Below are 59,843 nucleotides of genomic sequence, written 5' to 3' on the forward strand. Positions count from 1 at the left end.
GGTTCAACGTAGCATTCCCATGGCATCCCAACAGAAAACATTTTTGACAGGGGCCCACAATTTATCTCTCAGGTTTTGAAATCCTAAACAAATTACAATAAATGTCTTGCTGACCACCATTGGACCCAGGACCCAAATTACGCCCCTGGTCTGAGTGTGGCTGTCTTCCAGAGACATTCCATTGTCCAAGAAACTGTCTTCCAGTTAAATTGTTCTTTTCAAATCAAAAAGATCATTAAACCTATCGTGATCTTTTTCTTTCTTTCTTCTCCTTCTAATTTTTTTCCAAATAAAAATAAATTGGCCCACTCAGCTCAAGAATGTCATTTTCATTATCACTTTTTATTATATGTGAGTTAAATGACAGATCACCTAAATTCCTCACAGTGGTTTTGGCCTCTGTAGTAATGCCAGCCAAGATATATTACATCACTAGACACTGCATCCCTAACAGTTGTTGGGCCAAACACATTGACTTTATTGTTGTTATAATTTAACAGGAGAAAGTTGTTGGTCTTCCAATCTTTAGTCTCTTCAATCCACTCTGTAGTTTGGCCAGCTGATTGGTTTCATCAGGTTTAGTAGATTGTTATACTGATAATACCCAATTGCATCAATGAAAGTTGATGGAGCTTTTCCTTATCTAATTACCTAAAGAAGCTTATATAAGATAAACAGTATTGGCCCAACAACTGAGCCTTGAGGAACTCCATAACTAACTGTAGTGGACAGGGAAGAATCATTATTAATGTTAGCAAACAACACGATCAGTTAGATAGGATTTAAACCAAATAAGTGCTGATCCTTTAATACTAACCGTTTAGTTCAATCGTTGCAGAAGGACATGATGGTCGATTGGGGGTGGCAGTAGCTCAGTTCACTAATTCTTTGGCTGGGGACCAGAGGATCACTGAAGGATAGCTGTTTCAAATCCTGTGTGGACTGGAAAAAAGTACAGACAGTATAGGGGTGTCTCTCCATTTCCCGAGTACTGCTGAGGTGTCCTTGAGCAAGGCACCGTCCTCCACAAGCAGCTCATAGACGTTTGATTACAGCTACTTTAAAGGACTGCGGTACATAGCCTTTTGATAATAACAACTTAATTATACGAAGAAGGTGGCTGCTGAGTAACGGCAAAGCTTCTTTAATGAACTAAGTTGGAATTGGATCTAATTGGCAAGTGGATGGTTTAGATGAGGAGACTATTGAAATTAGATGACTGATCTCTATAAGAGAAAAGACATCCACAGAACTAAAAGATTATAAAGTCATCTCTGTGGTTCCGGTATTTAAAGATGGACTAGGGCTGAGGACAATACACCATTAATGTTACTTCTGATGAGCAGAATCCTATTATTGAAGAAATTAATATATACACTCACTGGCCACTTCATTAGGCACACCTGTCCAACTGCTTGTTAACGCAAATTTCTATTCAGCCAATCACATGGCAGCAACTCAATGCATTTAGGCATGTAGACATGGTCAAGACGAGCTGCTGCAGTTCAAACTGAGCATCAGAATGGAGAAGAAAGGTGATTTAAGTGACTTTGAACATGGCATGGTTGTTGTGTCAGACAAGTTGGTCAGAGTATTTCAGAAGCTGCTGGTCTACTGGGATTTTCGACACACCACCATCTCTAGGGTTTACAGAAATGGTCTGAAAATGAGAAAATATGCAGGGAGCGGCAGTTCTGTGGGCAAAAATGCCTTGTTTATACCAGAGGTCAGAGTAGAATTGTCAATTGTCAAATGACAACTCCTTACAAATGAGGTAGGTAGATATATAGATAGATACAGACAGACAGACAGAATTTATTGATCCCAAACTGGCACTCAGAAAAGCATCTATGAACATAAAAAACAGCTAACTTTGGGAAGATGGGCTACAGTAGCAGCAGACCACACCGGGTGCCACTCCTGTCAGCTATGAACAAGAAACTGAGTCTAAAATATGCACATGTTCATCAAATAGGACAACAAAATATTGGAAAAACATTGACTGCTCTGATGAGTCTTGATTCGGATGGTAGGGTCAGAATTTGGCATCAACATTAAAGCACAGATCAATCCTGCCTTGTATCAACGATTCAGGCTGGTGGTGGTGGTGTAAAGGTGTGGGGGATATTTTCTTGGCACACTTTGGGCCCCTTTGTACCAATTGAGCATCATTGCAATGCCACAGCCTACACAAATATTGTTGCTGACCATATCCATCCCTTTATGACCAGAGTGCGTCCATCTTCTGATGGATACTCCCAGTAGGACAATGTCATAAAGCTTGAATAATCTGACTCGTTTATTGAACGTGACAATGCATTCGCTGTATGCAAATGTCACCAGTCACCAGATCTCAACAAAAATGCAGAAAGGGGCGTGGTCTGGAATGCAGGAGGGCGTGGTTTCGAACCCCAGACATGGCGGACACTATCCAGTGAGGGTCTCTAGGCAAGACCCTTAATGCTATACCAGCCTACCTCAAACATGAGTGAACACAATAAAGACAGAGTCATACCGGCTCGGACTTCGCCCGGGTTAACAAGGTCCGCGTCAGATGCTAGGGAACCAGGGCAATCTGATGAGAAATGGGCTACTGGAACAAGACACACATGGACAAGGGCGGAGAATACGGAGTTGTTGGAATGCTACTACACTACTAATCCCAGAGAGAGGGGATATATGGGGCGGATGTTGGACCAATGGATGCTTCAAAACCCACAATCAAGGCTAACAAAGAAACAGCTGTTAGCCCAGTGTTCCAACATCCGTAACCGAAAACTGCTGTCACAACTAGAGATCAATGGAATACAACAACAATGCTACGGCAAGGGGGAGCCAGGATGCCAGGTCAGCGGGGGGATTTCACCCCCCCACAATCCGAGATTGGGTACCAAGCCCCAAGAGACATACACAGCCTCAATCCAAGAGCTGCTGACCTGAGAAGGAAGATCGTGACCCAAATGGAAACCTGGAGCCTCCGACAAATACCGCAGCCAAGTTGTCAAGTACCTTCAGAAGATCTGCTAGAAGATGTGAATGCTGCAATAAGAACCATCCCCACAGGGAACATAACTGAGACCAACAAGCTGATCCACGGTACAGCAACAGTAATCCTCGAGATGCTGGGATAAAAGATCAACACAGGGCATAACAAACAATACCCTCCATGGAAGAGACAGAGGCCAAGATAAAGGCGACACGGAGAGAAGTCATCCAGCTAGCCGAGCTACAGAAGGGGAACATGGTGAATAAAGGGGTACCCAGGAATTACAGCAAGCTCTCCATACCTGAAGCACTCGAAACTGCCAAACAGAGACTAACAGCTCTGGCTACCCGACTGAAGAGATACACCAAGGAGATAGAGGCCAGGAGAATAAACAAGACCTTCTCCACTCAACCAGCAAAGGTGTACTCTCAGTGGCAGGGAAATAGCATCTGGCCAGACCCACCAAGAGCTGAGGTGGAGAAATACTGGAAGGGCATATGGGAAAGAGAAACATCACACAACACCGATGCTCAGTGGCTAGTGGACCTGAGGACTGACCACAGCTGCCTCCCAGAACAAGAACCAGTAACCATCTCAATGGCAGACATCCAAGAAAGAGTGTCAAGGATGAAGAGTTGGTCAGCACCGGGCCCGGATATGATCCATACATACTGGCTAAAGAAGCTGACAGCACTCCATGACCGTTTAGCAGCACAGATGAACCAGCTGCTAAGGGATGGGATGCACCCAGAATGGTTGACTGAAGGCAGGACAGTCCTGATCATGAAAGACGCACAGATGTAATCTACCCCATCCAACTACCGGTCAATAACCTGTCTCAGTACTACATGGAAGCTCCTGTCAGGCATCATGGCGGCTAACATGAGTAGGCACATGGATCAATATATGAGCGGGGCAGAGAACGGAGCTGGTAGTAACACCAGGGGAGCCAAGCACCAGCTACTGGTGGACAGAGCAGTACACAGAGACTGTAAGAATAGGCAGACCAACTTGTGCACCGCCTGGATTGACTACCAGAAAGCCTACGACTCAATGCCACACACGTGGATACTGGAATGTCTGGAACTGTATAAGATCAACAGGACACTAAGAGCCTTCATCAAGAACTCAATGGGGAAGTGGAAGACAACCCTGGAGACTAACTCCAAGCCAATTGCCCAAGTTAACATCAAGTGCAGCATATACCAAGGGGATGCACTATCACCACTGCTGTTCTACATAGGCCTGAACCCCCTCAGTCACATCATCACAAAGAGTGGCTACGGATACCGATTCCGAAGTGGGACAACAATCAACCATCTCCTCTACATGGATGACATCAAGATGTATGCCAGGAATGAGTGAGAAATTGACTCACTGATCCACACCACCAGGATCTACAGCGACGACATAGGGATGTCATTCGGATTTAATTTAATTTAATTTAATATACTGTTTTGATCCCCGAAGGGAAATTAAAAATGCACACTCTAGCCGATCTTGAAATCATAGGACGACCCGCTCTACCGCCTGCTTTACCACTGAGCCACTGCCGCCCCTAGACAAATGTGGCCGGATGGCATCAAGAAGAGGCAAGATGATCAGAACTGAAGGGGTTGACCTACCAGGGGGCAGGATAGAAGACATCAAGGACAGCTACAAATACCTTGGAATCCCACAGGCTAATGGCAACCATGAGGAGGCCGCAAGGAAGTCATCCACAGCCAAATACCTCCAGAGAGTAAGGCAAGTCCTGAGAAGTCAGCTGAATGGCAAGAACAAGGTCTGAGCCATTAACATGTATGCACTGCCGGTCATCAGATACCCTGCTGGGATCATAAGCTGGCCAAAGGAGGAGATAGAAGCCACAGACATCAAGACGAGAAAGCTCCTCACCATGCATGGAGGGTTTCACCCCAAGTCCAGCATCCTGAGGCTGTACACTAAGCGGAAAGAGGGAGGGAGAGGACTAGTGAGCATCAGGGCCACTGTCCAGGATGAGACATCAAAAATCCAAGAGTATATCAGGAAGATGGCCCCAACAGATGAACTGCTCACTGAATGCCTTAGACAGCAGAAACCTGAGGAGGAAGAGGAGGAGGAGGAGACACATGGAGGGACAAGCCCCTACATGGCATGTACCACCGTCAGATAGAGGAAGTGGCTGATATCAAGAAGACCTACCAATGGCTGAATAAAGCTGGACTGACAGACAGCACAGAGGCACTGATCATGGCAGCACAAGAACAGGCCCTAAGTACAAGGGCAATAGAGGCCAATATCTACCACAGTAGATCTGACCCAAGGTGCAGGCTATGTAAAGAAGCCCCAGAGTCAGTCCAGCATGTGGTAGCAGGGTGTAAGATGCTTGCCAGCTCAGCATACATGGAAAGGCACAACCAAGTAGCTGTGATAGTGTACAGGAACATCTGTACCCAGTACAGACTACAGGTACCCAAATCCCAATGGGACATACCACTGAAGGTGGTTGAGAATGACAAGGCTAAGATCCTGTGGGACTTCAGCTTCCAGACTGACAAACAGCTGCTGGCTAACAAACCGGACATAGTGGTGATGGACAAAGAGCAGAAGAGAGCAGTGGTGATAGATGTGGCGATTCCAGCTGACACCAACATCAGGAAGAAGGAACACAAAAAGATTGAGAAGTATCAAGGGTTGAAAGAACAGCTGGAACAGATGTGGAAGGTCAAGGTTAATGTGGTCCCTGTGGTAGTAGGAACACTTGGGGCAGTGACCCCCAAACTGGAAGAGTGGCTTCAGCAGATTTCTGGAACAACATCTGAAGCCTCAGTCCAGAAGAGCGCAGTCCTAGGAACAGCTAAGATACTGCGCAGAACCCTCAGACTCCCAGGCCTCTGGTAGAGGACCCGAGCTTGAGGATGACACACAGATACAACCCCACAAGGGTGAGAGGGACTTTATATATATATATATATATATATATATATATATATATATATATATATATATATATATAATATATATTATATATATATTATACACAATCCTGAGAAAGACACAAACCAGTGAGAATATACTGTGATGTCCTTCCATCTATCCATCCATTTACTTCCGCTTCATCCGCCACAGCGGGTCACAGGGAGCTGGAGCCTATCCCAGCTGGCATAGGGAGTGAGGTGGGGGACACTCCGGTCACGACGCCAGTGCACCGCGGAGCCACATACAAGGACAGATAACCACGCACACACACTCACTCGTAAGGGCAATTTTTGGACTGGCCAATTAACCTGAAGTGCATGCTTTTGGAGGTGGGAGGAAGCCGAAGAACCCAGAGAGAACCCACGCAGACACGGGGAGAGCATGCAAACTCCGCACGGAGGGGGACTCGAACCCGGACCCATCATGTTGTACAGCGACAGCGCTACCCACTGTGCCACTGTGCTGCCCTACTGTGATGTCCTTGCCAGTGGAAAATATCACATCATTATGTTGAGACATTTACAGATTTTTTTTTTTTTTAAAAACATGGGAATGGGCTTTAATTAAATAGAAAATAACATTAATAATGACACATTAATTTATAAATAAATTCACAATGAAAATTATATCTTAATCTATCACAGCATTTGCGAGGAAAACCATTTTGAATAAATATACAATGTTCTACAATTTTACTCATTCAAAGGGAGGAGTGACGTAATCATGGTCATCAATTTTATCACAATAGCCCGTTACATCATAATACATCAATTTAATGTACATGTTACACCTGTGGAAACAGTAGCCAAGTTGCAAAGACGTGTATAGTGAATGTGTAGGCAAACAGTCGATATGGACACAGGCATGCACATGTAAACACTGTTTCACATTTCTGCTTGAAACCTTTGACTTCACTGAAACAATAAACTACTATCAGTTTGTTGCAGACATCTCATTTCATTTCAAAATCTCACAACATTTATGATTGTTTAATGATCATGACTCAAAACAAAAGCATTGACAAAAACATCATTATTAAATTTAAATGAATGAATTGCAGTTTGGCATTTTAGTCCCCATTTGGAGATAGCACATGGCAGAACAGTATCAGGGGGGAAAAAAGGGGAGGGGGTTGCAAACAGGTTTACAATTCCATAAATAAACTGATTTGAAATAATTACATCAGTACTTTTAGTGCACACTAGTGGGGTATTTTTTAAAGGTTTTTGTCAATCTAATTTAACAAGGTACATAATACTAATAGCAGAGAAGGTTTCAGTGCTGTTCTGTCTTCAGAACTGAGTAAAAATATACCAAAAAATTTCAGCAGTTGGAATGTCTTATCTGTGATTAACTGGCTATTTTTTGCTCATTGTTTAGCTATCACTACTTAAACATGGCACAGTGCTGCCACCCAGTGGCATCAAGTGGCAGGATGCTCTGATTTAAATATGACAGTCTGGCTATAAAATCAGACAGAATTGACTAAGTCTTTGTGTCAACAATACAACTACAATTTAAACATGAACAAATAACTTGCAGGCTTCCTGTCTTTTTCTTTGAGTCAGAAAATAATTTGAGAAGAAAATGTACTTATATCAGGCCAGCACGGTTACACAATGGATACCCCTTGCCTGACAGCAAGATGGTTCCGCGTTTGATTCCTTTCTGTACGGAGTTTGTATGTTCTCCGCATGTCTGCCTGTGTTCGACGGATTTTCCCGCTTCCTCTAATCTCCAAAAATATGCAATTTTGTTGATCGCCCTAAATTGTCCATAGGTGTGAGTGTGTGCATGAGTGGTTGTTTGTCTTACATGTGGCCCTGTACTATGCTGGCAACGCATATTTCGCCTGACAACAGAGATGGACGCGACACAAGAGAGCGAGGCAAGCCCACTCGGACCTTTGGGCGGAAAGCATATTTATAAAAAGAACAAAGACGGGACTATCAACAAAAACGCACTGATTCTCCGTCAGTCTGCCCCAGGGCAGCTGTGGCTACACACGTAGCTTACCATCACCAAGTATGAATGAGGAGTGAATGAATAATGGATCCGATGTAAAGCGTATTTGAGTGTCCAGAAAAGCGCTATATAAATCCAATCCATTATTATTATTATTATTATTTGTACCTTTTGTAACAGAGAATTTTCATATGCCCAAAGCAGCTCCAGCCTTACGTATCATTTAAATGCAAAACATGTCAAGGACAGTTATTTGTTGTCAGTTCCTGTAAAGTTAGCTTAGGAAAAGCCTGTTGCCATCTTGCTATTGATGTTGCCTTATTTAGAGGCATGTTATACTACTCATTTTGAATTGCTGTATTGAGTCAGCTTTAGTATTCATTTTGATTGAGTCTGCTTATGTGCCTATTTGAGACTCAGCCTTATTTTATTTCTGAATTTTATTTATTCCATTTAACTATTCGTATTGCGTTTTTGAGAAATGCACCTGGCCTTGTTGGTTTTCTGATGTGCTTGGCCTTTTTTCTTTTGAATTTCATTTATAAAGCACACTTAACCAATAAAAATGTGGATTTCAAATCTTCTCTTCTTGGTGCATTCTATTGATTAGTCATTCACTACAATTTTGTAATGTCCTAGAATTCAAATTCTTTATTCGGGGGCCTTTAGCATGTATGAGATTAAAATGTGATTAATTAGATTAATTAATTACATAATCCTGTAATTAGATTAATTTTTTGAATCGCCTGACAGCACTAATATATACATACTGTATACAGAAATATACGCACACACATTTGTGAGTGTGTGTGTATGCACTTTACTTCTGTCACTAATAGAATCACAGTATCTGCATGTGACTGTGGACTGATTACACACAGCCACATTTTGCAGTTTTCTTTCACACATTGAAATTGAAAAATCAAACAGGGCAGGAGAGCATTAGGGACAACAGGCTTGTTTTGTTTGTGAAGTTTAGTCTAGGAGTGGATAGGAATTTGTAAAATGTCTCTTTCATCCTCCTGACAGTGGAGCCACAGGGATTCTTTCTCCACGTGAGCAGTTGCTGCTGAGAATTTTTTTTAAAAAGCGTTTTGTACGGCCAACTGCAGAGCTGGTTGGCACAACACAATCACATAGGATTTATGATTAAATTCTTTAAAGCAAGAAATGTAATTTGTCTGAATTCATACAATAGCTGATATGTAACACTCAAACATAAAAATTGTACTCTTCACGGAATAACATGGCACTATTCTTGTAGTAATTTGGTGCATAAAATCGCAACTTTATAATGCCGCTAAGTCGCCAAATCGTTATATGACTTTGAAGTGAAACAAAATGGATTGATAAGTCTTTGTAGTCTTTGACTTTGTGTAGCAGACAAAGTTTTGAGTATTGATTCAGAAAAAAAACACACTTTTTTTAAACATAAATTAATGTTTTCCAAGCATGCAGCAATGCTGTGGCAATAATTGTAGATTCATCTGCATTAGGTTCATTGCACTGTTTTCCTCACAGAACCACATTCCTGACTGACTGACTACAGGTTGCTTTCTTGAGTGTCATTGGAAGATATGGGGTGCAGACCTCCATTCTCGTTGAGTCTCTTGGCACGAAAGGTTTCGTAGTGAATGTTATGGGTGACCTCCTTCAGATCCTGGAGGTGTGACCTGAGAATGAGAGATACAGAAACAAAACTTTGTCATTATGCAGAAGATGTATGAAGAAATCTATATAAGAGTTATAGTGTCGAAAAACACATATCATTGGGACGCATTGCCTCTGTCTCCTGCTTCCTGCTCCAACTCTCTCTACAATGGCAACAGGAAAAGGAAAAGCGGAGGAGTTTGATTCTAAAATGACTAAAGGACAGGGAAAACTGGAGGAGTTTGATGAAATAAAGGCTTCTCTAGTTATAATAGAGAAGTCAAAGAATGAGTTGCTGGAAGATTTAAGGAAGGACTCGGAAGAAGTGAAGCAGCTGCAGATATATATGGAAGAGAAAGACAGGCACAATTGTTACTTTGGAACTGAAAATGGACGATTTGGAAGAAAACGCTAACATTGATGGTGTGATCATCACCGACATCAAAACCAAGCCACACATGAATGTCCATGCTTTATTATGGACATATTATTATGGACATATTAGGGACTACACAGAACACTTGAAAAACCATTCAACCCATCGCATTGTCAGAAACATGGATGAATGAAGACAAAGACATGAATTTCTGCTTGGAAAGTTAACATTAAGTTTAGACTTTACAGAGCATATAATATAATATAACGGAATGAGAAACTGTTTAAGTGTCTGCGACAAACTGGTTAATTCTTTGATAAACACTGTCTATCTGCTGATGGAGGTTAATGTGATCATTATATTCTTGTTGAGAACATTGGCAAGGTCAGATGCTTGTTTTGACCAGCTATAATGTTAACAAACCTTGTCGCACCTAGGAAGAATGTAAACATGGTTAGGCTCTAGGTTATATCTGGGACAAAGCCTAATATCTGTTATGACTACACTGATAAAGGAATGGACAATTGAAACAACAATCCGCTACAATGACTGTCGAAATCCAATGAATGAATTGGTTGAAAAACATACTGTGAGGAGAAAAGTGTTTAATTTTATTTCTGGGGACGGGGACGATACAAGAAAGACGGGTTCTACCTGTCAGCCCTTTTTTAAGGTGGTGAAGTTTGTTGTAACATGTTTGAATGAATGAATGAATGAATGAATAAATAAAAACCTCTTTCAATCAAATAACAATATGTCCATACTTAAAATGCTTATTATTAGCTGATTAATCTACCAATCAGCTATTTGATAATCAGAGAATGAATGAGCAACTCTGTTAAACTGACACAGTGCTGATAATGTTTTCACCACCAGATGAATCTGGGGCATTTTCCAACTATTCTGCAATTATTTAAATCTGTAGTTTTTGTTAACATAACCCCCTAAAACCAGTTTACATTCATCACGTCACAACGTAACGAGTCTCTCTTCAGACATCACACTAATCTCACATCTTCTATCTTCCTACCGCACTGTTTTCCTCTGGTGGCCTATTCTATACTGTCAGGGCCTCCACTACTCGGGTGTTTTATACCACTGGGTATTAAGATGTCGGTTGTGAGAGATAATGAAACAGCTCAAATTTGTTCCATTCTAACTGTCCTCTCCCTTGTTTGTGTTATTGCTCTCTTTCCTTTGGTTTCCCTATTAACTCACAGAGGAGCAACACTTCTCTCTCTGGCTCATCATAGGAAATTCTAGTAAAGACTGGCAACTTAGTTTGCAAAGACGGTCGGGGATGGTCACATGCACGTGATTATTTTATTTTATTTTTTAATTGCTGCAACTATACAACGTGCATTGATTTCATAAAGAGTTGACCCACCCTTTTGTGATGAGAATACATGCAGACAAAACAAACAAACAAACGTTTATCGGTGACAACGGGGGTTGGCACAGAGGGCTACAACATGAATCAGTACAGCAGTCACTTTTGCACACCTTTGCTTAAGGTGCAAAAGGTTCAGAGCCTTGATTGTAAAATCAGTTGTCGGTGTACAGCTTTACATTGTCATCATTCTACACAGTGAAGCAGAAATTTCCAGCTGTAAATGGCGTGAAGTAAAACAGATCTGTTTCTAGCATATAAAGAAGTAAATGGCGGTTGGTTTTGTTCATTGGATCGTTTGCTGAATCTCTTCAATTTGGGCACAGAGATATTGTGACTTTTCATCATTTTCTGGTAATTCAAATAACAAATAACAAAATGATTCAATAAATCTTGAAAATGATGAGCGGATTATCCAATCATGAGAAAAATCAATATAATTTTACATTCATTTAACAATAAATTGTTTATCTGCATTAAATGTGGGATTATAATAATCAATCCAAAAGACTACTTTACCTGATCAGGAAATCTCTCAGCAAAGCAAACTCACAATGATTGGGATTTTCAACTGCAAAAAGAACAAAATCATAAATCATATTGTACGTGTCAAGTCTTTTACTCATAAATATCTCTTCAATGACAAAACAAACTGTGAATGATGATTATTAAGAAGTGTACCTTCCACGATACCCCATGGTGTCTTCCTGCCCAGAACCCGTTTGCCATTGACTTGATACTCTTTGTCACTGCCCACCACAGCAAAAGGCATCGCCTCCTGTTCACAGACACATTCATCATTGTCAAATGTAATGAAGAGCGTCACACAAGGTTAATAGAATGGGATGAAACAAATCTACAACATGACAATGTGCCCTGGCGTTTTGTTTAGAGGAAGACGTGCATGAGGGAACGATTGGGTAAAGCTGCTGACAAATGGGTTTGAAAGATCGGAAGCGCTTACTCTGATCTTGTCATTGTCGCTCTTGTCCTCCATGTCCTCATCAAACTCTTTCTGAGGATAAAATTCAATCCCACCCATCTCCAGCTCCTTCCTTACCTACAACACAAAGTCAAGAAACAAAACACATCTGAAGGATATCATCATCAATTGGGTGTGCAACACTCTGGAAAGGCCTGTCCAATATTACAATAGGGGACTGATACAAATACCAGGATTTAAGAGTTAAATACAGTATTTTCCACACTATAAGGTGCACATTAAAGCCTTTAATTTTCTCAGAAACCGACAGTGCGCCTTATATATGAAGGGTTTTAATGCAGATAGACCATTCATTAAAGGTGCGCCTCATAGTCCAGTGCGCCTTATAGTGCAGAAAATAATTACCTAAACTAATATCAGTCACAACACATCAACATAACATAATTATTTTATAAAGTTGATTATTGAGACAATACTAAAAAAAAAGCAGAGAAGCACAGAACTGATAAACGCACAGATACCATTAACTCACCCTCTGTTTGAACTCCTGTCTCTCCTCGATGGTCATTGTGTCTGCCTTGGCGATGACAGGAATAATGTTGACTGAGTGACTCAGACGCTTCATGAACTCAATGTCTAGCTGCCGAAGACTGGTGTACACAGACGAAAGAAAACAAGGAAAGTGAAATAACATGTAGTGATCAAAATCACTGAACTGAAAGTTTATGTTTGCCTGCAAGAAGATTAGCATACAGTGGCTGTAACACAAGAAAACTATTCGTTCATCCCTTACATAGCAATTTCACAGTTGTCAGCGAGAGCTGAGTGTGAGGTGTGTCTCGTGTGAAGTAGACCAACTATGATTTAGGGCTCTGCTCATCATAAATTGAGTTTTAATGGTGAAATCGACAGGACCTTTGTTCATACAGGAGAGCCCTTTCCATCAAATAAGTGATTTGCATTTTTTCAGGTCACATTTATAAATGAGAATTGGTTCTCAAACAATTTACTTGTTAAAATAAAGGTTAAAAAACTTTCAACATAATGCCTTTTAGATCAGGTATTTACAGGTGGTTTGAGGGATTACTTAACAAATCTCCAGCTGTGATGAAGTTCAACTCACGAGTGTCCAGTAGGGGAGATGAAATAGAGACAGCAGTGCACCCTGGTGTCAGGGATGCGCTTCTTTCTAGTGATGTTGACCTCTTCCTTTAGGAACTTCTCATACTGCTCATTGATGTACTTGGAGATGGGTTCCCAGCTGCAAATGACAAGACAAGTCAGCATGAGAAAAAAAAGAGACTTTGGGAGAGTTAGAGAGAGAAAGAACAGAACAAAGAAGGCTAGTTGAATGGGACCATTTTCCGTATAGTTTTTTTTTTTTTAGCTAAATATACTGCAGCGCTCCTGAACTTGCAGTATAATTTGTCATGGTGAAAAATTTAAAGTTGTTAAAGTTTTCAAATAAGGTAGCAATGATGACATTTTTGGAAGCTTTAAAACCTACCAGTTATCATTGTTGATTTGGTCTCCAAAGCCTGGTGTGTCGATGACTGTCAGCTTCATCTTCACACCGCCCTCCTCGAGGACTATGACGAAGAAAAAAGAAAAAGGACCAATCAAAACTGTTGCTTGCTATGGAAGCACAAACACGGCACCAGAAACTGAGAGGCAATACTTTAACAACATCCCGTGACACCCCTGAATTCAACATTTTACCCTGACCTACCGTACTTGCATAGGTCAAAGATCAAAGCTAGTGGAAGTGGAAGCTATAGGAAGTCACAGTAGAATGTTTGAAGAAAAAGATGAACACGTTATTATTATTACATTTGGCAAAAACTATCAGAATTTTATAGTGAAGCTTTGCTGTTCTAATTCAATTTTATTTGAGAGGTGTTGAAAAGGAAGACAAAATTGTGCTTAACAGGAAATGATTAAAGAAAAAAGCTTAAGAATTAACAATATTATAAAGTGTATCAAGATAGCCACCGGCTCTAGTCGATGTGCAGAAGTCAAAAGAGGAAGTCATGTTTTCTGAGGTTGGAGTCAGGGGATTGAGTTGGTAAGAAACTAAAGAATTGAGGCCATTTTATCTAAAAAAAAAAAAAAAAAAAGGAAAAAGAATCAAAGGTCACTGGGGGAAATGACCACACATTTCAAGGTGACTTGAGCCTGAGAGTAATAATAGTATAAAATGGAAACAAAAAAGGGGGGGAAAGGTGTCCGTTCCCTGTAGATTGTTGAGGGAGAATCTGCTACAAGCCACCAATTTCCGCAGTTATATTTTCAGAGCAAGTGAGATCAGAGAAAAGATTAGAAAACGTTGTGAGACGCCAAACTTCCCTCTGCAAAAAAAAAAAGGACATTTTGATTTGATCACTCAAAGCTGCTCTCTGGCTCGACAAACATGAGTGACAGGATACAGCTGGTTTTATTGGATTATTTTCAGAAAATTTTATATTTTGAAGGATGCTGGTGATTTTTTTGTGTTATGGGATGTTATTCCTGTCTTAGGAAATGTGTGTCAAAGACGCAAGGACACATGCTAATGAGAACACTGTTATAATATCAATGTTCTACTTTTCTTACTGGCTGGACATATTTATAGCTCTGATTCTCCAGCAGTACATACTGTGTATGTATGAAAAAATATTCTCAGCACTGAAGGCCAACAATTCTCTCCACAAAACTGTTTTATCAATAAAGAAATATAAAAATACTTGAAAATCCTCACAGTTGAATTTCTAGCAGAACATATACGTCAGCATGGCACGGAATCTGTCAGCCATCTAACGGGAATCCAACCATCCAAAGGACAATCTATACTGGACGTTAACCAAAAAGCATGTCTTATGGTATAGGTACAGAGACAAGTCATTCATTACATATCCCCACTGTAGATTACTATGTTTAACAAAATGAAACACATGACAGATGGTGCAAAACTGCGGGAAAGAAATTCATTTAAATTCTGCATGTCTAACAGTTTAAAATGCCTGACAACCCAGTATTTTTTAGAAAAGATGGATTCATTGACATTGCCTAAAAAGAGCCGTGAAATTACCCTGAATCCAGGCTGTCACCACAATCTAGTCAATATATTGTAATTACTTAAAAAAATATTTTATAAATATATATATATATATATATACACAGCGGGTACGGAAAGTATTCAGACCCCTTTAAATTTCTCACTCTTTGTTTCATTACAGCCATTTGCTAAAATCAAAAAAGTTGATTTTATTTCTCATTAATATACACTCAGCACCCCATCTTGACAGAAAAAATGAGAAATGTAGAAATTTTCACAAAGTTATTAAAAAAGAAAAACTGAAATATCACATGGTCATAAGTATTCAGACCCTTTGCTGTGACACTCATATTTAACTCACATGCTGTCCATTTCTTCTGGTCCTCCTTGAGATGGTTCTACTCCTTCACTGCAGTCCAGCTGTGTTGAATTAAACTGTTTGGACTTGATTAGGAAAGGCACACCTGTCTATATAAGACCTTGCAGCTCACAATGCATGTCAAAGCAAGTGAGAATCATGAGGTCGAAGGAACTGCCCAAGGAGCTCAGGGACAGAATTGTGGCAAGGCACAGATCTGGTCAAGCTTACAAAAGAATTTCTGCAGCCCTCAAGATTCCTAAGAGCACAGTGGCCTCCATAATCCTCAAATGGAAGAAGTTTGGGACGACCAGAACTCTTCCTAGACCAGGCCGTCCAGCCAAACTGAGCAATTGTGGGAGAAGAGCCCTGGTGAGAGAGGTAAAGAAGAACCCAAAGATCACTGTGGCTGAGCTCCAGAGATGCAGTAGGGAGATGGGAGAAAGTTCCACAAAGTCAACTATCACTGCGGCCCTCCAGTCAGTGCTTTATGGCAGAGTGGCCCGATGGAAGCCTCTCCTCAGTGTAAGACATATGAAAGCCATAGAGTTTGCCAAAAAACACCTGAAAAACACCTGAAGACTCCCAGACTATGATAAACAAGATTCTCTGATCTGATGAGACAAAGATTGAACTTTTTGGCATTAATTCTAAGCTGTATGTGTGGAGAAAACCAGGCACTGCTCATCACCTGCCCAATACAATCCCAACAGTGAAACATGGTGGTGGCAGCATCATGCTATGGGGGTGTTTTTCAGCTGCAGGGACAGGACGACTGGTTGCAATTGAAGGAAAGATGAATGCAGCCAAGTACAGAGATATCCTGGAAGAAAACCTCTTCTGGAGTGCTCAGGACCTCAGACTGGGCAGAAGGTTTACCTTCCAGCAAGACAATGACCCGACGCACAAAGCTAAAATAACAAAGGAGTGGCTTCGTAACAACTCTGCGACCATTCTTGACTGGCCCAGCCGGAGCCCTGACCTAAACCCAATTGAGCATCTCTGGAGAGACCTGAAAATGGCTGTCCACCAACATTCACCATCCAACCTGATGGAACTGGAGAGGATCTGCAAGGAAGAATGGCAGAGGATCCCCAAATCCAGGTGTGAAAAACGTGTTGCATCATTCCCAAGAAGACTCAAGGCTGTACCGGATCAAAAGGGTGCCATCACCATGTGACATTTCAGTTTTTCTTTTTTAATAAATTTGCAAAAATTTCTACATTTCTGTTTTTCTGTCAAGATGGGGTGCTGAGTGTACATTACTGAGAAATAAAATGCACTTTTTTGATTTTAGCCAATGGCTGCAATGAAACAAAGAGAAATTTAAAGGGGTCTGAATACTTTCCGTACCCACTGTAATATATATATATATATATATATATATATGAACTGAACCACATAAACACAAATTAGCCTATTTCTCATTTTATTTTGATATCGTGCATAAATAATATATTGCCATGTATTTTAACATGTTTCAAAACAGAAGATTTTAATTGACGGTCACAACACTAATTTTCCTTCCACACTTACCATGAGACACCGCTTTGACATCTACAGTTTTGGGGATCTTCTCATCACGGGCCCAACCTGCGCTTCTCCTGCTCACCTGGGACTTGAATAGTGTGTTCACCAACGTTGACTTTCCAAGACCACTGTTACCTGACATAAGACGGACGGGGGTAAAATGTGACAAAGAATTCCAAAGAGAAAATGTCTGTAAAACAGTTCTTTTGACAGCCATACTCGGAAATTCATCTTCATCCACAGACACTTACCAACAACCATGATATTGAAGTCAAAGCCTGTTTTCATGGTCTTCTTCCTCATCTGCTCAATGATGGTGTCAATACCAATGTACCCCAACAAAGTGGATCCACCACCGGAGCCGAGTGAGCCCCCATGACCATGGCTATGACCATGACCTCCATTGTGTGCAGCAGTGTGACCCTGACTCACACTATGAGCACTAATGTGCATTGAGCCGTGAGTCCCGATGGGTACTGGGATGCCACTTGGAGGATGAGCTGAAACGCCGCCCCCTCCAATCATTCCAGAGCCTTGGGGTGGGAAGGGGCTGGAGGGCGAAGCAGCACCCACATTTGGAGGTTTGGCAGGGATTGCCGGTTTGGGTCTCACTTCTGGAGGAACTACGTCTGACATGTCTACAGAAGATGAGAGTAGAGAGATTAAAAAAATAATCTTTTTTTAGTTCACAGAAAACGCTGGTACCTCACTAGGAAGTAGGCCAGTAGAACCGTCTGAGGGCTCCTCCACTTTTAAATTACCCTAGAGTGAAAATGTGTTAAAGGGATGGTTTGCTCCAAATCTCCTAATATATCCTTTTCATGCACATTCGAACATGTAGCTAGTTACAGTATTGCTTTAAGATGTTCCTCTCAGATGATGATCTTATTAAGCAAAATGGGCTTATCCCATATATTCAAATGAGAAGAAAAAAAAAACAATTCCAACATCAGAGTGAGTAATCTCTGTAATGTCTATGTATGTCAACGCTGCATCTGAAAAGTTAAGTTGTATTTGTTCAGAATGGCTTTAAAAAAAAACCAAAAAAAACATCTCATGACCCCGTTGAAGTCAAAATCACTTGAAAGTTATGAGTGTGTTACCCAGAATAAGCAACAGCACACCAACAACAGCAAGAAACACACGGTTTGAGCGTCAGTCCCTGTTAGGGATGTTTGGACCCAGACAGCCACCTGTTCTGAACCCCATAGAGAATACATGGGCACATAACTCTGGCCGTGCAGTCAGACATAAATGGACCATCACTAACGCCGCTGACAGTAAAAGGCTTTCAGACAGCTTCCTGAAGTCAAAAGTGTTTTCTGAAGACAAACAAGAGCAAAGCTATCAGATTCTAAAACACATCCTGTGCAGACAATGCAATAGTGTTTAACACTACTAAAATATACAATAATGTTCTGTTTTGTTGACCAATTTAATGCAGGTACGTTGTTTTGTTTTTTTTGCTTTTTAACCTTATCCACCAGGAGGCTTAGCCCAGATGTTGCCAGCCCTGAGCCCACCAGAGGCTGCAGATGGAGCAGCCCACTGTCCCCACGGATGATGCAGGTCACGGAGGCCGTGGATGTCACTGTGATTCACTCCAGTCATGCAGCCCCTCTCTGGCTGCACCATCCTTTCTGATTGCATTAGCAGCAGCACATCCACATATGTTCCAGTCCCCTAGTGTTGTTCCAGTCCCCAATACTAAGGGGACTGGACCATTTGCTGATAAGACTCTGTTGACGTGAAAGCTACGACCTGTTTCCTTAGTGGGGAAAATAAATACTTTTTTTTTTACCACTTAAATTCACTTGATCGTCGCAATTCATGGCTTGATCTTTAAATGAATCTGTTTGAACAGAATACACAAAGGTGAGCCCCATCGCATCCCATTGTCTCGTTTCCATTCATGCCGGATCACATCCCTCGGGGCTAGCGGCGCGTTAGCTGCTAGCATCGTCCCGTGGCTCCATAATCAAACACACTCACCGATTTCCGTTCAATTGATCAGCAAATCAGCGCGTGGAAAAAAACAGCAGGACAGTCTGATGAGCCGCTGACCGAGAGTGGCCGAGATAATTCCACGGATGATGTGACGAGAACGGGGTTTGTCACGTGATCGGTCGGCGTGCCTCTCCTCTTCTTCTTCCCTTTGGCCCCGAGCACCCCGCCCCCCCCCCTTACCGTTACTAGGGCGACAGAAAGAGGAGGGTGGAGATGCAGTACGCATGCGTATTATCACTACCCCACATTTTGGTGGCGTCAGCATCAAGTTGGATGATAAAGACTGTTTTTTAGGGAATATTGTAAATACGTCATAGTTACACAAAACAGGCCAAGTCTGATTGGAATCTGATGCTCAGAAGTGTAAAATGTTATACTTTCATGTTTTAATACGTTTGGAGAAGTAGACAAGAACCCAACCACTAGTCTCTGGAGGTAGACCGGGAGTCAGAGCCTTCACCTTTTAGTCCTCTCTTACGGAACTATCTATAAATCTCCAGAACACAAGTGTTATCTTTCTTTTTCTTTTCATAGGAGGCTCAGAACGTGTCATCATTCATTCATCTCCTTGTAAGAACCTTAGAAACTTCAGAAAAAGATCTTAAGTAGGGCTCATTGGTACTATAATTAATAATAACCATATTCTATTGTTCTATTATTATTATTATTATTATTATTGTCATTATTATTATCATCATTATTATTATTTTATCATTATTAATAGTAGTAGTAGTGTAGTAGTAGTAGTAGTAGTAGTAGTAGTAGTAGCAGTAGTAGTAGTAGCAGTAGCAGTAGTAGCAGCAGTAGTAGTAGTAGTAGTAGTAGTAGTAGTGTTATTGTTGTTGTTGATTTTAGCTATTATCTGCTGTTTTGTTTTGCACTGGTGTCTTTAAGTGAAATTATTTTCAAGTTACAGAGGAGGACATCCACTGCATTGCAGTACTCACACTTGAGTTGTTCCCCTTTTATTCTGCCTTTCCTTTCCTTCCTGCATGTTTTTGTTGTGTTTGTGTGCCTCGGCTGAGTGCTGTGTTGATGGGTCCCCATGGACATGTCACTTTGACAGCAGTCTGCTAGCCAGCACAGTTATGCCTCTGTTGAACATATCTGCTACTCTGCTGATAAGGAGTGATGTTTTGAAACCCTCTGCTATCCTCTCTGAGCACCCACTCAGCCAAGTTCCCGCCCCCCTTGGACAGAGAAAAAATATTTAATTCTAAATACCTTTAAAGAAACAGGAAATGAAGGAGTCCCTATCATGCATACATGTATGCAGGGAATTTGCACAGTTTAACCCTCCATATGTTTTGGATGTGTCTGTACTTACCCACATACACTGAATCTGGGCAGTACATGGTGACGTAATAGGGGTCTTCTGATTCGTCTGTGATGAATGCTCTGCCTGCTGGAGAGTAATTTGGCTGATGTGGTGCAGAGGAGTCTGTTTTTGTCATGTCTGGTATGCGGTACACTCCATGCTGGCGCTTGGCTGGCAGGTCAAAGACCCCTTTTGAACTGGTGCTGAAATTCTCTGTAATGAATGGACAGTTTACTCCTACTGAGGGATATTTTGTCAACTTTGTGGCCACTCCTGGATGATCAAGTGGTGCAACAATCTGCATTTCATTGAGTCCCGTGTCACTGACGTTGCCGATATTGGGGTTTCTATCTTTCCCGGGACCCTCCTCATGATCTAACAGATGTTTGTATGATATACCAGATCTTGAATTGGTAACTTTTGATTTGGTGCCCTCAAAAGAATCAAATACCTCCTGTGTGTGTGGCATCTCGAGACATGCCTTAAATTGATTTAGTCTGTGCATAGATTGAGGAACTTCCATTTTCAGATCAATGTCTTTTGACAGGCTGTTGTAATCCATTAGAGCCCAGCTGGGGTGACTTAATGCACCCATCATATCCATTTGGCTGGTTTCACTCTGTGCCTTTGACCAGAATCTGTGTTTCTGAGGAGACTTAACATTTGGAGATGCTCTGGTTTGCTGAGATATTTTTGATAAAGGTCCAGTGATTGTCCTTACGTTGGTTTCCTGCTGAGGTCTTCTGAGACCAGAGCCTGATAGAAATGTTGTATCCGCTTTTGCCTCATTGTTGAAACTAAATTGTCTCCTTCTGCTCTCAATGTTGGGAGAAATTCTAATTGCTGCACTTCTTTCAGAAAACGTTCGTTCGGGTAATTGGTCTTTGGACGCAAATCCTGCAAGTCTATTCAGAGAATACTCTGCACGTTTCTTGTGAAGGCTGAGACTTGACTGATTAGTCGGTTCCTCAAATGCTGACTGAGATTCCTTCTGAAGAGTTTTGATCCCTTCACAGTCTGGGAGAGATGTCTGTATACCTGTAGCTCCACTGTTCAGAAACCCCTTTTGTTGTTTGAGGAATGAATTGGGTTTTGGAATTGAACTGGCATTCATATTTCGAGGGGGAAGCCTTGGCTTTGCAATGCATTCACTTTTACTTGAACCAACTGTTCCTTGTGACAAAGAAGAACTCTGAGATGTAGCTAGCTGTCTGTGGGACTCAGAATAAGTTTGATGTTGAGACTCTTTGGGATATTTGCTTCCAGGTGTAGAATGAGTGAAATGAATTAAAGTTTCTTGATCAAGAACATGGTATTTGGCCTCATTTGAAGATCTCTGACTGCTGGATTCAGGCTCTGTTGCAGTGTTTGATATGGAAATTGACCGAGCGCATCTTTCTTTTGCAACAGGAGATGGCTGCTTTCCTTCAGGGTTGTCAAAACGCATTTCTCTGCAAAGCGAAGTTGGAGATGGACTCCGTCTCAGTGTTGGGACAGTTAGAGTTGGAGATACACGTGGTTGAGTCTGGTGCGGTAACGGAGAAGGATCATTCAACTGTGAGGTGGGCGAAGAAATAGATGAACCTGGCCTTGGTTTCAGAGGATTAGTGGGGGAGGACTTGGGATTTGGAACACAAAAAATGGATATCCTTGGCTTTGTGGAAAGAGTTGGAGAGCAACATGTTGTTCGTTTGGTTCTTGGTAGGGTTGAAGCCTTTTCTCCAAGGTTCTGCTGACTTGATTTACTCCAAGAGGACTGACTGGATGTCTTAGTGGAACAAACTGTAACAAATGATCTGGAACTGGAAAGACAGTAGAAAAAATAATAACTGCTAAATGAATACAATATAACGCTTATAAACCAAAATGGGAATATAGACTCTGGCTTAATTACCTATTGATGTCAATCTGTCTTGAGTTGTGTTTTTCATAGATAAGTCCCTTATCATCAAATGATGGGATCTGAATACGGGTTTTTTTGACAAGAGGAGATGAGAGGGAAAGAAGAGGTGACGAGCAGCCAGATGAGTGTTCCTCTGTCCGAACGGTGGTTTCAGATACTTGAGGATTCAAAGGGACAAGACTGTCAGAAACATTCATTCTGAAAATAAAGACCAGAATGAACCGTAACAAGTACACAAATATCTGCCAAATGTCCAGTAAAAGTACTCAATAAATACAAAAATGACCCCAATGACTGGTGTATTGTTGCATTTATTATATTATATTATATTATATTATATTATATTATATTATATTATATTATATTATATTATATCATATCATATCATATTATATTATATTATATTATATTATATTATATTATATTATATTATATTATATTATATTATATTATATTCATGACTTATACAAGTTATACCCAGCCTTTCACTTGTATGTAACTGAAGTAGGCTGCTGCAGACCTGTGACCCACGAGGAAAATAAGCAGCTAAGGAAGAAACGATTACAGTTTTCTCAAGTACAACAAGTGGATGGATGTTTGGATGGATGTATTTGTGTCTTACTTAATTAAATTATGACTTTGTACTTCTACTCCACTGCATTTACGTAGTGCACTATGCACTTTTGTCTCTAGAACATTTGACTGATATCTTCCATGAGTAATAAGTTTTAACATAAAATAAGTTAATATAGGTTTTTTTCTTTGCCTTCCATCCAGTGAAAACCATTAATTTCAAATAAACTGAATTATTACGCATTTATTTTATAAACTTTTTAGAAAAAACAATTTTCATAAAGCTGAAAACTGGGCATTTTGATTGTGACCTCATGATGATCTTGGCATTAAATGTATTTAAAGGCTATATTCTTCTCCAGACATTAAATATTTTCCTTTGAAATGTACAGATAAGTCAATGAAATGTAAATACTCTAGTACAGTAAAGCTTAGGCATCACAAAATGAAATCTCGAATGTTTCGATGCACTATTACTTTTGAAAACTGTAAACTGAAACCATGTGACTGCTATGAATAAATACCATCAAATCCACTAAAAAACAAATCAACAATAACAAAACATATGCTTGTTTAAGTGACCATAGAGGCAAGCAGACACTGACCTGCTGTTTGATGCTCTGTCTGCCTTGTCGACATGCTGATCGTGTGAATGCGTCAATGTGTGAGACAAAGAGTGTACGACAGTAGGAAGTACTGGCCACACAAGTGTCATTCTCTCCATTCCTTCAACACTGTAGCTGCACTGTTTCCCTCCCACACTCTTCCCTCATTTTGTTGGTTCATGGGAAGCCAACTGTGAAGTCTGAATGTCTCCTTATTTCTCTGTCTGGTTACAGTGTATTGTGTGATTGAATATGATAATGTAGAAATACTCCGTTCCAAAGCACAGCACTTAAGAAAAAGTCAAAAGTAAAAATACAAAATTAAAAAGATGTTAAAAGTTATTTGAAGTTAAACAAAAAATTCCTCTTTGGTGGAAATGTCAGCCCAGTCTGCTGCAGAGGTGTATCCTTACTGTGTAGAATTTAAGTTTAGAATCTAGTCATCAGATAAATGTATTGAGTTAAAAAAGAAATTTCTCTTTTAACCGAAATTAAGTTTAAAGTAGCATAGAAGTACTGTGAGCCACTTCAGTAAGATTCAAGTACTTCTAATTTGTATTTTATTTCAGTAATGGAGTTAATATACTTGTGTTCTGTTCTACCACTGATGTACATACACTGCAAAAATCTCCAATATTATTTTATTCAGGTATATTTAACTTCATAACAACACAGGGAGTTAATCCAAAGAATTGAAGATTACACTTTTTTATATGAACAAAGGATATGATCATCAAAAGACAGCTTATACATACTCTCCATGTTGTCCAGAAATAAAAAAAGAAACCTTGGGCACTACCAAATACTATGTTTCCTATAAACTTGGTCTGTCTAGTATAATTCTGTCACCTTTAATAAATCAGCTGCATTTTTGTCAGCACAAATTATATTAAAGACACGACTACATCATTCTGGCTCAGCAGCTGCCATGACGACATCACCACAGAGAGGATTAAAATCTCTCCCCAGTCGCAAAAATGTATTGCACTTATGCCGTTCACTCAACTAATTAAGTACACAATATAAGGGAAGTTTGTGATAAATGTAAAATGATTGTCGCATTACAAAATGTATGTAAAAGTTGGCACAAGTATTAGATGGCATGGAATCTAAACAAAGTTTCAAATACATTTCTAAAGGGCAAAATGTCCACAAACACCAGCCCACTCCTCTTTGTGCATGTTGCTTCATTTCTTTCAAACCAAAACCTCTCAGTTTCTCTTATCTTATCTCATATGTTCGAGATCATGGAAAACTTGTAACGATAGATATTCCTCTGTCATCCTTTTCTTCCATTTTCTGTCTCCATCTTGAAGGTGTAAGCTCCCAATCCCACTGCTGTTTTGGCAGCACCACTGTCCAGATGGCGTGCCTCTCCGCCCTGCTCCTCCTTATCTTCATGGTCATATCAGGGCATCGCCATCGTCATCTCTGCAATTCACACTGGCCACTAGTGGGTGATGCCGGACTGTTTTGTTGCTCCACTTGTGGGGCTCCTGCAACCCGGGTTCCAAGAAGTATAGACACACGCCAAAACCTGCCAGCACCAAAACTGAGACCAGCAGGTAGAGGGGGACGAACCAGTCCAAGAACAGCCACGACATAACTGCAGTCAGAGGGAAGGATGGATGAGGAAGGAGTAGAAATGAAAGAGGAGACAGGGAGTAAAGACATTGTTGATGACAGGCGGGAAAGGAGGTGACGATTTTGTGAAGGGGCGAATAAGATGTGTTAAGTTGTTATATAAAAGGAAAACATGCTCACTGAGCCATGATGTAGCATGCACAATAAACTGCTCCTTCTCAGTGTCCCATTTTTTGAGTCACAATCATAAGACCAGCATCCAGTGGGCAACACGCTGTATATGACTGCATCAGTACGAGAGTCAGAATTCTTCCATTTGCAATAATTGTGCTGTACAAATAAACAGAACCATCATGCTTACCTTATGATGCTGCTTAGCCTTTTTGTGTTTTGTTGTCAGCAGTGTTCGGTAGCTGAGAGTCAAGTCGATCCGACTGTTTCATGGAAGACGATCAAAATCACAGGTACTCTCTGAGAGGCATGGGAGACAGGAGCTGCATGCGGCTTCATCCTCCAGCTCCTGGCTCTGACGTTCGGGTGGGGGGGGGGGTTGCTATGACAACATCCCTGCTCATGTAGAAGATGTGGGGAGTGGGAGGGAAACTTATATAACTATAATCATTTTTGGGGGGGAGTACTTGGAAGAGGGTGGGAGCTTTTCCGTTGTATCTGGATCCTTGCTTTGTTGCTGCTTGCTGCATAAAATACAATCCACTCCATTTAACACCAAGCCCATCATATGGTTTATGTCACACTTGGGGTGTTAAGGGTGGAGGGGGGGGCAGCACTTCCATATCTGTCCTGACTACTGGCAGCTGCAGTGGTTTTATGAAGTCACTCCCTTCAGTTAAAGGGTGGAAAAGGGATTTTTTTCTTTGCTAGTTTCTGAGACAAAAGCGGAATACAGAAAGGATGACCTACTTAACAAAAAGTTGTCAGAGAATGTCATCCCTATTAATGATTGCCATTTTTAGCCCATTCTGCACAAGCATCAGATTCATGAAAAGACTCTAAACAGCGCAGTTCGGGGTTGGTATGCAGCTGGAATTAAGTTCCATAAAAAAAACATGAACAATTTTTGTTCCAACTATGCGAACAATGGAGGATTTTGTTCATTTTAAAACTTTTAAATATGAGTTCTGCTCTGAAAGCGCAAGCTCATTGCAGTCGAATCTGGTTATTTTTGACAAAAAAGGAATTTATTTATAAAATTCTAAATATATTTTGTCTGTGTTAGAAGTTTAGAATGTAGAAGTTAGAAGCTTAGAATGTAGCCGCAAGAGGGCACAGGCGGTCACAATAAATACATAAATACATAATAATAATAATAATAATAATAATAATAATAATAATAATAATAATAATAATAATAATAATAATAATAATAATAATAACAATAATAATAATAATAATAGGAGGCCAATAAAGGCATAAACAACTCATTATATTCCACCACTATATGAAACACTGATGCATTGGGTTCCATGATAAAAACCAATTTCTCCTCACAGGGCACAATTGCTATTCCACAGAGAAAGGACATAGTTTTAATGACTTGTTGACATCATCAATTACAAACCAAATTGACCACAAGACAGCATGTACCAGGATCAGTTTAAACTAATTTGCTGTATGTACAGAAGAGTGTCTCTTCAACTCAAGGGCAGATTAATCGGTAAAGTTGTAAACAAAACAAAAAATCTGATGGCTGTTCCATCATCTACTAAACTCCAATGATTACAATTCATTGCACAGTCATAGCAGAAAATAAAAACACAACTAAAGCGGTTAATCACAGCAAACCATAAAAAAAAACCACTTTATGCTATCTCACGTCCAATTTCTCTTCTTGTCCTCAAACACCAGGGGTATGATGTACTCCTCAAACACGAGGAGTACATCATGCTCCCTGAGATGGTCTGAGCAGCAAAACATCCTTATAGTAAAACAAGCAGAACAGCAGTGTGGATGTTTTATGCCGCATGATCACAATCTGCGTATCTAATTGCACCATCCTCCACCATCAACTGTTGGATGCTGGGAATATTGGTTTGACCTACAATAGAATTTTTTTTTTTTTTTTGCAGAGGCCCATTCTGCTTTACTTTCCATTATTTTTCAGTCTTTTTCTTAAAAGATGTTATAGCTCCAGTGTTTGTGCAGTCAGTTACGCAGCAGGTCTTTCCCACTTTCAATATATTTTGTGTTTTTGTATTGTACAAGCTGAACACTGAGTGGGTGGAACAGCAGTAACTTGTTCCCACTGTGACATTGCAAGTATAGACTTTATTGACTGTGACAGGGAAAACACTGCAATGGGAGGGGAATAGGATTTTTATATTGTAAACTGTGTTGCTGCGGGGGACATTTGCTGCTGTGTGTCAAAAAATAAACATCTCTATTTTCTGTCACAAATTCATGAGGCTGTTGTACAAATTCTACAGATTTGGATATTTCTAAAACTGACAGAAGTGACAATGCTGTCTTATTTCAGAAACGAGGTGGGGGGGGTGGGGCATTGTGATGTTCTAAATCAGGAAATTGGATGTGGAAGATGTTTTGCTGGACCCATCAAGGCTGCAGAAAAAACTGGAAGTCATAAAGTTCAAAGGACAGCTAAAAGGAAAGTCCAGTGTCATCCGAGGGAATGAAGCAGCAGACCAGGCCACGAAGGCAGTTAAGTGAGACTGAGACTGTGCTGATCAGTTGGGGGGGGGGTTATCTGAATGACCTCAGGCCTGTAGCTCTCACGTCCCTGGTAAGTAAAGCTATAGAGAGGATTGTTGAACAGTACATCCCCACAGCTACCAACGCTCAGATGGACCTCCTCAGTAACCAACTCACTCAGTGGATTCTTGACTTCCTAACCGACAGGCACAGAGTTTAAGTCAATGACAACCTCTCCAATCTCCGACACACCTTGACTGGCTACCCTCAAGGTTGCGTGCTCTCACCTCTGCTCTTCATCCTCTACACCGATGACTGCAGATCCACCCAGCCTCAGTGTCACCTAGTGAAGTACGCTGACGACACAGTTCTCCTGTCCCTGCTTTCAGGCCCCTCACAGCATCATGGACACAGCTTTACAGCAATTTGTGAAGTGGTGTGACAGCGCATGCCTTGAGCTGAATGTTAGCAAAACCAAAGAGATGGTGGTGACTTTTTCTAACTGGCAGAAAGAGCTGGCTGCTTGCATCCATCACCTCAATTCATGGAAAGCCAGTGGAGAACAAATATGTGGGTGCTACTTTTGATAACCCACTGAAATTCTCTTGTAACCCAGATGAGATCATCAGAAAAGGTTTTCAGTGGCAATACCTCTACTCCTTTTTATTGAGAGCATTTCCACATTTTCCTGTTGGACAAGTTAGAGGGCTTCCTAAACATTTAGACAGTGTACTCTGCATTTGGACATATCTCCAGAAGTGGTTACTTGGTAGTTTGTATTTATCTCCAATCGTGTTGAAACTCAAGAATTGCTTTTATTATCATCAAATAAATCTGAAACATAAAGTATCTCCGCTTCCTTCCATAGTGTCGAATTAACCATTTTATCTCCAATTAAGATTTGAATATTATTCCATAAAGGTGCTTGAGGAGATTTAGAAAAATCCCAACGTCCAGCTCTATGTACTTTATTCCATAATAATTTAGTATTAGTAATAATCGGATGATCAGTCCCTTGCAGTTTTGAAAAAAATAGTTCTGACCAGGGGCCTAACCCATCATAACCTTCAGACTCTATCTGGAGCCAACCTGGTTTACTGATTACATCACAGCTGGGTAACCATGTCTTTGAACTCACCCACTTGGTTTTGGATTAACTAGATTTTTGAACTGACTAGGTTTTGAACTATGTCTTTAACTACCTAGTTTTTTTAACTAACTAGGTTTTAACCAGGTTTTGAAATAACTAACTAGGTTTAACTAACCAACCCATTAGGTTTTGAACAAATTAGGTTCTAAACTAAAAAAAAAAATTATTAACTAGGTTTAGAACTAACTCACTTGGTTCTGGACAAACTAGGTTTTGAATTATTATTTAACATAAATATTGTATTTATATTGATGTTATTATTTATTATATATGTTTATGTTTACACTGTTTACATTTACACTGTATGTTTTACACCTATCCTGCTTAATGTGCTTTCAACGGTCCCTTGGAGACTAATAAAGTTTTTTAAATTGAATTTGAATTGAATTTCAGACGTGTTCATGAAAAGAAATTCAGGGAAAAAACATTAAGGAGTACCAAAATCCCCTACTTTCAAATACCGATTCATGTTTATACACTAATTGTTTCTATCCCATTGTTTAAGTATCTTCAGGTGGCTACGAGGTCAGCAGGGTTAGGAGAGTCATTATATATCTCAGGCCTTCTAGATAATTAACCTTTGATAATTATATAATAAACAAGAAGGGCGGCACGGTGGCGCAGTGGGTAGCGCTGTCGCCGCACAGCGAGGCAGGTCCGGGTTGGAGTCCCGCTCTGTGTGGAGTTTGCATGCTCTTCCCATGTCAGCGTGAATTCTCTCCGGGTTCCCTGGCTCCACCTCTAAAAACATGTACTTCAGTTTAATTGGCCATTCCAAATTGACTGTAGGAGTGAGTGAGTGTGTGTGTGCGCATGTTTATCTGTCCTTTTGTGGTGAGCGGCATCGCGTCCGGAGTTTGCCCTGCCTCACTCCCCAGTACAGCTGGGATAGGCTCCAGCTCCCAATGACCCACGCAAGTGGACGAAGTGGTCAGGAAAATGAATAATAAATAAAAGTCAAAATATGAACGGTCAAATTGAAAGCTAAATGGAGACATAGAGCTGCGTCTTTCTGTTCCAGGTACTTATGCCAAGGACTCATTGTTGTCTGAAACTCGGTAGAGCAAGGAAGTGAGCACTGTGAGTTATATTCTTTGACTTCTCTTGCATTTTCAACACCATCCAGTCAACTCTTCTGGATGAGAAGTTGACTTCTATGCAAATTAACCATCCTCTAGAGTCCTGGATTGTTGATTACCTCACCTCTAGACACTATTATGTGCCAACACTGGGGCCCCAAAGGGGCTTGTTCGCTCTCCTTTCCTTTTAAAATCTTTACACCCCAGATTTTAACAAGTGTCACCGTGGACAGTGAGTACCACCTGCTGTACAGTACATTGAATTGGTTCATTCAGTAGTAGGATGACCCTCCCTAAATGCACTACTGAATGGCATGATCTTTCCTACCTGTTGCCATTAGACTGTACATAAGACTGTATTGTCTTATATTTCTAGAGCAGTGCAACGGTAAAAAACATAATATCCTCCTTCGGGATCAATAAGGTAATCTGATTTGATCAAGTGATTTCTGTTTGGTAACATGTCACTTCATGTTTAGTGCATTTTTGACTTCTACGGGGAAATCACATGACTTTTACACTTTGGAATGTTAAGACGTCAAAGAAATTAAAGAAAAACCAAGACTTGATTTTAGTTTTGTAGATGTTTCACGGTGTCATGAAAAAAAATTAGCATTCACACTTTAACTAAGGACAGAAAAAGTTGGTTTTAATTAAATACACAATAAAACATTTGTTATGCTTGATTAAGGAGTGCCTGAGCCATAACATGAACAGGCCCCATCTTCCCCAAGTCCCAAGGAGCCACCAGACGAATAGTTGGACTATATAATGAAAATCAGGGTTTTATTTACAATAGCTAAATATATATGAAATAATATGTTGAATTAATTTCAGGTTGGACTACTGCCAAAATAACAAAACAAACGACTCTATCTGCAACATAATAGTAGTTAACCTAACAGAAATCAAATGACAGGATCTGACCTTCCTAATTAAATTAACAGCCGAAAAGAATCAAATAAATTTGTGTCCGACCCTCCTGCACAGACGAGACTAAACAGTTCACACAAAATAGCATGTGGCTCGTTGGTAGATAGAGAGGATGAGGATCCACTGCCTGCTGCCCTGCTGCCCCCGAATGAATACCATCTTGGATCCTGTACCCGGTGAGGCCTTGGTACAGCCAATCAGGAGAGGGAACAGGTGCGCCCCCCCCCAATCACCGTCAGGCAATGGCACAGGCTAACCTGCATACCACAAAGCTAGTCGTCACACATTAAAATTCCTAAAACATTTAAATGCCTATAATAATTCCAGACTTGGCCACATCTAACATGAATTGATGAGAAGATCACTGACAAAGTGAGATGAGATTTAACATACAGGTAAAACAGAAGGCGTCCTTGTATCTGTTATAACTTTGGAGTCTGTTGATTTGTTTGGTCAGCTGACTGCGACAGGACGTTTTTCTGCAGGAAGTCAGACAAATGTGGAGCAACAGCTTCAGCATTGGTAAGATGAATGTGATGATTTCCTGGTACCATCATCACCTTGTTCTGAAAAACACATTTAGACACGTGGAAGGGAGTTAATGTAGCAGTAGGCAACTTAATATTTTACTGTCACGCTGCTATTGCAATAGTAAGTACATGATACTGACAATCTGTGAAGAAATTAGACTTCGGTAAGTCCACCTAGTGCTCCTGCTACCATTTGCAAAAATCCAGTGCCTGAATTTAAACCACCAATCAGAGCCAGACAATCTATTAGACTGTCAATCACTCTTATCTCCGTGTGGGAGTTCCCACTCTTCCCGTGCGTGCAGAAAAGGGCAGGTCACACTAACCTGTGTGTCATATTTTTGAAATCACTCTGATCTTACAGCCTTTCTTTATGCCCACCTAAACATTCCACACAACACTGCAGCTCTAGATGAGAGTTGGCAGAAGGGGTGGGCATACACCAAGGAAGAGTAAAATCAATTTAGGAGCTAGTGCATAGCTTTGAACATAGATCAAAATTATGCACTAGATTTGATCTATGGTCAAAGCTAGTACATAGCTGTGACCTACCCTGAAAGGTCAAAGCTATACACTTGTCAGGTACTACTTTCAGTGTACCCTGACCTACCCTTTGCGGGATGTTGCAGTCTCTGACTGCTTTGGTTCTCGTTCAGCGTGAGAGCTACTTCTAAATTTTGGAACATGTTTTTGTTTTTCTACTTGTGTCTCTGTTCTTGTCAATGTTAATTTATTCAAATAAATTTTAAAAAGAATCCTTGATGGCAGTCGTTTTGATGGTGCACCGGTCTTGTCATTGAATTAAGTTGTAGTTTAATTCAAAGGAACTATTGGTTAGGGTTGGTCTGCAGGCTAGTCGATATGAGTTACACGGCTTTTACCTTGTCATGAGTTACTACAGAATTCATTTCTTATCACCAGCAGACTTCAGTGTCCATCACTGAAGATGTATAAAGAATGCGCAACCTGTCATCAGCAGCGTGTGACCACTTTCCAAGATGCAAATCAGTGCTGAGAGAGCAAACTATGAATATTACCATGTCTCTAAGACTTGTACTGCAATACTACTAGCTACTATGATACAGGGCACAAATACAAAAACATCCAACTCAATGGTTATAAATAAGGATACTAATGAAGTAATGGCTATGTAACATCCATCCATCCCTCCCTCCCTCGTAGATGAAGCAATTACAACCACCTCGCCTGCAGCCGCTTATCAGCCTTGTAGGTCACAGGTCTGCTGAAGCCTACCTCAGCTTGCTATGTGTGAAAGGTGGAGTACTCTCAAGTTAAGACACCAACTCATCGCGTCGCCACACAAGTCATCAATTCACCTAAGGTAAATGTTTTTGGAGGTGGGAGGAAGCCGCGGAACCCGGAGAGAACCCACGTAGACGCAAACTCATACAAAAATGTAATTTAACCAGGAACATTCTTACTGTGAGGCAACAGCGTTAACAACCGTGCGACGGTGCTGCACCTTAAGACAACCAGATAACAACAATAACAACAACACACAGATAACTCACATTTCTGTCCAAATAGGCCTGGAGAAGTGCTGATTTGAATTTTTCGTATTTTGGATATAATTTCACAAAGCCATCTTCAGCACTGGAAAGAAAAACACAGTATGTATGTGTATATTATATAACAAGTTCAAATGTACTAATATTGTGCTGTGTATATTACAGCTACTAAGAGTTGTGAGGTGGAGTATTCCCTTACAGAACTACAAGGACAGAGGCTTCTATTTTCGATAGTGCGATCAGACTTTGCTCCAAAGTGATGCGCACCACGTTTGTCTGAAACAAAAATATATCATTCCACAAATACTTTGTATATCCCGCATGGAATGTTTTCCAGGTAGTAAAAAAGCAAAGCAAAGCGAACATTTGGTTTGCTTCAGCAATGTCTTACCAGATTAATACGAAAGTCTCGTGAGAAAACAACTCCTGAAAGAAGAAAATACATTTTTATTTTCAGTAAAAATAAAAACATTATGCAAGGAGTGCATTCATTTTTTTCCTGCAAGGCACACACACGACAAGAAAAATAAAAATACAGTCGCACCTCCTTCAACTTGAGACAGACCTCGCTCTAACAGGGTCTGTGCAGATTGCTCAGACAGAGATGGGTTTGCAGTCATCAGCCTGAAATGAATGAAAGACTTTTTCACAATGCAGGTTTTTGCAAACAATGTTTCTAGATGTGTGGATGCTCAGAACACTTAAAGCACCATAAATTAGAAGGAATAACACCTCTCTACTGATTTTTCATAGGTGTAAACTTTTGGCTTCTCTCTGCCTTGTTTGTCAAACTGAAGCATCTCTTCAAAGCCACGCTTCATTATTCCTGGATGTTCATTCTGCAAGAAAATAGAAATACTGATGAAAATTACTCAACAGTATCGCTGTGTTCAGCACAGTTCTTTGTGAAACACGTAGGAGTAAAAGCCATGTTAAAGTCATCTCTTGTGTTGCCTGTCAAATTTTACAGCCTTTTAGAGTGAGTAATTGTAGATGTAAAAACTATTGAAGTACCCCATCAGCTGGCACAAATCCATAACAGTCAAGCAGTACAAGAGAATCCACCATCTCAGGATAGAGTGAGCTGAACTGTTGAAAGTACAACGGAGATAATATTAGCACAAAGTAAAAGCACTGCAACTATTCTGTGGAGTCAGCAAATGTGTGGTGAGAAAATAGACCGTCACTCACCAACATACCGATGTTGCCTCCTAGAATAACATTAAAAATGAAGACAGTGTTTCGGTGACAAAAATTCAAAATAGCTCCATTACTGTTGTAGAGTTGCACTCACCCATACTGTGTCCAATGATAGAGAATTTGTTCCACTGCAAGGCTGTGGGAATTAATTTCATGGATCATCAACCAGGTTCAGTAACTCATTACAGATATGGAGACAAAATCACTACTGTGGTTTAACTGAAATACAGACACACTGGTGATGTAGTTCAAATATATCATTTATCCGAGTTCCCTTTCTATGTGGATGTATTATATATTTTAATTACAATGGAGGCGAAACTACATCAGTTGAACTAAACTGACATCAAATTAAAGTTTTACTGACTGTCATGAAGACAGGTTTTCTTCAGATATGTGACAGGAAAAACTTTCAAAAGCTGTTAGTAAAAAAACAACCACCCAGTCCCAACTCAAATCGTGTCCCTATGGAGACACAAACATTTATGTTTGGAATCAGAGGTGATAAAAGATGTTCTACAACTCTGTCAACTCACACACCATCAATGACTCTGCGTACATCCATTACATACAAGGGAAAGGAATACAAAACTCCAGGAGGGCGATGTGATGACCGACCATGACCGGGCAGGTCCACCGCCACGTATCTACACTCTGAGAGGAGGAAAGGAGAAGGATGCACCTTAACAAGCCACATCATTTCATGAAGGAAGCTATTACCGAGGCATATGTAAGTCAGCGAGTGTGGGGTAATATTAATGATCAGCATTAGCACAACAGTCGACAAAATCAACATGGACAACATACAGTACATACATATTTTTTTCCCCAAATCCATTCAAGATGTCGGAATTTTATGACAGGTTTACACAAGGTGAGGGCAGGTCCCCCTTGAGATTTCATAAATCAGTCAGGAAATTGAAAACTGGGGGGGTGTCCCTTATGTTTACAGGGCAGCAGCTACAGTCATCATTATTCATACAATCAATGATTATTAATTGGGGCGGCAGTAGTTCACTCCACTAAGTCTTGGGCTGGCACGTGAGCTGGCAGTAGAGAGGTGCTAGTTCACATCCCAAGCACTGTCGAGCTGCCCTTGTGCAAGGCACTGTCCCTTCATAAGTTGCTCATTGGGGGGCCCCATGAGGGGCCATCATTTGCATGTCCTACAGGCCCCGTGTGTGTGTGTGTGTCATAGATTATATACCTGTGTATAAGAGTGTAACAAGTGTGTAACAAGAGTGGAAAAATAATTTCCACTACGGGGGACTAATAAAAGGATCTTTAGTCTTTTAAATAACCTGGAGTTAGTTTTGCAACTACTGGGGAAAACTTATTTGTACACTCTGCCTTTTCCAAACACCTGTGTGAGTTCAGCGAATCATCATCTCAGCCTCCCGACTAATAAGAACACTGATGTGAGCAGTCTTAAGATTCCTATGAACTATCCAGTTGATGACATTGACAGTTACCTTTTGGGAGAAGGGGAATGAGATTGTTGAATGTACCGCAGTTATCCGCCCATCCGTGCAGGCAGAGCACAGGATAGCCGTGATCAGGACCCCAGACTTTACCGCTGATGGCTCCCCATGGAACTGGTATAGACAGCTCTGAAACTGGGCACAACACACACCGGCTTAGAAATACTAGTGAAAGCCTTGTGACACTGACAACATCATGGAGATGTTGATTTAGTCGAGGAGGCTCCGGCGCAGGAAGCCTGACAAACATGATGTGTTGGTGTTTTCAGACCTTTCATTCATGAAAAGCAGCTCCAACAGTCAACATCAAACACTTTCACTGATTGATATTTTTTGATTTTACTTTGACATTTTAAAGTGAAACAACATAATTTATTAAGAACTCTGAGTCCAGATTAATATGAGAAGTCTTAATCTGGACTACAACATCACTAGTTACAATAGACCTCTTCATGTTGGGTTTTAATGGGTCTTCTAATGTATATAATGCATGTATGTTTGTCAGATGGGTGTCATTGTCAACTTTATTGTCAAATGTACCACATATGCACGACACACAGCACAGATGAAGTTACAGTCCTGTCAGACCCACAGGAGATATAAAACACAGGAGAACCGCTCTAGCGGGAGAGATCCTATCCCGGGGCAGGCATACGCGACAGTGGCTGCTGTTTGCTAACCGATACCTGTTTGCTTCATGGTGCTGACGTGCAGGTGCCGGACGCCACTCAAAACTCTGATCATCTCCAAATCTTTAAAAATAAAATAAAATAAAATAAAAACTATTTATAGTCAGCAAAGACGAAACTTAAAAACTACCTCGATCCCAAATAGTTGCACCTAGTTTTCATGCCCCGCAAGAAGTTGTCTTTCGTCTTCCGGGTGTTTCACACCACGTGAGGAGAACTCCAGTTTCTATTTGATAAACGGAGTCAAGAGATTCCCTTGTAGACCAATGAGAGCGAAGAAGAGGAGGGGCATATCGATAATGCTTGTCTCAGGCACCGTTCAGACTGCAGGCATATCTGATTTTTACGGATGACTGTTCACACTGTCTTTAGGAAGTGTTCAAATAAGTTCTGGCTCTCATGGGACTGAGAGTAGGGACATTGAATGTTGGAACTATGACAGGAAAAGGTAGAGTTGGTTGACATGATGCAGAGGAGGAAGGTAGACATACTGTGTGTCCAGGAGACCAGGTGGAAAGATAGCAAGGCTAGAAGTTTAGGAGCAGAGTTCAAGCAGATAGGAAGAGAAATGGAGTAGGAGTTATCTTGAAGGAGGAGTTTGTTAGGAATGTCCTGCAGGTAAAAAGAGTGTCAGATAGAGTGATGAGTCTGAAGGTAGAAATAGGTGTGTTCAGTGTTGTTATTGGGTATGCTCCACAGGTAGGATGTGAGCTGGAGGAGAAGGAGAAATTCTGGTTGGACTTTAATGAAGTGATGCAGAGCATACCTAGAAGTGAGAGAGTTGTCATTGGTGCAGACTTCAATGGACATGTTGGTGCAGGAAACAGAGGTGATGAGTAGGTTATGGGCAGGTTTGGTATCCAGGAGAGGAACGCAGAAGGACAGATAGTAGTTGACTTTACAAAAAGGATGGAAATGGCTGTAGTGAATACTTTCTTCCAGAAGAGGCAGGAACATAGGGTGACCTATAAGAGTGGAGGTAGGAGCACACAGGTAGACTACAAAGTAGTGACTGCAAAGTGACTGCAAAGTAGTGGTAGACGAGATTGTAGCCAAACAGCACAGGATGGTGGTGTGTAGGATGAGTCTGGTGGTGAGGAAGATGAAGAAGGCAGAGCAGAGGACGAAATGGTGGAAGCTGAAAAAGGAAGAGTGTTCTATGACTTTTAGGGAGGAGTTAAGACAGGCTCTGGGTGGTCAGGAGGTGCTTCTAGATGACTGGACAACTACAGCTCATGTGATCAGGGAGACAGGTAGGAGAGTACTTGGTGTGTCATCTGGAAGGAAAGTAGATAAGGAGCCTTGGTGGTGGAATGAGGAGGTACAGGAGTGTATACAGAGAAAGAGGTTAGCTCCCAGTCACTGCCGAGGCTCCCCTGAGCAAGGCGCTGTCCCCCCTACAAACTGCTCAATGGGGTGCACCACAAAATTGCTGCCCGTCACTCTGCATCCCCCTAAACTAATTGCATGCCAACAGCCCCCTAGTGTGTGTGTTCGTTTCAGGGGACTGTTCACAATATATACTGTATGTACATGTGTCTTACATCTTTCTATATATGGTGTGAGTGTAAAGATAATTTCTCTGTGGGGGATTAATAAAGTAGGTTTAAGTTTTACATTAAGTTTATGTTGTCATGGTGACAACAAAAAAATCAGACTTCCATTCTACATGCAGGGAATGGGCCCCCTAAATATCTGGCCCTAGAGCCGCCCTTGGTCAAATAGTTGGGATTCATACAAGAAAAATCAACTTAGCGATACCTGACAACTTTTCCTGAGTACAGTATCTTTGTACTTTGTTACCTTCTGCTGTGTTTTAAAAGTGGTTTAAAAGTGAATTAAGAAAATGGCCACAGTTGCACCTGATCTATCATGTAAGTATTGCGTTTAACACTTTTATAGTGGCGGCAGTGGCTCAGCGGTGGAGAAGACGTCTTCCAATCAGACATTGGCGGTTTGATTCCCGCTCCCGCCGGACATCTGACATCTTTGGAGTGTGACTTGACTGTGGGAGGTGTCAGCTCACCTCCCGGCCACTGCCGAGGTGTCCTTGAGCAAGACACCGTCCCCCCTACAAGTTGCTCAATTGGGGTGCTAGAAGTGGCTGCCCTTCACTCTGCCTCCCCATCTACTGTTGTGTTGTTTTGACTAACTGCATGCTTGCAGGACCCTTGTGTGCTGTTTTTCTGGGGCCTGCACAAAATATATATCCTGTATCAAACACTAGTCATGTATAGAGTAAAAAAAAAAGAGTAATTTCCCCGTTAAGGGGATTAATAAAGTTGATCTTCTTCTAGTGCTTCCTTTGTCCAACAATGGTGCAAATTATTATAACAGAATTATCAACTTATAAGGACACTCAGCAGCTGACTTCCCTAACACCAACCCTACAACAGGAAGCATAAAGTATATTACTTTCTTCAAAAACATTTTCAAAACATCAGACAATAAATTCTCTTTTAGTTTCAGTTGATCAATCCACTCATAGAACACATTTCCCTATAGAAAGCAGTTTCCTGCTTTATATACTGTATATATTTATATTGTAACTGTACTGTAAATAGAAATCTATGGACTCGTCATGTCAGAGCCCTGTTTTCTCCTCTCCGTTTGGCTTTGATAGTCACAACAGACATTGTTTCAGCAAAGGTTTTTTTAATAATAGAAAAATGACAAAAAGACCAGATTTTACAATGAATATGAAAGTATGAAAACATTAGAGCTAGAGTTAATTTATTTAACTCAACTTAACTTCTCTATTAACTTTATTGTATCCTGGTCTATGCTCCATATATCCTAAACCCCTCAATGGATGGGTGACAACTTAACCTCCTTATCATTAGAGAAATAGTTACTCTGTCCAATTTATGCATCGCAGGAAGTCATGACAGCATGACAAAAGCCAGCATTTACATTCTTATTTACACCTTGCATGTCAATGAAACAGTTTCTTACATGGCATTCATTTGTAGCATAAGAATCCATCAGTGACCAGGCCTGCAGACCTGCAATTAAAATATACAATTACTGCAGGAAGAGGACAGAAACTGCAGCCAACAATACAAACATTCAACATAAAAGATCAGTGGAAATAACATCAATGTGTTTGAAGTCGTAACATGAAGTAAGTGAGAAAATAGTTACAGATGTTAATCAAAGCTTGGCTGGTCGATGTCCGGAGGAACAGTACAGTGAGTCAGGTTGGATAGGTGGAGAGCTGTCACCATGGGAACAAGTCCAGCTGACACCTTAAGGATAGTCAGCAGCCTCTGTGTTGCATTGGTCACACCAGTCGGTGACTGCAGGGGAAGGTCAGTACAGAAAGCTTTTAAGGATCCACATTGTTATCATCCATCCTGACTGTAGCAGATAGTGCGCTAACACTAATTTGGGAATCACTATGGTACTGCTAATGAAGGAGAGCACACATTTAAAGCTATTCAGTGACAGCCCCCTCCTCTTTCTCTCATCCATATTTAAGGCTTATTTGGAGGAGATAGTAAATTAATGATGAGGGGTCGCATTGCTCAGTAAATATTCATCTCATAATTAATATAACTTTAATTTGTATTCTATACAACAAGAATCACAACAATTTTATTTTATAGACAGTGGATTGATAATTCTTTCTCTGAAGGCATACACTTTATTAAATTCTACACGTACATGTATAGATCTAATAAAAAAGATTTACAGGAATCAAAGCATTTAATATTTCTAAACTACCATATACACATTGGGAATATTTCTTAATTACTTATCTATTTAACTTATTATTAAAGATGCAAACAGTTACAGATAATACAAAGCAGAGTGCAGTATCTACAATTTTTGGGATCTAATGATAAATGGTCACCACTTTTAAGCAATTAAAGTAAGGAGGATAAGCAAGTAACACTATTCTACATATAATCCATATTGGCTGGGCAGTCACAAGATTTTTAAGTCATGACATTTCATTGTTAGAATGCAAGAAGTTACTGTAGTTTTCATCTGTGGAGCATTGTTGTCACCAAGAGTGCAGCCCAAAAACTAACCCCTACATTATACACATGAACAAACAGATTCCCCATGATCTCTGCAGAGATTAATTATATTTAAGATTATGCAAAAATCGTCTTAGAACTTTTGCATTAAGTTCAAACAAACTTTAAGTTAGAAACAAGAACTCATACAAACCTGATCCTCTGCAAACAGCAGGGGGCAGTGCAGCGATGCAGCAAGCTTTCTAACAGCGTCCAGGCGCTCTGAGGGGACTGAAGCATTACGAGCTGTAAGAGGCAGACGCACAAGAGGACAGTCAGCGAGTGACCCATAAAAATGAATGAAGTAAAGATTGGACATTTTCAAACATAGTCTGGAGTGAGGAGGTATATAAGTCATACAAAATGGCCTGTGTTTGACTGTATATCCTCATTGCTCCTTTATGTGATTTGAAGCAGCTTGAACTTTGACCTCCTGACATACCATTGGTGACCATGAAGCAGACTTTTCCAAGGAAATATCCTGGGTCCAGATATTTGACAGAAGCTTCCACTGACTGTAAACTTTGACAAAACAAATATAGCACATGCCACAGAATTAAACAAGTTAAACAAAAAAAAAATCAATATTCATAATGTGTTTTGGGAGTTTTAGTAACCTGTAAGAAAATAACTCATTCTTTCCTGAATTACGCAAACAAGGCCTTGATCTCAATATCAGTGCACAATAAGGTGAAACAGTTTCACAAGTGAGTCAAGTGGATTTCTTTTTAGTGAACGAAAAACGGCCCATGCTGGTCTAGGGATGATATTAGTACAGTAATATAAGTATTAGTCATTCAGGCCCTTTCAGACACACTACAATACAATACAGATATTTTACCTGCATTCTGTCAGTTAGTAAAGGCAAACACGTGGAGAGAAATAGGAATATACAATGTATGGAAACATTACCTGAGCTCTGACGTGAGGTGGATGATAAACACCACCAGGTCTATCCTCGGTCGACTCTCGTCATTCTCCGTTGGCAGAGGAAGACTCTTAGCTAATCTCCTGACGGTACATAATAAACATGATAGTTGTCAGGTTTAATAAGGTCAATATCATTTTGGTTCAATAACTGTTCTTGGGATAATTCCATATCAGTTACATCATATGAAGTTTAATTGTAACGATCACTGCCGATATCACATTTTAAATTAATTATTAAGCTGTATTATGGGGTCAGTTGTCAATTTTGTGACCTCCAAGGAAGTTTGGCAGCTTTAAATATGACTTGATATGAACAAGATTTTAAAAAATAGTAAATGTAATGACTCTGATATCAAGTGAACACGGCTTCAAAGTTCTGAGCTCGGAAATATTGTGTTTATCTTGCAGTAGATCTAAACAAAATAAAAGCAATAAATTGTATTTTCTGATCACAAATCAATCTTTTGTCAATCTATCTATCTAAAACAAGTCCATCTCTGACACTAGAAAAGCCTATATTGCTTCAAGTAGTGTACTTGACTGTGCAGAACACCTAACATCAGCAGTACTCACACGTTCACAGTGAAGGCTGATTCCTCCACCAGAGACTCGGCCAAATTCTGCTGAAGCTGCTCCTCACTCTCCACCAGCTGGAGGGGGAAAGACAGCATGAGTCAGCAGAAGTCCTGGCCTCTCTTCTCACTAGAACACACTGTCAATGGTACAGCTGTAGTTCTGCAAGTTTTTATAAACTATAAGATTATATTTGATAAAAGCAGTTGCTCTTTTTTTTTTTAATTTACACCATCTTATCGGGGCATTGGTCTGTACATATTTTCATTATTTGATCCTTAAGTTATAATAAACATGAACCCAAAGCCCCTCTTGATGTGTTTGTTTCCAACTACTGTATTGTATATCTTGGAACGAACTAACTTTACCGGTGTTTTAAACGTGCAATGCAAAGAATAACGTTAAATCTTCATGTCAGAAAGTACATTTCTAGAACAATAATTCAAACTAGCTCCAGATGTTTGAACTATTTCTGGCGACTAAGCTAGTTTAGCGTTACTTGTTTACATGTTAAATTAGCTCTACCCAAACCGACCCGGCGGCTTTTCAGTTGTAGACATGAATGAAACACAAACTCACCAAGATGTTCGCCGTATTTAAAGCAGGAAGTTTACTGAATGGCTTCAACAATGACATCCTGACAACAAAATTACAGTAGTCGCTGTTTCCCCTCCTAAACCGATGCATCCAGTCTTCTGTATTACATGTCATTCCGTGCTATTCCTGTTTACTGGACTCGCGCTTCTTTTCTGAAAAAGCGTCTGACGTCATGACGCCCTCCCTCGGTCAGACGTAGATGACGTAATGACGTTTTACAAGCGTACACAGCTCTTTACCGCCACCTATAGATTGGTTTTTACTCTTCATGTAGTCTAAAACCTGTATCGCAGGAGCAAAACCGGACTCCGTGACGCCTCCGTACGACTTCTTGGCACACTTCGTAAATTCTTTCGGGGTAGTGTATCGATCCATCAGTCATAGCAATCATGACATTTTTTCACCCCCATAAAGAGTCAGACTGGAGAAAAGACATCTGGACCATTAGTGCAGGGACCATGATGCTGGCCTGACGCAGGTAGTTTAGGACTTTGTGTGTCCACTTATCTGAAGCTCATCCTGTGGGTTTGGTTGAACAAGTCCAGCCAGCTGTGTGGGTCCTCCATCCCAGGAGGACATCTGGAGGTTGCACCAGTGCACAAGGAGAACTTAAATGAATGCTGAGGGGACTCCAACCAATTGTTGGAACTCATGTTTTTTTCCCCCACTTAATAACTTTAAAACACTTGCTGTATGTTTAATCATTAAAATGCTGGAGTATTTCATAATGAATTCATCCACGATTAAAGATACTGGAAAAAACATACTTTTCCCTGTAAATGAGGAAACAAATATATGGGGTTTAAGACAATGACGACGACACAAGCAAACGCAAAAACAAAGGGCGCCCATTGAAGTGTCACTGGAACAACAGAAATGGAAACAAGTCTTGTTTGCTGTTGTGCAACAGTCAACATTTTACAGTCACAATTATAATAAAAATTTTGTATTCCTGGAAAACTGGATGCACAGTTAAATTAAAGGAACATATTTGGAAAAATATTGGATTTGAGTGGAAGCAGAACATTTTATTTACTGTAATTAACAGTGGCACTGCAAAGTAGATTCCCCCAGAACATCAGGGCTGCATCACAGCAAACAGGACAGAAGTCCCCCGGCTTTTTGGGTGTCAGTATTTAAATATGCACATTATCTGTATGCATTCACAAATCAGGAACTATTAAAGATATATGGATTTCTTTCAGGGGGACAAGTGCTTTTGTTTTCAAAGTACCATCTCCTCACTGCATCTTGAATGATGGGGAGGCTCAGAGAGAGATCTTTTAGGTTTTGTTAATGAGCTTCTACTTGAAGGCAGCCAAAAAAAAACACAAACATCAGAAAAGCCTTCCATCATTCACGGTTCATTAGAAACAATGCTGTAACAGCTTTGTTACATTAATGACTCCAAGCCACATATAAATGAATCCACAGCGAATTAAGCTATTTGTAATGGAACAGAAAAAAAAATAACATAACATTTAAAGTCCAATTATTGATAAAAAAAAGTAACATTTTCATGTGAGTAAAATAAAAAAAACAGACTTTTCAATAAAGCTTCTGTCTCTTCAATCACTCATTCCTCGTCACCGTCAAAATAAAAATCAGATGTGAACCACTAACTGTACATAAGATTGACATCATGGCATAAAAAAAAGACTGTACTGCTTCTGGGTGAAACCGTCTTTCAAATTCAGTCTTTGATTTGAGTGTTTCCACTGCTGAAATTGTCTTGTCCCCATTAAGTTCCACCGTTCACCCTGGTTAATGTACATGTCCCACTTTTAGCATAAAGACACAATGCTGAAAATACTTGCACCAAAACACTTATCTTGCCGATCCTTTTACTAAACATAACCAAATCAAGGAATTTGGGCGTGTTCCCGTCTATTCAGATCTCCCCAGATTCTCGCTCCTCGGAGCTGGAGCGTCGGTCACGCTCATACGAGAGGGATCTCTCTCGATCCCTGCCCCGAGCTCTGTCCATGGAGGGTGACCTCACCCCGTCCAAGTCTCTGTACTCGGCCTTGTCGTCACGCAATTCCTCAGCACATTTTTCCTGGGATAGAGGGCAATCTCTCTCACGGGTGCGAGATGACCTTTCTCTGGAGGACCTGAGGGGGAAAAAATGATGAAGTTAAAAGATTTGATGTGCTGGAGTTCTGATATGTCAAATCTCTCATTAGTGTGGCAGCAGTAGCTCAGTCCACTAGGTCTTAGGCTGGGGACTGGAGGGTGGCCGGTTCGAGGCCCATGTGAACCAAACATTTCGGAATGTGAACTGGTAGTGTAGCGGTGCCAGTTCACCTCTCCACCACTGCTGTGGTGCCCTTCCCTTTACAAGTTGCTCATTTGGACACACCAACAATAAGTTGCCTCCCCGCCCTACCTCTTATCATTTGCATGTGTGCAGACCCCTTGCTTGTGTACCACACACATATTATATATATTATATATATACATATAAACACACACATAGACTTTCTTTTGCGGTGAAAGAGGACATGAAGATGGAGGCAACTGATTCGCTGTGGCAACCCATGAAGGGAAAAGCCCAGAGGAAAAGAAGAAGATACACACACGGGTTAGGCTCACATTCATAGTAGCAGATAATAGCAAAAGGGAGGCAGTATAAAATCAGACCAGATGAAAGCAAAGTTTCATGTAACTGTCAGTAACAGATTAGGGCCACACCTCTTCCTTTTGTGACGGTGGGAGTGAGAGCGTGAGCGATGCCTTTCCTTGTGTCGATGTCTCCTCTCTCTCTCACGATCCCTCTCGGCACCTTCGTCTTTGGAACGAGAGGAGTGGTGGCGTCTGGAACGATGGGAGGATGAACTGCCACCATCCCTTTATAAACAATCAGACATATTTTAGTGGATCGCACAGTGATACGACACAGATTCTCACATTATATCTTTAATGCAGTGGAAGATGATGGCCTATAAACTAGTCAGGCATTACAGTATTTTCCGCAATATAAACCGACATTGAAATAGGCCATTCTTAGAAGGTGCACCTTATAATCAGATGCACCTCATAATCCAGTGCGCCTTATATATGAAAAAGGTTTAAAATAGGCCATTTATTGAAGGTGCGCCTTATAGCCCAGTGCGCCTTATAGTGCGGAAAATACTGTAAATAATGTTTGTTTGAACTTCTTGAAGACTAATTCCGAGCTTTTTGATAACACACACACACCTGTATCGGTCTCCACTTCTTGACCTTGACCTAAGACAGAAACATAAATGAACATGGTTTGGTAATCATCCTGATCATTTTGTTTTCTCTCCTCCAGTGCCAGACCACTGCTCACCTCTTGCGCTCCCTTTCCCTGTCTCGTTCTCTCTCCCACTCTCGCTCTCTTTCACGTTCTCGTTCTCGCTCCCGTTCCACCTCCCACTGTCGCTCTCTTTCTTCTTCTTTTTCACGTTCCTCTCGTCTTCTCATTCGCATTCTTTCTTGTTTTTCTATAACTGCTTTCTTTAATTATTAACATGAAAACAAAAAATGTGAGAGGCAAATTGAGCAACAACTGAGAGAAGGGTTAGTGTTAGGTTCGTTGCTTCTGTGCATGCTAGTTCTAGCGCACTGCTTACCCTGAGCTTTTCAAGCTTCTCACGAATTTCAATGAAGCCAAGATGCAGTTTGCCCCCAAAATGGTCAGCAAGACGACGATCATTGTCATGAAGACCCAAGTAGGCAGAACACACCTCACACACCCGAAGTTTCTGCTGTTGAAAGCTGGAGGCTGGCATAGAGTTTCTGTATACATCCTGTAAAAATAAATGTCATGAGACTTTCAGGCTTTAGCAAATGAAAAATATAAAATACAACATTAAAAACACAAGATTTAAATTTCATCAAGGATACATGGTAGTACCCTTGTTTCAGTTTAAAGTCTGTATGGATGTACATGTGTCAAACTCGTTCTTGATTCATAATACACCAGCAATGGTCTCTGGAGGTAGTGGTAACATGGAGTCAACATCTGCCCCACATGATTTTTGTTAGTTTTTTTTTTTTAACTATTTTTAGTCAGTTTTAAGTCTTAAAATGTAAAAAAATAAGGCACCAAAGAAATTTTACCAGACCGCCATACTATGCATCTTCAGACAGTAACTATTTTAGGTATAATTGCTGACCTATAAAAAATAATTATTTTATAGAAACCAAAACAACAAAAAGCAGACTAGAAATGAAGTTCTCACCTCTGCTTCTTTCTTCAGGGCCCGCGACTTCTCCACCATTTCCAAAAGCTGCTGTGCTTCATCCACGTTGCCCTCACCACCGAGCTGTTCAGCCCGGGCCAGCATCTTCCCAATTTCTTCATTCAGCTCATGGACACGTTCGGCCTTCATGGCAAAGCAAAAGGACACACACAGAAAATTAAGTTCAAGCCATTAAGAATGTTACTATGCAGTTACAGTATTTTCCGCACCATAAGGCTAGTTTAAATTTTCTGAGTCTTTTACAGTTCCAAAATCTGTAAAAAATACTGTTGTGCAATTTTAGTCAGCGCTCCACTACATCGACTGTGGGACAATTTCCTGCCGACCTAGGGATGTAATACATCACTATGTATGCTGGCAGCGTACATAGTGACGAATAGCTGGCTGTAGTGACAGATGGCGAACACACCTTTACTAAGACTGGGACGCAGCGCCGGGCGAGTTATACCACAATGTATGTGAATTAATTTTGTATGCCTGGGCTAAAGTATCTGCTTTGACTGTTGTCTGAGCTTTCAAAAAACCGGCATCACTGCTGAACAGCCACCCGGAGACAGACTCCAACAACGACAAGAGGGAACCCCGCAGTGACATTGGCATTGAGGCAGTGACGTCAAAGTCAGTTTTACATCCAAACAGAGTGACGTATTTACCATTAAATTAACAGCCTGACATTAAAAGCTTGTTAAAACTGGACCATGTAATTAATTAAAAACGTACATCGGAGCCTCTGACATTGGTTAAATTAAATCTTGTTTCAATCAGGAGTCCAATCTGAAGTGAGGCTCAGCTGCTCGCTGCTGCACTTTGCGAATAATTTTTAAACAGTTTTTAATGTCAGGCTGTTAATTCAATAGTAAATACTCATAAAACTGACTTCAATGTCCCTGCCTCATCGCTGTGAACCTCACCGCACATCACTGGAACGTAGTACGTTTGGTGGTTGAAATTTCCCAGCTGTTCAATTCAAATACAGAAGATGGGGACTTTTGATGGATTTGAGAATAAAAGATTAATCAAAAATAATGTGAGTGCATTTTAAATATGTGGTAGAATGAAGTTCAAGCAGACCAACTGTTCCATTACCTTGTTTTAGCATGCACCCGATATTACAGTGCGCCTAATGTATGGCTTAAGTACAGAAGTAGACGTCGTAATAGAGACTGCGCCTTATAATTTGGTGTGCTTTATGGTTCGTGACATACAGTACGTGATATCCAGAAAGGGAGAGTTTGCATTTTCCCGCAACATAAATTATTCCCTGCAATTCAATGAAAATAGTTGAGTTTCTCACCTTTGCAGACACTTCAGCACTGATTTCATCCTGTGTCTCAGCGAGTCTCTTTTTGGCTAGCTCAGTCCTGCGATCACAGTCAGCAATGAAAGACTGGAGATGCTCCGCAGCCTGCAACAAAGCACATGAGATAAATGGGTTTTTGTGTGTGTAAAATACACTCCAATACCAAGGAAACAAATATTTACTGTGGTGAATTCAACTAAATGAATCTTTAAATATGATATGCAAGCATTTTTTTATGTTCAATTAAGTTTTGCATGAAATAATATCTTCAGAAAATACTTCAATTCTTTGTAAAGCAATTAATTAAAATTTATTGCTCATATGCCTGGAATCTACTCATGTGTGCCCATAAGGCCAATCAACTAAGCTTGTGTCATCCATGAGTGCATATTCATTCACCCATTAACCTTAAAATGTTAACACCACCACTTAGAAAACACATTGATATTTTTGGAAATGGGAGTAGCACACTTCCCGTTTCACTGCCACCTTATCGTGGTGGGGAAGGTTGAGTGACTGAATAACCCTAAGAGCTACTGTATATTGTTGGGGGTTCTATGCTCCTGGTAAGGTCTGCAGTGGCAAACACATCCTGGGTGATGGGCCAGGTTCAAAGTCCCTATAATTATGACAATATCACAGACAGTGACGATGCCCTGTATGATGAAAATGAGGCCTGATGCCCAGGGTTGGGGCTTGCATGCCAGCACCTGGTGGCCAGATTTGTGCCCAATCTCTCAAATAAAAGAATCAATTTAGGACAGGATGGATGCCCCTGGGTGATAAGAAAATGCCAAGATGCTAGAACCCATGCTGTGTGTTGTTATAAGTATGGGTGAAAGACTGAAATGATGATTTGGTACTGATATTGTACTAGATCCACCAAGTATAGCAGTAGTGTCAAATCAGTGAGATTTAAAATACTTGTCAGTGATGTGCATAGGGTTAGGGTTAGCAAACTTCTACAACATACAGCGAGTTATCAAAAATACAATGTCATAGCTCTGCAAAATGAATTTATACTGAAGACACTATGACCCACCCGATTATGCCAGGTGGGTTGGCATAATGATGCTTTTATCACATAACCTCACTCTGTCAGAGCTTTAAGTACATGAGAAGAGTGGGATCAGGCCATGGTGATACCGAAGCAAAACTTCAAGTAAAAATTAAAATGTAAATATAAAAACAAAAAGAAAATAGATTCATACCATGATCTGAACACCGCTCAAAAATAAATCACCACTTCCTCAGCTTTGCATAGACATGCATTAAAATGCATTTGAAAGGGTTTGAGCTTTCTTGCTTACAACACAGGAAAAGAGAGGAGAAATAACCAAATGGAAATGGTCATAACCTCTTCTTACCCCCACTGGCAGAAGAAAATACTTGAACCTCCACTGTGATGGTTGTGACAAACCACACAAATGGGTTGCTTATTTTATGAAGTAGTTTAACAGGAATATGCACTTTGAGGTGTTTGATTACCAAAACCTGTCCTCAAGCTATGGTAACACATCCTCTCCTGAACACAAAGATAAAGGTTTATGACACATTATAATACCACAAATGTTTTTCAGCTCTAGTAGACAGTAATGGTCACATTAAGCCAATGAACGCCCGAGGGCTAAATAGCAGCTAGTTCACTTTAACAGACCAGTATGTATGGATCTATACATGATGCAATGTTTAAGTGTGTGCTTGTGTGTTCCACTCACATCAAGTTCAAAAAAGTACTCCTGCTCCTTTGAGGCAATTTCGTAGTCTGCTCTAAGGGCCAAGTCATGGACTTTCACACACTCTCCCAGGTCCATTCTCTGCAGAAATCAGAAACACATCAGAGAACTGTTATTGTGTATCATTTCTCTCAACTAAAGACTGACAATGATCCCCATAAGTAAAAGTGTTGGCATTTTAAACAACATCACCGTAAGTACTGTTGATGTGATAGATATCCCTTCATTCACAGTGGCAGAGGGAAGAGTTTTTCTGAACTACAATCAATTTTGTCTTTTATGTACAGAAAAGTCCTAAAGAATTAACATAAAATTACATTTTCATGTCATTTTAATAAATGTTACTTTAATAAACTGGAAACTTCTTTTGAAATCTAAGGGTTTTTATTTTATTTTAGGAATTTAATTGCTGGAATTGTAACCCTTTTAATACATAGCCTCACATTTTAAGGACAGCAATCTATCACATAAAAAACCTACATTGATTTGATTACGGGGAAAATCTGGATACAATGCAGGGTCCAGATTTACATCTTAGTGATTCCATGTATTAACTGACATCTTTTTACTTATTACTATCCTTTTTGCGTTAAATACGAGAAGGTCTTTTTGTAGTTGTGCATGTATAGCTGAATTCATAATTTATAGTTTGACACACTTCTCACACGACATAATGTGTACACCCAAAAAAGTGAGCTGTTACTGAAAATTCAGAGTGCTGGAATAGAACCAATGTCATTTATAATAACTATCCTGATGATTTGTGACTACAGGCTTTATATTACACCGGATTTATCTGTGTATGGGTGTGTGTATGAACATCTTACTTACAGTTCCAGACAGAATGTCATGAGGACATGAATCCAGGAGGTGGCTTTTGCAGACTCGCTCATCTGTGAATTTGATTCTTTGCCTCATGGTATCTCCTTAAAAAAGGAAATCAGAACAGTAGTCATAATTCTTCATTGTCACTACTCTTACATCATCAAACTCTTGAGTGAAAAATGGCAGGACACACGTCAGTCTTGCGATATCACATCTGCAACCATAACAGTAACAACAAAAACCAATGCAGTCAGAGACTGCAACATCCCGCGACACCCCTGATTTCAAAATGTTACCCTAACCAACCTACATAGGTCAAATATCACAGCTAGTGCTCTCACCTACTGGCATTGATCAAAGCACTAGTTTTGATCTATGATCTTACTGACACTGGCCTTCTCCCTCATCTTTCTATCTTATGTGGTTCCTGAGTGTACAAAAGTTGAAATTTAACCTTGACCAATTTTTCTCAAGGTTAAGGTCAGCATCTCATTTTCATCCCCTTTGCTGCCCGAGTAATGTGCTTTTTCTTTCATCCCTCTATCAGCAACAGTTGCGAAGATATTTGGTGGACCAACTAACGAACAAACGAACTTACGAACACACGAACACTAACAATTACAACACCTCACCGCTTCGAAGCGGGATATATTGTAATTAAGTTAGCTGCTCGGATCAAATTCTGATAACACTGCAATTCCTGGTAACAACAGATTTAGCCATGAAGGAAAAAGGAGAAAAAAAAACTCATTATCTGGGTCTGAGTGGAACGATAAATGCATTTCTAATGATTTTCTTGCAGCTCCACTCGTCACGTAAACCCAAACTCAAACAGGTAGCTAGCCGGTTGGACATCCTCATGTTAGCTCGCTCGTGTTTGCAAAGCATGACTGTGTGGCTAATGCTAACGAAAACACCCAAGTCATTTCGCCTGTGATGAGAGACACCAGCCTCACACACACACACACACACACACACACACACACACACACACACAATAAGCGTTGCTCACCGTCTCTCCCGGTCCCCATGAGCTGGTCCAGCATTGCTCGCATCTGTGCCTGGGCCGACATGTTTCCAAGTGTTCAGCGAACAGCCGTTGTGTGAGTCACTCCTGCCAGCGAGTCTCCACGCATGCAGCTTCCCTCACTGCAGGCCTCGCCGACTCTCCCTCCAACACGGAGAACTTTTCCCACAAGGAGGAAAAACTCCAGTCCTGCTATGGCAGCAACGTTGTAATATGTGTCGTTACAGCAACTTACAGGATATTAAATTACTTTAGCGGCAGATATATGTGACTGATAAGCGACTGGTGAATTAAGACCGGTTTAGCGAGTGCTGGGTCTGTTTGAAAACTGCTCCGTTTCCCCTCGTCGTATCGTGTGGAGTTGCGGGCGGTGACTGACTACAGCCGGACGTTCGGTTAGCTCACTCGGTTTGTGTCGAACTAAGTTCCTAGTTCTTCAGTAACATATATTCTAGCCGCATTTCTAGCTGACTAACTATAAAAGTTGACAAGTTTATTCAACGTCCATTCTTCCGTCCTTCCACTTCCCCTTCGTGCGCGTCAACGCGAGGTGACGGTGCGTACAGGAAGTGATTAGTTCCGCACGCTCGTCGCGCAAAGAATTCTGGTCGCGCCACCTTTCAAGTTTTGAATTACAACGTCAGCCGTATGGAGAATGAACTGGCTCAAGTATTGTGGTCAATAAAGTCAATACAGCATGTACAAGTAATGTAAGTCCGGAAAAAAAAAATACGCAAAACGTTAAACATCTTAAAATTACTTAATTTAATTTGAACTTTAATTGACAAATTTAGATAGACAGACAGATTGATATACTTTATTTATCCCAAACTGGGAAATTTAAATGTTACAGTAGCATTTAAATATGAGAACAGACAGAAACAGGGAAAATATACATTGAAGAAAATTGAGACAATAGGGAAAGGGAATAGTTATGATATTATTAAAAAATATTAACAATATTAACAATAATAATGATAGTGCCCAAGCATGGCAGGCATTAAATTATAAATAAGTGTGGCACTCTGTGGCCATACACAAGACCTAATGAAAGCCATATCTAAAACGTCAGACTGGTGGAACTCTATCTGATATTTTAGAGCTGTTGTTTTGAGCGATGACTTGTGGCAGGATTGACTTCCTGTACCTGACCTTTCGACAGCGGAGCAGCAGCAGTCTATTGGAGGAGCTCCGCTGTCTGTCCAGTGTGTGGTGGAGAGGGTGATCCGGGTTATCCATGATGGATAACAGTTTGTTCAGAGTCCTCCTCTCCACCACGGCCTCCACAGTGTCCAGACTACAGCCAATCACAGAGCCAGCCTTCCTTATTAGCTTGTTAAGTCTGTTGGTATCGCTGGCTCTGATGCTGCTCCGCCAGCAGACCAGGGCAAAGAAGAGTACGCTGGCCACAACAGACTGATAGAAAATCTCTAACATCTTGCTGCATACATTCAAGGATCTCAGCTTCCTCAGGAAGTTGAGTCTGCTCATCCCCTTCTTGTAGACAGCATTGACCTTGGATTTCCAGTCAGGCCTGTTGTTGATCTTCACACCCAGGTACTTATAGTCCTCCACCTCGTCTACAGCCTCTCCCAGGATATGTATTGGTTGTAGGATCCAGCACTTGTGGGAAATTTGAAAGAGGGTATGGTTCCATCCATCAGCGTGAAGGTGTACGTCACACTTTGAATATAATATGTTTTCAAAAACAAAACAAGGCAGTCACATACTGCAACGTCCCACGACACCATTAGATTCAAAATTGTACAAAACAGGGGTACTGTTATGGTGTACAAAAGTTGAAATTTGACCTTGGCTTAGTTTTCTCAAGGTCAAAGTCATCATCTCACTTTCATCCCCTTTGCTGCCCGAGTAATGTGCTTTTTGTTTCATCTTTCTATCTTCAACGATAGCGAAGATATTTGGCGGATAAACTAACGAACGGAAGAACAAACGAACACTGGGCAATTACAATGCATTACCGCTTTGAAGCGGATGTAATCGCGGCTTTGAAGCAGGATAATTAAGGTTTGGCAAGTGAGCTTGTGGATAGCGCGTTGCTTTGCAATGAAGTACATTAGACTGAATTTGAAAGTCATTGAGAAAATATTTTTTGATGAATTATTAATACGTATTTGCATTTGCACATTCTGTTGCAAATGCAACAGGATGTGGCAAATATTTTTCTTTAATATGTTCTGTAGCAAAACGGGCTTGAACATTAATGCCAAAAAATCCACCAAGCACAGTCTCACATGGATTTTTCTCAAAAATTGTTCAAAAAAGAATGAGGTTTTATGAAAACTGTTTTCAGAGAGCACATTGGAAAAGAGTATTGAGTTACATTTAGTTACATTTATAAGTTACATCTGGCCCTTTGAGAACAGCCATTATGCTGAAGTGGCACTCCTAGTCTAGAGCAATGGTGAGCATGGTAAGGAAGTCAAAGAATGGATCCATATACTGTACATGTTTTGCATACTTTATTTTTATTCACAAGCTCTCTGCAAAATGCCACACACTTCAAAATCATGCCTAATGATATTTTTGCATGCAGTGGATGTCCTACTAAAGCACAAAAATAAAATAAAATAAAATACTGTTAAATAAATGTGGGATTATTAAAGTGCATTTCTTCTTTCTTCTTCAAATGAAGCCTCAAGAAGCTTTGCGCTGGAGTGAGCCAACTGGATAAAAGGTTCCAAAGCTTTATGACGCTTCATCTGCTCATCATTACTTTTTGGTGTCCCAGTTCCTGTGCAGCGTCCGGACATGCCCATATAAGGCATAATAGTGCCACCCTTTCAGACGGGACCGCCTCCCTCTCATATACTACTGGAAAAATGGCGACTAGTATTCCGCGGCTCCTATTGCGACTTTCTCCGAAAAATATGGGTATAATGAGCCGTAACAACGATTCGAAAACATCAGGCATAACCAGAGTGATTCAAAGCAGGAGCGCAATATCAACGCCGTCAGGGGCAATTCTACCTAAACCGGATAAAGTGAGTTTTATTCTGTGTCTATTACAGAATAAACAGTGACGAAATGATTTATATCGTATGCGGATGTATGTCTTGATTGACACCAAGTGTAGCCAATAGACTTCTTACATACGTGTTTGGACATTTGAATCAGCCAATGACAATTTGTTTACACGCCTGTATCGGTATTACCAGGAAGTAATTAGCCATGCCCTACTATAGTCAGCTAACCTTCGCTGAAGAAGTGTCATTTAGATAAAAATTGGAAGATGTATAAGTTGTTTTTTTGTGGCACTTAGCATTTGAAATCTCGAAGTGCATTTGTAAATGTAAGAACGATCTAGAGACATTTTGATTTTGCTCAATGTTATTTACAGTCGCAAAAACCGTATGTGATTATTCACAATTTAATTGTTCAGGTTTTAATAATAAGGATACTGACGGAAGATTGTGCTCCATAGTCCTGTGTACCATAATGCTGTCCAGTACATTTAACAAACCAACTCTCATGTGAACATCACCATCTCACGTAAATAGTGAGACCGTGTTCACATCTGGATGTTTTATGGCTACTATCGACCTTTAGGAATTGCAGTATTTTTAAATTGACTGTAATGAAACGGGCGCACTGGCGTCGTGCCCGGAGTGTCCCCCGCCTCACGCCCTACGCCGCCGAGGGAGGCTCCGGCTCCCTGTGACGCGCTGCGGCGGTAATCTGAAGATGATTGACTGTAATGAAACGAAAAGAATCCCTCTTATTGTTAAAAAAAAAAAAAAAAAAAAAATCTAAAACACTAAGAATTACTCCATTGACTCAACCTGATTTAAAGCATCAGGGCACAGATACCTGATTTACTTAACAGTTCTGCCACTCTGCAAGCTTTCCATTCTCTGGAGATATAATATTTAACATTGCTGCGAGTTTAAGTATTTGATGTGTCCCCTATTTATTTAACTGTGATTTTTTTGATGTCACTTGACTACATTCCTTTGTGCTTTTAGACACCATTTGGTCTGATCCGAATGACAGTAGTGGTGTTGCCTTTCCTGTATGTCGGAACGCTGATCAGCAAGAACTTTGCTGCTCTTCTGGAGGAGCATGACATCTTTGTTCCTGAAGATGATGATGATGATGATTGAACTGTCTTCTAATGGAAGGTGAATGAATGGTGAAGTCAAAGTGTACTTTAGCCATACCTTATTTAAACAATAAACACTGCTGCTGAGCCTTTTTGTGTTCCATCTAATGAGTGTTCAAAGGGTGTAGTTAGTAGCATGTTTTCATTGAAACATGTATAGATAATTGTCAATAAAAGCTTTTGCCATCTGTAAACTAATGTCAAAATAACCTGTGCGGTCGAACACAAAGTAAATCAATCCACTTTGGCAAATAACAGTGGTGAAGGGAGAAGCAATGCTCATGTCCCCAGCCCTGACTAACTGAATGTACAAAATTGCAACCATGATGAATTTCCTTCATGGAACCAAAAGACAGATAGGGGGACTAACTATAAAAAGACTGACTCATTTAATGAACTTCAAATTTGGAATTGGTCATGAATGGTCACAGTAATTTTAAATTTATATCCACAGGTTCCATATCAGCTGGCAGAAGGATGACGGAGGCCCTCCAAGTACATCTCTGAACCTCCACCTATCTTCTTATTTCCTCTGCTATTAATGCGTTTACTATGTTAAATTGTTTTTGAAATCTCATATCATGTGAGGCTATCAAAACCAGTGGTGATGCTTTCACTCTTGTTTGCATGTTTTATCCAATAAACACAGTCAATTCAACATTGATAACACTTGTTTTTACTGAATATTCACATTATTTGTATGGTGGTTTCCAAGCACATATTTGCCACATATTTTTTTTCTCCTTAATCATATCCAGTAATTACAGAAAAAAATACTAATATAGTGTATGTTTTTATATATTATAAATAATTAAATTAGACTGATGGCATCTGACTAATGGATGTTCTTCAGGTTTTTAAACTTATCCTTATTGGTCAAGCCTGCCTCGCTGTCTTGCAGGGAAGCAGTGGCCAGTCACTAGTGGTCATTGCTGGAGTTCACCTCTAGCTGACTGTTATAATGCTCTTCTTGCTGCATCTTTCTCCTAGATTAGAGTTTAAACAAACATAACATACATGAAAGACAAATATGTTAATCAAAATAGTAAAAGCTCTCAATGTAACATGCAGTTCATCATGCCTTTTTTAGGAATAATAATTACTTAAATTCAAGAGGTCAAACTAACAAAAAAACAACCTTTGTAAGAGATTGCACTTCATTCTGCAGACAGCTTATTTCCTTTTTAAGATGCAGCACCTCATTTTCTTTTTCCCTCAGCAGAGTCTGAAAGAAAAAAATGGAATGACTATTACCCTTTGGAAAAGTTTGAATCATTAACTTGTGTATATGGGTAGTCATCTTCTATACTGTACAGGAAAATTGTTGCAGTTTAATGAAATTCATCAGTTGAAACATTTGTACAATTTTAAGGTGCTTGAACATGATATTTACAATTTTAAGGTGCTTGAACATGATATTTACAATTTTAAGGTGCTTGAACATGATATTTTAGCTGTACTGCCAAAAGTGCAGTATAGCTAAAATTGGCTCAGTATTACTTTGAGTAAAAAAAGTCATAGTACTGTAATTTCATCTTGTATTAAATAACTTTATTTGTAATGGATTATTTTCTTTTAGGATTTTGTATTTTCTTCTTATGTAAGAGATGTGAATACATCATTTCCAACTGTTGTGAGGCATAAACATTTTACTACAGTACCAGCGATGGCAGCTTGAAAACATGCTCTTTGATTCAGACAGTAGATGGCAGTATCAGCTGCACCAGAAAATTACCTACACCAGATGGTCGCTATAAAGGAGGCCGCCATAAATCAGCAGGCGACTGTGTTTGCAACAGATAGCTACTGCTTGGGATATAAGGCAAAAATAGTGAAAATGATTTGAAAAGTTTTCTTTAAATGGGCTCAAACTCCCACAGCACACTTGTTAGATGTTGCTGTCCACTTTACCGTGATGACGGTAGCGTCTACGTCAGACTCTCAGGGTCAGCTTGTTAATTCAGATGTGGTTAATGAAACTGAGCTGGGAACTGATGTGAGGATGAAACAATACCATCTACATTCACATGATTAACGATCATTTACGATGTAATTCAGTCACAGCTACTCAGTTTATTTCTTTCAGTACCTCTGTTTGCGAAGCAGAGAGATCAGCGGTGTTTGACCTCTGGCCCGTGATGAAGTAACGCATACGACTGATCTCTTCTGCCAGTTTGGCTTTAAGATCCTGCAAAGAGATTGTATGTAAAAATTATGATGTAAATATGTAATGAATGTTGTGAACTAGCATATTTATTAACATTGTCGATAAAAACTTTTTATCTTTATCAAGTTAATTTATGATTTTATTTTAATAGAAAAACACACAACCACTCACAAATTACAAATGTACCCCGGATAAGACATGTACCCTGCTTTTCGCTCATAGCCAGCCGAGATAGGCTCCAGAGAGAAAATGGATGGAAGTTGAACTACAATGCCTGTTTTTGGTGATGGGAGGAAACGCCAGACACAAAAATCCAAAGTCCTCATGTGGGTTTGAATCTAGGACTTTGTTGCTCCTAATTTTAATTGGAATTATTTTATAACAACATTGTGGCTGGATAATAACTAAATAATTAAAATCAAGAATGCGTATAAACCTTATTCTCCCCTCTGAGCTGCTCAAGTTCTCTCTCTTTGTGACTGAGCACTGTCTCTCGATCCAAGCTGCTCTGCTCAGTGTGGTTCAGCTGGAGGCATTTCTGAGAGTAATGCTCTGACAACCCATGTGTCTCACTGTACAAGATATCTGCCTGGGGCCTGACAAGCACAAACACAAGAATTATGGAGTAAATTAAAAAATGCAGTCATGAAATGGGTCATCATGCAGAACATTTTAAGCCTGGAGCAAGAACCTGTGAGTCTGCTATCATTACGATAACAAAGAGAGTACAGTAAACTTACATGTGGTCATTATATAAAGTTTCCACATGTGGAACTCCTCCAGCTAACCTCTTGACCTGCTCCACCTGTCGCTCCAGCTCTTCTCTGTGAGTTCTCCTCAGTGCATCCATAGCTAGAATAGTTAATTATTAGAACAATCTTCCCTCATTACATGGAGATGAAAACAACACAAATCAGTTAATTGTGAACCGTTTATGGTCTGAGACGCAATTCATTTACAATGCATTGCTTCATACTCTTCCTGTTGAGCCACCAATGTTTGATATACCTGTACTTTTTGCTTTACCTCTGGCAGCTGACTGTCTCTCCTCCTGCAGCATCCTGTCTCTCTCTTCCTGCAACTCTCTGATCTCCCTTTCATGTTTCTCCTGCAACTCATGCAATGCCTTCTGATGGGCTACTTCCATGGCTTTTAGTTCAGCCCTACACGGGGCTCCAGGGCAGCATGGGCTGTCCACTTCTATCCCCGTTTCTGCATGTTCCATCTTAATGCTCTCCACTTGCTTTCGAAGACTGAGGGCCTGGAAAACAGAGAGCAAAAGGATGAAGAAAAGGATCAGTTCTGAATGCAAACACTTTAAAAGAATATATCTTTTTATTTCTCTCAATGGAGTGACAGAGTTTCAGTCTTACCTCCCTCTGAGGTGTTTCAGCTGTATTTGTTTGAATGGCTTGGGCTCCATTTATAGATGACAGTGCCCTGTTTGGATTTGATATATCAGTTTCCGATTCAGAAACAAGCTGTTTAGCCTCCTCTGGGCTTGAGTGATATATTTCAGAGCTATTGAGAGACTGTGATGCCTGGTTGGTGCTCGGCTGATTGGTTTGGTCTCCAATGAGAGCCTGAGAGCTCATGTCCCTAAATGACCAAGTCTCAAATTCTGCCCACTTCTTGCTAACGTCTGAGTCCATGGTCTCAATAACAGGGGCAGGCACACTTCCTCTTTTCAACTCCATACTGTCCCACCTGCTCCCCATCTCATTTACAGGAACCCCTTCCTCAAACCATTTGTTCCTCTCCTCCAATCGCTTTGCTTGCTCGCGGTCCCAGCCCTCCCCTTCCTCTCTCTGAGTCGCTGGAGATAAGCCTGCTCCCAGATCCTCGACTACAGTGTGGTGCCTCTTGT

At 40.5% G+C, this 59,843-nt stretch overlaps 5 protein-coding genes across 10 annotated transcripts; 1 reads left to right on the forward strand and 4 right to left on the reverse strand.

Annotated features, from left to right (window-relative positions):
• Positions 1-6,624: 6,624 nt before the first annotated feature.
• On the reverse strand, positions 6,625-23,645 carry septin3 (septin 3). Of its 3 annotated transcripts, XM_068321273.1 has the most exons (12): positions 23,600-23,645; positions 22,413-22,578; positions 20,528-22,320; positions 17,445-17,831; positions 17,200-17,328; positions 13,779-13,860; positions 13,395-13,532; positions 12,804-12,921; positions 12,293-12,388; positions 12,010-12,106; positions 11,848-11,899; positions 6,625-9,585 (listed from the first exon to the last, which is right to left on the reverse strand). In XM_068321273.1, exons 1-12 carry the CDS (start codon positions 23,631-23,633, stop codon positions 9,456-9,458), a joined length of 3,222 nt encoding a protein of 1,073 aa, XP_068177374.1. In that variant the 5' UTR covers positions 23,634-23,645; the 3' UTR covers positions 6,625-9,455. The 3 variants fall into 3 exon arrangements, with proteins under 3 accessions (XP_068177374.1, XP_068177375.1, XP_068177376.1); XM_068321274.1 differs by lacking the exons at positions 20,528-22,320; positions 22,413-22,578; positions 23,600-23,645 and adding an exon at positions 20,148-20,313; XM_068321275.1 differs by lacking the exons at positions 20,528-22,320; positions 22,413-22,578; positions 23,600-23,645 and adding an exon at positions 19,186-19,300.
• Positions 23,646-30,714: 7,069 nt separating this feature from the next.
• Positions 30,715-36,654, reverse strand: serhl (serine hydrolase like). 3 transcript variants are annotated; one of them, XM_068321593.1, is made up of 13 exons: positions 36,593-36,654; positions 36,439-36,504; positions 35,744-35,887; positions 34,812-34,925; positions 34,366-34,407; positions 34,263-34,282; positions 34,086-34,160; positions 33,804-33,910; positions 33,616-33,695; positions 33,463-33,497; positions 33,271-33,347; positions 33,075-33,156; positions 30,715-31,578 (listed from the first exon to the last, which is right to left on the reverse strand). In XM_068321593.1, the coding sequence occupies exons 2-13, from the start codon at positions 36,494-36,496 to the stop codon at positions 31,435-31,437; spliced, it is 978 nt and encodes a 325-aa protein (XP_068177694.1). In that variant the 5' UTR covers positions 36,497-36,504; positions 36,593-36,654; the 3' UTR covers positions 30,715-31,434. The 3 variants fall into 3 exon arrangements, with proteins under 3 accessions (XP_068177694.1, XP_068177695.1, XP_068177693.1); XM_068321594.1 differs by having other exon boundaries at positions 30,715-31,269; positions 31,406-31,578; positions 36,439-36,626; XM_068321592.1 differs by having other exon boundaries at positions 36,439-36,626.
• Positions 36,655-39,133: 2,479 nt separating this feature from the next.
• pane1 (proliferation associated nuclear element) lies at positions 39,134-43,772 on the reverse strand. Of its 2 annotated transcripts, none has more exons than XM_068322423.1 (7): positions 42,549-43,772; positions 41,970-42,046; positions 41,379-41,477; positions 40,909-40,988; positions 40,621-40,712; positions 39,586-39,740; positions 39,134-39,438 (listed from the first exon to the last, which is right to left on the reverse strand). In XM_068322423.1, the coding sequence occupies exons 1-6, from the start codon at positions 42,678-42,680 to the stop codon at positions 39,591-39,593; spliced, it is 630 nt and encodes a 209-aa protein (XP_068178524.1). In that variant the 5' UTR covers positions 42,681-43,772; the 3' UTR covers positions 39,134-39,438; positions 39,586-39,590. The 2 variants fall into 2 exon arrangements, with proteins under 2 accessions (XP_068178524.1, XP_068178523.1); XM_068322422.1 differs by having other exon boundaries at positions 39,137-39,446.
• Positions 43,773-43,999: 227 nt separating this feature from the next.
• zgc:158803 (LUC7 domain-containing protein) lies at positions 44,000-52,256 on the reverse strand. Its single transcript, XM_068322421.1, has 10 exons — positions 51,672-52,256; positions 50,666-50,760; positions 49,817-49,915; positions 48,093-48,203; positions 46,778-46,921; positions 46,166-46,342; positions 45,883-46,049; positions 45,768-45,797; positions 45,261-45,416; positions 44,000-44,680 (listed from the first exon to the last, which is right to left on the reverse strand). Exons 1-10 carry the CDS (start codon positions 51,730-51,732, stop codon positions 44,458-44,460), a joined length of 1,263 nt encoding a protein of 420 aa, XP_068178522.1. The 5' UTR covers positions 51,733-52,256; the 3' UTR covers positions 44,000-44,457.
• A 2,243-nt stretch (positions 52,257-54,499) lies between these two features.
• On the forward strand, positions 54,500-56,467 carry LOC137600642 (essential MCU regulator, mitochondrial-like). Its single transcript, XM_068322372.1, has 3 exons — positions 54,500-54,691; positions 55,673-55,828; positions 56,264-56,467. The coding sequence occupies exons 1-2, from the start codon at positions 54,530-54,532 to the stop codon at positions 55,808-55,810; spliced, it is 300 nt and encodes a 99-aa protein (XP_068178473.1). The 5' UTR covers positions 54,500-54,529; the 3' UTR covers positions 55,811-55,828; positions 56,264-56,467.
• Positions 56,468-59,843: the final 3,376 nt, after the last annotated feature.

The sequence above is a fragment of the Antennarius striatus genome, chromosome 8 (assembly GCF_040054535.1).
Source record: "Antennarius striatus isolate MH-2024 chromosome 8, ASM4005453v1, whole genome shotgun sequence".
Lineage (NCBI taxonomy): Eukaryota > Metazoa > Chordata > Actinopteri > Lophiiformes > Antennariidae > Antennarius > Antennarius striatus.

Bases quoted from the DNA above. Each gene is read 5' to 3' on its own strand.
- LOC137600642 (XM_068322372.1), top strand. From the start codon at position 54,530: ATGGCGACTAGTATTCCGCGGCTCCTATTGCGACTTTCTCCGAAAAAT. The intron at 54,692-55,672 runs GTGAGTTTTATT...TTGTGCTTTTAG, and splicing joins TTCTACCTAAACCGGATAAA to ACACCATTTGGTCTGATCCG.
- serhl (XM_068321593.1), bottom strand. From the start codon at position 36,496: ATGATCAGAGTTTTGAGTGGCGTCCGGCACCTGCACGTCAGCACCATG. The intron at 33,348-33,462 runs GTAAGACATTGC...TTTTTGTTTCAG, and splicing joins GAGACTTTCGTATTAATCTG to ACAAACGTGGTGCGCATCAC. The intron at 31,579-33,074 runs GTGAGTTATCTG...TGTGTTTTTCAG, and splicing joins AGGCCTATTTGGACAGAAAT to AACAAGGTGATGATGGTACC.
- septin3 (XM_068321273.1), bottom strand. From the start codon at position 23,633: ATGTCGACAAGGCAGACAGAGCATCAAACAGCAG. The intron at 22,579-23,599 runs GTCAGTGTCTGC...TGAATCCTCAAG, and splicing joins GACAGAGCATCAAACAGCAG to TATCTGAAACCACCGTTCGG. The intron at 17,329-17,444 runs GTAAGTGTCTGT...GTCTTATGTCAG, and splicing joins CTTCAATATCATGGTTGTTG to GTAACAGTGGTCTTGGAAAG.
- pane1 (XM_068322423.1), bottom strand. From the start codon at position 42,680: ATGACATGTAATACAGAAGACTGGATGCATCGGTTTAGGAGGGGAAAC. The intron at 40,713-40,908 runs GTATGTCAGGAG...TGCCTCTTACAG, and splicing joins CTGCTTCATGGTCACCAATG to CTCGTAATGCTTCAGTCCCC. The intron at 39,741-40,620 runs GTTTGTATGAGT...CTTCCCCTGCAG, and splicing joins TGCTGTTTGCAGAGGATCAG to TCACCGACTGGTGTGACCAA.
- zgc:158803 (XM_068322421.1), bottom strand. From the start codon at position 51,732: ATGTCGGCCCAGGCACAGATGCGAGCAATGCTGGACCAGCTCATGGGG. The intron at 50,761-51,671 runs GTGAGCAACGCT...TCCTTTTTTAAG, and splicing joins CATGGGGACCGGGAGAGACG to GAGATACCATGAGGCAAAGA. The intron at 48,204-49,816 runs GTGAGTGGAACA...GCTTTGTTGCAG, and splicing joins AGTACTTTTTTGAACTTGAT to GCTGCGGAGCATCTCCAGTC.